Consider the following 72,089-nt stretch of genomic DNA (forward strand, 5'->3'; position numbering starts at 1 on the left):
AACATCCTCCAAGTCGGTTCATTTGCCCAGTTACTCCACTGTAGAAGAGTCTAAAGGGAGGTGCCGCATGTCTCCAACCATACACCCATACAACACTCGCCTCAAGGTTTATTTCAGTCCAGGACAAAGCCTGATCCAGACACCAGAAGAGAGGAGACCACCCCAAAGGACCACGTTGCAGCCATGTGGAAGGTTCAACTGCTAAATGGCATTACGCCTACACAGTTTAATGGGAATCCAGCAAACTTCCCTTTCTTTCAAGAGCAGACCCGCACTCATCTTGAGAGTGAACTTCTAACCGACGCGCAGCGAATCGAGTACCTGCCAAAGTTTCTGAAAGGTGAAGCTCTGGAAGTCATCGAACGAAACAGAGGCTGCTCCTACAAAGACCTCATAAAGACTCTAGAGGATCGTTTCGGTAAACCCATCCAAGTTTCACAAGCCTGCATTGACGGTTTGGTATCTGGTCCCAAGCTTGCCCCAGGGGACAATGTGAGTTTACTGAACTTTGCTGAGAAGCTGAATGCAGCGACAAAGATCCTGAAAGGTGATGTTGAGCATGAGGCTAGTGTGGCTACCAACCTGAGGAGAATTGTAAGCAGACTTCCAAACGACCTTATTGCAAAGTGGCAAACTAAAAATTATGAGATCGTAAATTGTGGCAGATCCGCTCGCTTACAGGATATCGCGAAATTTGTTATGAGACAAGCGTCGATAAGAAATGACCCAATCTTTGGGCCACAGAGGCAAAGGAGGGAGAATAGTGAAGACAAGGATACCCGGAATTCATCCAGGATTAAGAAACCACCACCTCCCAGGGACTCTACTATTTCATCAACTAAAATTGAAAGGCCACCAGAACCTCCCAGGGACTCCACAGTACCACCTGCTAAATCTGAAAGGCCCCCAGAGCCAGGAAATCACATCAAATGCTCAATCTGCAAATCCACACCCCATCGTCTGCAGGATTGCCCAATCATTAAGCAGTGCGATCGTGTAGCAGTAAGGCGACAGTATGCAGCCTCTTACGGGTTCTGCTTTAACTGTGGTTGTCACAATCCAACCCATAGTGGCACTACTTGTCCGGATCCCCCAGCCTGCTCCAAGTGTCCTGGGCATCATCTGACACTTTTACACAAGGAAAACAGCAATGGACGTCGTTTCCGGCCGAGAACCAATAATGGCGTAAGCAGTAATCACAACCAAGCAAATTCCCGTTCTGCTACGGTACCTCCACAGCAACAAAGCATGGGATCTGGTGCAGCACCACAAACCACCAACATCCATCAGGCCTCAGTGAGCACAACAGAGGTTTTTGCCCCGCAAGGTCGAGTCCTGTTAAATGTGGTTCCTGTGACTATCACGGCTGAGGATGGCAATTCCCTTTCCACGTACGGGTTTCTAGATAATGGCTGCACTGACACTCTTATTGATCGTCAGCTTGCGGATCAGCTTAAACTGGAAGGAACTTTGCAACGAATTGGCATCAAGACTATCAGGAGAAGTGAGGAATCAATAGAAAGTGAACGGGTGTCGTTCACCCTCGGTCCCGTGGATGGGTGCGGTAGAGATATTGAAGTCAATGGAGCCTACGTACTCCCAGATCTCAATCAGTCAGGGCAGATTTTACCGGATTCTGTTGACGTTTCGAAGTATCCACACCTGCAAGACCTGACATTCCCAGAAGTTGACATTAAGCAAGTATCCATAATCATAGGAAGCAATGTACCTGCTGCCCATTTGCAAGATGAAGTCAGGGTCCCACCAGACAACAACGGTCCTTTTGGTTACCGTTTTCTGCTTGGCTGGAGTATTGCAGGGCCTTTAACTTGCGGCGACAAAGGGAAAACATCAGTCAACTTCCTTTCGGTGGGCATGGAAGATCAGATGGAACGCTTCTGGAAAATTGAGGATTACGGAGCCTCAAAGTCAGATGATAAGCCACTGTCAATCAAGGACAAGCGAGCCTTAAAAATCCTTGAGGACACAACAAGAATCGTAGATGGCCATTATGAAGTCGGTCTCTTGTGGAAAGAAGATCAGCCGCAACTACCAAACAACCGTACTCTGGCTGAAAAACGAGTCGCACAGCTAAGGCGCCGGCTAACAAAACCAGGAAATGAGGAAATGGCTGCAAAGTACAGAGCAGTTATGACTGAGTACATATCAAAGGGATATGCCCGCAAGCTTACCCCTGAAGAAGCAGCTAAAGAGAGCTCACACACCTGTTATTTACCCCATCATCCAGTGATGAACCCGAACAAACCTGGGAAACTTCGCATAGTCTTTGATGCTGCAGCAGAGTATGAAGGCACATCACTTAACAAAAGTCTTCTCCAAGGCCGAGACGTGACCAATAGCCTCGTTGGAGTACTGCTACGCTTTCGCCAAGGGAAGGTTGGCCTAGCTGCCGATGTGGAGGCAATGTTCCATCAGGTGCGCGTCCGCAAGGAAGATCAAGATGCTCTGCGTTTCCTATGGTGGACTAACGACTACAGTCAGCGTCCAGACATTTATGTTATGGAGGTACACATCTTCGGGTCCACTTCATCCCCATGTGTTGCCAACTCTGTCCTGAGGAGAACTGCCACTGATAACTCAAAGAAATTCAGTCCAGAAGTTGCAGCAGTTGTTGAGAAGAACTTCTATGTCGACGACGCGCTACCCTCGTTTAGCAGCAACACCTTAGCAACCAGAACGGCAACAGACCTCGCCGAAATGTTAGATCATGGTGGCTTTCGCCTAACAAAGTTCATGTCCAACAGCAAAGAAGTTTTGTCCTCGATTCCTGTCCAAAGAAGAGCTACACCAAACCTGGACCTAAGGCTAGATGAATTGCCGGTGGAGAGGGCACTGGGTGTTCGTTGGTTTGTCGGGACTGATGAACTGGGGTTCGAGATCAAGAACCTGAACCGTCCTGAGACAAAGCGTGGAATCCTGTCTGCTGTCTGTTCATTGTACGACCCACTCGGATTTGCTGCGCCCATAGCACTCACAGCAAGAGCTCTTATACAGGACATATGGAAGGCAAAGCTAGACTGGGACAAGCCATTGGAAGAACACTTCTTAAAGAGATGGAGTTCTTGGACCACACAGCTGCCCTCCTTGTCCGAGCTCCGTATCCCACGCTACTACTTCCCTCCTGGAGTGGACCCGAAGAAATGCAGACTTCAGTTACATGTCTTCTCAGATTCCTCCGAAGTTGGATATGGCGCATCAGCATACCTGAGGATTGTAGATCCAGATGACTCCATCCATTGCTCGTTTGTCATGGGAAAGGCAAGAAATGCTCCCATCAAGTTCACTAGCATCCCAAGGCTTGAATTGCAAGCAGCTGTCCTTGCCACGCGCCTAAACAAGATGTTGAGAGAAGAGCTCGATCTGCCCATACAGCAAACTAAGTACTGGACAGATAGCGAAATAGTGCTTCACTACCTGAAGAATGAGAAGCGCCGATTCCAAACCTATGTCGCCAATCGTGTGGAAGAGATTAGAGAAAACTCACATCCTAATGACTGGAATCACGTACCAGGTGCCTTAAACCCAGCTGATGATGTCTCCCGTGGCTTGAACCCTTCAGATCTGAAATTTAACCAACGCTGGTTACGAGGACCAGAATTTCTCTGGCAGCCAGAATCCCTCTGGCCCACTGCAGACAGTAAGGAAGTCCCGGACGAAGCTTTAGAATTGAAGAAAGAAGCGCACGCCAATCATGTTGATGTAAGCATCCATTCTGTCGCTCAACAGACAGACTCCTCTGCATTGAGCCCGCTGAGCGGAACGGCCAAAGATGTCATGGATCGCATATTGAACAGTTGTTCTGATTGGAACCGGCTAAGACGTCGGGTTGCTTGGCTTATCCGCTTCGTCCATTTTCTTCGCAATCGAAAGACTACCCAGAGGGGCCACCTGACCCTTGAAGATTATGATGCAGCTACTATAGCCATCACGAGAATCATTCAACTTTCTGCCTATCCTCAAGAAATTAAAGACCTAAAGGCCAAAGGTGCAGTGAGGCCGTCCAGCAGTATAGTTGCCCTGGACCCAATGCTTGATGACCATGGCGTTCTGAGAGTTGAAGGCCGCATAGTAAATCCACCCGTCGCTGATGCTGCTAGGAACCAAGTAATTCTACCGAGAGACCATCCCATAACAGCAGTGATTGTTCGCCATGTTCATGAGTCAATTGGCCACTTGGGGCGCGAGCACCTCATATCAAGGGTGCGTGAGAGGCTGTGGATCCCTCAGATTAGAGTTCTTGTCCGTTCCATCCTTGGGCGATGCCTTCGTTGTAAAAGGTTGAATGCCAGACAAATAGTTCAGCAAATGGCACCCCTTCCAAGAAGCCGCATGATGGCTTACCAGGCTCCGTTCTCGTACTCGGGAATGGATCTGTTTGGTCCCCTCCAAGTGAAGCATGGCAGAGGTACAGCAAAGCGCTGGTGTTGTCTGTTCACATGTTTGAATACTCGTGCTGTTCACCTCGAATTAGTCCAGTCAGTGAACACAGATGACTTCATAATTTGCCTAAGGAGATTCATCAATCGCCGTGGAGAGGTTTCAGAATTAAGATGTGATAGAGGATCCAACTTTGTAGGAGCGGAACGAGAACTGAGAGAAGAGATCAAGCAGTGGGATCAGCAGAAAATTGACCGTGAGCTACTTCAGCGTGGATGCAAGTGGATTTTCCAGCCGCCAACTGCCTCTAGCATGTCAGGAATTTGGGAAAGTCTTGTGCGCAGTGCTAAGACTGTCCTGAGGGCAATCCTTGGAACCCAAATGGTCTCTGAGCCGGTCCTCCAAACCCTTCTGACGGAAGTTGAGCGAGTACTAAATGGTCGGGCTCTGACAGCTAATTCTGATGACCCGAATGACCTCCAGCCACTCACGCCTGCGCACTTCCTGATGCAAAGGAAAACAACCTGCCTTCCTCCAGGTGTGTTTCAACCGGCGGACCAGTACAGAAGGAAATGGAAGCAAGTTCAATTCCTTGCCGACCTGTTTTGGAAGAGGTGGTTGCGTGAGTATTTGTCGACAGTGCAAGTTCGAGGGAAATGGCACAGAGCCCTACCTAACCTGAAGCCAAACGCCTTGGTTTTGTTGATGGATGACAGTGCACCTAGAGGGTATTGGAGTCTGGGCCGAGTTCTGGAGGTCTACCCTGGCTCTGACGGGATGGTGAGGACGGTTAAGGTCAAGACTAAAGACTCTGTCTATATTCAGCCGATCCAGAAGCTGTGCCTTCTGGAAAATGACCTTGAATAGTGCTAAAGCTTTAACTGTGAACTAGAGACGTTGGGCGTCCTAAGTCGGATCGTTCCAAGGCGGGCGGAATGTTTAGTTTCAAAATGAACAAACTTGGACTTGACTTTGTTTACGTTTTATTTTTATTTCACATTTCGTGACCGTAACATAAAGTAGCGAGTATTTTGATCATGTGATCTTAGTGAGTTTTCAGCGAAGCACGTGCTTGAATGTGTGTTGAGAATCTTCGCAGTTTATAAGCAAGTCGTCGTTTAAATCCGCACAAAATGTAAGTTTCTTTGCACCTTTAGTTTGTCTTTCGCCTTTTCTTTAAGTTTATTTTGTATCGTCCTTTATTTTCTTTAGTTTTCACCGGTAGTGACAATGTTGTGAAATCGCTCGCCATGATGCTGTAAACAAGTAAATGCAGAGATACATAAGAATAGAGTGTTAACAACCCAACCGCGTCGAATTATTTCTGCAAACCCAACAGCGGGAAATACAGCCACAAAGAATCTCCATCATTTCAGGCCCAAATAAACAAGTAAGCTTCGAGTCTATAAATTCCAAATTTATTGTAAACTTTACATGTAATAATAATAATATAATAAGTTCATTTGTGTTTCTTTCCTCTTTGTTTGCTTTGGCAGTAAACTTCTGTACGAATTGTACAAATTAGCAAAACAAGATGCTGAAGAACTGGATCGAGAGGAAAATTTAGGCAAAAACAACTCCATTTTGAAGATTCTAATACAGAAAGTGGTACAGGAGTGCCGGGTCCCTAGTGTGATAATAAATCATAGACTGATGCAAGAATTCAAAACAAAGATATGGAGACTAAATCAAGCACTGGCCAACGCCAAAACTATGGGAGGCAATGGGGTGAGAAAACTCTATTCTCAGTGGACGAAGGGTAACCTTTCAACCTGAAGTTTTAAGATATATTATGATGAAATGGCCTGTGTGCGGCTTCAAAACGAAAACAATGATTTGAGGAATCGAGAAAGATGACTTTGGCAAGAAGGCCAAAATTGAACAGAAGTTGAAGGAATCTGTGGCTAGAAAACAAGGGAATTACTGGTAAATTTCAAGTCTTTTAAAAAGCTAGTTCAGAAATTAATGAAACTACAAAAAGATAAGAAATTAAGAGGCCCTGCCAAAAAGAAAACATTTCAAGACTATAGCAAAAGGCATCAAAGTAGAGTTCGAAGGCAAATGGTCACAGTCTGCGAAACATCATTGTCATTTCTTGGACTTAACAATTTTGTTGTCGCTAAAGTTGAAATATTCCATGAGAATACCCAAGAGTACGAGACCCTTACATTGGTTGACAAGGAAGACATTCAAACCTCATCTCGAACCGAGACACTCACTAATGAAGAGATTGATGAGATTAATTTACTGCTCTACACAAAGGAAAGGTTTAATATATCAAATGAAGCATATCATGAATTTGCTATGATATGCAAGGATCTACCTCGGTCATGGAAAGTCCAGGAGAGGATAAAGGCTTTAAATAGTAAATGTAATCTCTAAAGTACTCCTAATGATACATGTAGCATCCAGCAGAGCATCAAGGAATGACTAGAAATAAGGTTGCAGACTCTAATTAAAAACAGTCCTTCAAACTCTACTTTCATAAAAAAATCATAAAATTCTGGGGATGGTACCAATATTGGCAAAAGGCTACACGTCATCAATGTTACCTTCACTGTCCTTGATGAAGGAACATTGGCTCAGGCAGCTGACGTCAATCATTTGATATCTGTTATAAAGGAAACTGAAAACTATGAAAAACTTTCTAAAGCACTTACAGACATCCAAAAAAACGTGGACTACCTAAAACATTTGTCAGTGGGAACAGAGCAGTTTAAAATCGAGTGGTTGTTGGGAGGAGGTTGGAAATTCTTGGCATGTGCTTCCGGTCTTGGTGCTGCCCATGCTACCCACCCCTGTATTTGGTGTAAGTGTACCCTATATGCCAATTATGATGGAAGAAAGGAATGGTCCCTCTCTGATGTCTGAAAAGGAGCACGTTCAATTCAAGAGATTCAACAACAAGTGAATGCAAGGTCAAGAGCTGTGGAAAGGTACAATTGTAAAAAAGCTCCACTTTTTCCTTCAATTCCCCTTGATCATGTTGTCATAGATTCACTGCACCTTTTTCTTCGAATTTCTGACAACCTAATTAACCTCCTCATTCAAGAATTGCAACGTCAATATGCAATTGACAAAAAGAAAACAGTTAATGATGGTTTCGAGAGATCAAAATACAAGCACATGGCTGGCTGGGAAACATATCTTAATGATACCCTTAAATTCCATTCAACTGGTTTATCTCTAAGGATTCCAAGAAATTGAAATGGCGGGATCTAACAGGCCCAGAGAAACAGAAATTATTTAGGAACATTGATTTCACTCAGGTATTGCCCGGGCATCAGAAATCTGAACAAATTGCACTGTTGTGGAAACAGTTTCTAACAATTACAAACATGTTGAGTTCCACTAGTCCTCAACTGAGCAAAGAAGAAATTCAGGACGCATCAAAATCCTTTCTGGAACAGTTTTTGAAATTGTATCACACTAACCATGTTACTCCCTACATGCATGAACTTGTATGGCATGTGCCAGAATTTATACAAATGTATGGTAACATTACCCCCTTCACTCAGCGAGGTCTAGAAAAACTCAATGACAAAACAACAAAGGACTATTTCAGATCTACCAATCAACGAGGACTGGACTCTTTAAAACAAATTGTACAAAAAAGAAACCAAATGGAATATTTACAGGATCTTGGATGCCAAGAAAGGGAAAAGGAGCATCACTTGTGTTAACTGTAATTTAGAAGGCCATAATATTAAGACCTGTTTATCACATTGTAGCTCATGTACATTTAAGCCACGTTGTTCTCCATTACATGTGTTCAAATCAAATGGCAAATGGGTTAAGAAATGTCAACATGAGAATAACCACGTTTTACCCCAAACCATGTGATCAGGATTATTAAAATATGTATGTTACTTCCATGCATTGTCGTTGTATTCCGTTCTGACACCATCTCCTCGAACAAACGTAAATATGAGTTGCAGATCACTCTGCATATGACTTTCAAAAAGTGTATCCCCCATGTAGACAAATTCCTTAACTGGATTATTTACATGAAGCCAAAATTGCACTGTTCCAGCAACAACATAGCAGAAATCTCCATTGATGTTCAGTATTCTCTTGTGTCATTTGTTTCCCAAAATGTTACAAAGCTGGCGATTATTATTTAAATAATGGACATTTCTTCCTCTTGACTTCCTGACCACTCCAATATCCGACAGGTGTACCTGATAAATGTCCATATCGATACATGTCTCTATTCGCACTGCAGGAGATTCCCTTTTACTTGAAAACAAGGCAAATTTTATTTCCCTTGCAAGACAACAGAACATGGCTCCTGCCCTGTCCTCAAAAGATTGATCACTCGGAAAAAATCGTGGGACATAGCGGCCAACAGAAAGTTTTTCGGCGTTCGCTAGTTGGTCAGCATCTCTCCACTCATCATATTCAACAGAATATCTGATGAAGTGGATTTTTACTTTGTTGCTGCTTTTATCCCTTTTTAGACGTAGGTGTCGGAGGTGTCTTTCGTAGCTATAGCGTCGGAACGTAATTTACATCCAATTATTCTCTCACATCTATACCCTTTCTGGACGTCAGTGTGTCTCTCTATAACGGCACTATCACTACCGACCTTTACACTAAGCCTACTGACAAACATCACTACTTGTTACAATCTTCATGTCATCCTAAAAACACTAAGAGAGCCATTCCATTCAGCTTAGCTCTCAGACTTCGACGTATTTGTTCTTCTGACGAAACTTTTAAACTCCGAACAAACGAACTCAGAACCTATCTCAACAAACGGGGATACAATCTTTCATTCCTCAACCAAGAAATAGGACATGTTAACGGCATCCCACGTTCCGACGCTATAGCTACGAAAGACACCTCCGACACCAACCAGCCTATACAAGTACCCCTTGTCGTCACATACAATCCGGCCCTTCGTTCTGTATCATCCATTATTCACAAACACTTCAACATCCTATCTTCATCTCCCCGCTGCACTAACGTTTTCAAAGCCACACCTCTTGTTGCCTTCCGACGGACCAACAACCTGAGTGATTTACTAGTTAGCGCCAAACTACGTAATCCCACACAAAACAACCTACCCCACGGATCTTTTCGATGTGGAGACAACTGTTTAACTTGCAACTACATAACAGACGGACGTACCAGCTACACATTTCATTCTACCGGCGAAACTAGACATATTACTCATCATATAGACTGTAACTCTAAAAACGTTATTTACATGGTACACTGCAACCGCTGCCACAAACAATACATAGGAGAAACAAAACGACGACTTAAAGATCGTTTTAACGAACACCGCAGACCAGTTGACAAACAAGCAAACAGTTCCAAACCCACCACAGTTTCAGAACATTTTCTTTCTAACAACCATAACGCTTCTGACATGCTACTAATTCCTCTCGAACTCATCAAATCTAATCGTGACAGTGTACGCAAAGCTAGAGAGGCATACCTCATCGACAGAGGTCAAACTATTGAACCCTTAGGTCTTAATAGGAGAGATGAGACATGAACATTTTTCCCGTCTTTCATCGTCCTAAGTTATGTAATTAACTCATTGTTACGTATTTTGTTTTCGTCAACCACGTTGCAACGTTAGCTTATACCTATTTACCAGTTGCATTTTCAAATTTCAAATTGTAACGTTTTTGTTTATGTAACTTTAGCCTTTTTTCAGGTATCTATTGTAACTGTTTAAAATTGTAAGGTATCTTGCCACAGGGTCAGTCTCAAACATACCCTGAAGAAGAAAGGCCGTGCCTTTCGAAATATTGGAAAATATACTTCCCTGACCGTGAAATCAGCCTTGCTTTTTTGTTAGATTATTTGCTTTACAATTTTTTTGCTGATTAGATCTTCTTAGATCCTTCACTACAGGATCCGGTACTTTTATTTTGTCACGGTGGTCCTTGCAAACACAGTTTATCACTGGTTTTTACTGAACAGTCTTTTACGGCCACGATCCTCGTTATCTACTTCAACGAAGCGATCCAAAATAGAAGATGGGAATCGAATTATCATCCTGGAGACAACGCATTGGAGTTTTCGTGCGTTCTCCCAGACTGAGACCGACCCGGGCAAGACTTAACCTCAACACTAATAATTTCTTTGCACCACGCAGCCTTCACAAGTCCAGCTCAAGGAAATCTGAAATCCTGTTGTGCCTTGTTCTTCTTGGCTGTTTGTACGTTTCCATTACCCTTGTGCAACAAACTACAGTTAGTTTACCACAACCTGCAGAAAGTGACTCATTTAATCGACCACCAGGAACACAGAGATCATTTTCCTTTTACCGTCCACACTACCAGCTATCTACTTTACAAGACTTGCACACGCCTTCCCTGCTTCGGATTACCCTAAGTATGGATATCCATCCTAATCCTGGTCCTGCCTCAGCACATATTCTCAGAGACTTCACCAACCCTGAGCAGCGTGTACTCTTCAACAAAGCCAAACGCCTCCAACTTAAACTCACCCGATACGAACACCATCAATCTAATTACATCTATTACTACAATCACAAGATCAATCCCAAAGGCCTAATCATCAAATGTAGACCAACGTTTGAATCATCATCCTGTGAACAGTTACAGCGTCGATGGACAAAATTACTGACAAGAACATCTCGCAAAATGATTAAACTCCTTCAAATACAATGCAAGAAACACTTGACACTGCTAACTTCAGAATTTAATTCTATCCTGTATCAACTCAAATCTACGTGCTCTGATTCGACATTTGTTCACATTAAACACTTTCTTCAGACTTCGGCAGCCGAACTATCTCATGTACTCCTATCTAGAAAACGCAAGAAACAGTCCTCAACCGGTGAGTATGCCGCTCGCGCTTTTGCTCGTACACGTCATAATAACCGTCCTTACCGACCCGATAACCAAAATAACCGTCCTAACCGACCACAACCTACTGTCACCCATTCGCAGTCACCTATTGACGCATCCACTAATCACATTCAACCCATTAACGCCCCTATCATCACCACTGCTAATAGTTCCACACCCATATGCAATCCTAGACGTCGACGCAAACGGAAAACGACAACTAACAGATACTGGAGACGCGACAATCATAACATTCAACTAGACAGTAACGCAGTTATTAGCTTAAGCAATGTCACGACTCTAACTCAAGACGAGACTCAACTGCTTGCTAGGGGCCTTTCCTTTTGCCCTACTCCATGCCAAATTGACTGGACTGAAATCAGAGCTGATTTTTTTGAGTTTAGCCGACGTATGCGACTCCTTGAGTTTTTTCATGACTACCCTCCCCAGACCAATCCTAACCCATTTCGTCCCAAAGGTACATGGACCCCTCCCCCCCACAGGGACCCAGCACTCGACACTTTTTTAGATGCCGTGGAACATGACCTTTTCAATGTCACACCAGCCCCTGTACGTGACAATTTGACTACACGCGAACGCGATGCACTAAAACGTCGCCGCAGACGCACTGGCATTGTCATCAAGTCAGCAGACAAGGGCTCTGGTGTAGTTGTTATGGACCGTAACTGGTACTTTGACGAATGTTCACGACAATTAAACGACTCTAAATTCTACAAAACCTTAGACAACGATATCACCATTGACATTCAAAAACGCATACGAATTTACGTAGAACGCATGCACCGTGGCAAGATTATTGATGATCACACTAAACGTTTTTTAATACTGACTGATCCCAAACCTGGACGATTTTACATACTACCCAAAATACACAAACAAGGTAACCCCGGACGTCCCATTGTTTCCAGTAACTCTCACTCTACAGAACGCATCTCTCAGTTTGTAGACTATCACCTCAAACCTCTGGTACAGACTACACAATCCTTCATAAAAGACACTACACACTTCCTTAACAAACTCCAGCAACTCGGACAATTACCCAATAACGCCATTCTTGTCACTCTGGACGTTTCTTCTCTCTACACCAACATACCTCACAACGAAGGCATCAACCTGTGTTGACAGTTCCTCGAAACACGTAACCGCACCCCTTCTACCATAAGTTCCGAAACTTTATGTGACCTCATACGCATGATCCTTACCATGAACAATTTTACGTTCAACGACAAACACTATCTACAGACTCACCGAACTGCTATGGGAAACCATAATGGCTCCTTCTTACGCCAATTTCTTTCTCGCCAAATTCGAGACAGACGCATTACTACATGCTCCATTTCAACCATACATATGGTGGCGCTTCATAGACGACATCTTCATGATATGGACACACTCTCTCGACGACCTCCAAACCTTCACTACTTATCTCAATAACATTCACCCCACTATTAAATTTACATCCAATTATTCTCTCACATCTATACCCTTTCTGGACGTCAGTGTGTCTCTCTATAACGGCACTATCACTACCGACCTTTACACTAAGCCTACTGACAAACATTAATACTTGTTACAATCTTCATGTCATCCTAGACACACTAAGAGAGCCATTCCATTCAGCTTAACTCTCAGACTTCGACGTATTTGTTCTTCTGACGAAACTTTTAAACTCCGAACAAACGAACTCAGAACCTATCTCAACAAACGGGGATACAATCTTTCATTCCTCAACCAAGAAATAGGACGTATTAACGGCATCCCACGTTCCGACGCTATAGCTACGAAAGACACCTCCGACACCAACCAGCCTATACAAGTACCCCTTGTCGTCACATACAATCCGGCCCTTCGTTCTGTATCATCCATTATTCACAAACACTTCAACATCCTATCTTCATCCCCCCGCTGCACTAACGTTTTCAAAGCCACACCTCTTGTTGCCTTCCGACGGACCAACAACCTGAGTGATTTACTAGTTAGCGCCAAACTACGTAATCCCACACAAAACAACCTACCCCACGGATCTTTTCGATGTGGAGACAACTGTTTAACTTGCAACTACATAACAGACGGACGTACCAGCTACACATTTCATTCTACCGGCGAAACTAGACATATTACTCATCATATAGACTGTAACTCTAAAAACATTATTTACATGGTGCACTGCAACCGCTGCCACAAACAATACATAGGAGAAACAAAACGACGACTTAAAGACCGTTTTAACGAACACCGTAGACCAGTCGACAAACAAACAAACAGTTCCAAACCCACCACAGTTTCAGAACATTTTCTTTCTAACAACCATAACGCTTCTGACATGCTACTAATTCCTCTCGAACTCATCAAATCTAATCGTGACAGTGTACGCAAAGCTAGAGAGGCATACCTCATCGACAGAGGTCAAACTATTGAACCCTTAGGTCTTAATAGGAGAGATGAGACATGAACATTTTTCCCATCTTTCATCGTCCTAAGTTATGTAATTAACTCATTGTTACGTTTTTTTTTTTTCGTCTACCACGTTGTAACGTTAGCTTATACCTATTTACCAGTTGTATTTTCAAATTTCAAATTGTAACGTTTTTGTTTATGTAACTTTAGCCTTTTTTCAGGTATCTATTGTAACTGTTTAAAATTGTAACGTATCTTGCCACAGGGTCAGTCTCAAACATACCCTGAAGAAGAAAGGCCGTGCCTTTCGAAATATTGGAAAATATACTTCCCTGATCGTGAAATCAGCCTTGCTCTTTTTTTAGATTAATGGCAATGTTGATTATTGTGGACAGTCAGGGTACACTGATTTTTATTGACTCTCATGTGTATAGTTCAAAAGCAGCAGTGATTGCTCGCTTTATCCTTGATAGGCACTCCCAGGCTAGGAATTTTTCAGTGTGACTCAATGGAATGTTGATCCAGTCGAGAGGGTTGGGCCTATCACAGTGCTATGCGCCTAACCGTTGCCACCTAGGAAAGTTTTTGATTAGTTTTTGACACTTTTTTGACATCTTTTTGACAACTTCTGATGGCCTCTGTTTCAATTGTCCAATAAAATTGCGAGAACTTAACGCCGGTAACAAAAAGCGCGGGAATTTGCCGATTCACTTTGCTCAGTATAATCTATCGTCGGACTAATCGTGAATGAAGATAAAAATGCTTGTAAGTTTTCTTTCTAATTTTCTAGTTCTTCAGAGCTTGTGTTTACAACCGGCATGTCCGTTGCAATTTTTTTTTCTGCAACTGATATCCAGTTACGACAAAACAGCAGCGGTGGAATATATGACAATGGTCGCTCTTTGCCGACAATGTTTAGGGATAGAATTTTAGACCTGCATCACGACGGGCACAGTGAACGTCACATTACACGGGAAGTTCATGTGAGTCATACTTACGTCGGGAAAGTCATCAAACGTTACGACAAGTCGAATACAGCTCATAGAGCCCAAAGGAAAACTTTTGTGAAGCCCAAAATAGATCAGACTGTTTCGTAATACATTGAATGTAGCAGACTCATGAGCCCAAGCATCTCACAAATAAACAGAGTTTCACAAAAGCAACATGCCATGACAAGGAAGAGAATAACTGTCGTTCCACGCGAATCTAATTCGCTTGGCGCAACAGAAGCTGTGGATGCTTTTCTTACCGAAATTTCGAACCTTAGGGCAGCAAACTTACACTTTTTCGACGAATCTAGTGTAATCAAAACAACAGGGAATAAAAAGTATGGCAGCGCTGTTCTCGGCGAACCTGCCTTTGAAGTTCAATGCTACGCATCCAATTCGAACTACACAATTAATTTATTACACTCTATAAATGGGGTTGATTTTTATAACATTTTAGATGGCCCTTCCAACGGTATGGAATTATTAACTTTTTTCCACACGGCCCTACAGCTAGAACGACAGGATAGGAGTGCAACTCTTGAACGTGGAGACTGTGTTGTAATGGACAATTGTGGATTCCATCATCCACGGTTCTTGGAACCTATTTTGAGGAACATGCTAGCTGACTGTGGGATAAGGTTATTATTTCAGCCACCATATCATCCTGATATCAATTCTTGTGAATTTTGTTTCCGTACAACTTAAAAATAAAAATAAATAAGAACATGGCTATTGAGTCCGCCTTCGCCTTTGTGTTCCCTTTTGTTTACTTTATAATAATATCTATCTATCTCTTGATCACTTGTAGTGTTTCAACCCCAAAATATATAAACTGTGATCCCGATAACACAATGTAAAAGAAAACCGTACATCATATAGAAATAAACATGTCAAAGTCACAAGAATTTTGGCATCATTGCTTGCAACTGAGAATTCTGAAATTGGTCAATGATAAGTGGAAGTTTCCAATCCTCGCTCTCACCCCAGTCTGGAACTTTATTATTCAACGCTCTCTGCAAAATTAGAAGATCACGGTCTAGGTGAATTCGTTTTCCACTACCATATTTGAGTAAATTTTGCGCCTTCAATCTCGGTCGCATCAGACCAAAGAATGATGTTTTCGCGCGCTCATGTGCACTTGCTAAACTTTTGATGTTTGCCTCTTCTTCAGCGGCTTGATTTTCAAGTGATTTGATCTCGCGTTGAAGCTCGTTGACCTTCATTTTGTGCTCAGGATGTTTATCTTTTATTTTACATGAATCAATATTTGAACAAGGGGGATTGCGGCATGTTGTTTTTGTATGGCCAGTTGCATGGCAATTGTTACACACGCAACCTCGTAGACTCGCAAGTGTCATGTACTCTTTCCCTTGTTGATTAAGTTTCCCCAGTTCTTCCTTTGCAGTAGCTACCTGGACTCGCAAAACTGTAAGATTTTCTGTCATCTCCTGTTGTTTTGAATCCAAAGGGCTAAGTCCTTTCTGGTCATTTAGTGTTGAGGTACGGGTAGAACTCGCTTGCACATCTTGTGTGAAACTTGTTGACGACAACGTTGTTAAATTGAACGACAGCTGTTTTGGTTCTAAACAACTAAGTTGGTCGCTGGTACTTGGATTTCTGGGTTCAAAGTCTAGCCGTCTCATCTTATGCGGGCATGGAGAGTCAATTTCGGTGGCTTGAAAGAATATTTTCTTGTAGTCGCAGTCTTTCACATCTTTGGCAGTACGAAGCATTTCCGAGAACGCAAAAACATCCGCTTGACAAACATTCACCATATCGCCATCCTCGTCACGGTAACGAAGTCTGATTTTATCTTCAGCTAGGTGAGCCAAGGAAGAACAATATTTCTTAATGCTACACAAAAGACCTCCATACGATACATTTTCCAGGAGGAAAGTAGCAAATCGGTTCCCTCCATATTCCACTTTTACCTGAAATGCCATGTTCGTTTTGCCGTTGAGAATTGTGAATCCCTCGAGAGTGGATGCTGAAATGAAATTGACGATTTGACATCTCCGCCCTTGACAGTTCCCATGTTTTGATTGGCCGGTTCAAATAGAAGCCGGCAAAAAGTTGTCAAAAAGATGCCAAAATTTAATCAAAAACTTTCTCAAGTGGCAACGGTAGTGCGCGTAGCACTGTAATCTGTTCCATTTCTTCAATTTTATATTCATGAAAGTTCTAGTATGACAAAAAGAACATTTCTCTATTTCTTGAGATTTTTCAGTCTACATGCATGAAAATAACTTAGTTTCAACAGCCACCTTGATATAATCCAAACAGTAATCTTTTGCTTATTTTTCCTTCTTTTTCTATCATAGTAGCACTGTTTAAAAAAGGCCTAAAGGGTAGAGATTGGTTAATGCAAACAAGGCCTGTAAGTGTGTTTGCATTGGAAATAGTATTCAATGAATGTGGTGGAAGTGATCATATTTTCTAGGTTATTTTTTTGCTTCGCTTTGGATACTTAGGTGAGAAAAGAAATAGAAACAAGTGATTTTCAAAGATAAACAATCTCATTTATTGTGTAAATACACATGGCTTACCTGTACATGTAATTATAAATTTATCTTTCAATATTCCAAAAAAGTGTCTCATTTGTTGACCTTTCTTTTTCTTGAAAACATCATGTTGCTATGATTGCGAAGTATATGTAGGAAAGTTGTTTTCCTTTTTTTGGCAATAAAAAAAAGTAACAATGTGGATTTTTCATGGAGTGATTGGCATTAGGTTGTTTCGCTAGACAGTTGGGTATGAAAATGTGATTACTTCTCGTTCTTAAAGTGAGTTTGGGTGAAAAACTATCTTAGCTGTTTTTGCACTTTGCAGTGTTTGCATGGGGAGTAAATTGATTTAACTAATTGAGTTAATTGTTTTATGACATGAGCTTCGTCTATTGCAATTGCGCAACCCTTTTGCTGATACAAATCCGAGGATAACAGTCTTTGCCATCGTTCATTCTTTAACAACACCTCTGGCGTCGCGTAAACAATCAAATAAAATCCTCCTTCAATGAGATCTATTTCTCCCTGCCTAATTGCGTTGCTCAGACTTACGCAGAATATTCCTACCTGTCTTAAGCGTTCGGTTTGATCCTTAAAGGGACAGTGTCACAGATCTCGGACATGTGCAGAAGTGTCATATCAACTTGAAAAAGCTGGCAGGTTTTTTCAAGTTTCGCGGCTGTTGGAATCTCCATTATATATCAAAGTCATCCGCGCTCAGTTCTGTCTAAAAAAGTATTATTTAGCTAAGGCGGGATTTAAAGTATAGTTTAGTTTGCTTTTTTACAATATTCGTGTTGGAGTTGGACTCATTTGTTTTGGTTTGCAAAGTCACCATGTCTGGCCGTGGCGGCCATCATCCCGGGAGCGGGCAAATGCGGATTCATGCCTCAAAAAAGCAGCCGAACATCGTTTGGCAAAGAGGTCATCTGAGAATATCCATAGACTGCATTTTTTATTCCTCTTGGGTCGCCGTGAGGATAAAGTTTGACTACAAAACTGACTCTGATTTTGCAAGCCATCTTCTTTCACTCGAAAGGCAAGGCAGATTAGTAAGGACCACTATTGAGCTGTTGTTTTGACACCCTTTTTAGGTTTTTGGTTTGCTTAACTTACTCTAGAACAAATGTTTTCAATAGGGAGAATGATCCTGTCATTTCATATGCGAAGAGGAAGGGGAGAACTGAAGAGGAAACTGCTGTTCCTTCGAAAAGACGATGCCATCTCTCAGGTGAGAAATGATTTGCAATTTTTCTTTAAATGAGTTTGTTCTGGTATAAGTAATTTCGATGTTACGTATATTTATGTGTAAGCCAGTTTTCAAGTAAAGGTGTTGAAAAATTGGAATAAAGTGATACATTTGTGCATCAGTTTTTTTTGGCACACAGGACATGCACTGTCAACCTCGACCCTTGTGAAACCAGTTATGATTACTGTGCAGTCCTCTTACCTTGTCATTAGATGCCACTAGGTATGTATAATTTTAAATTTATAGCAGAAAACTGTACTTTTATGAACTGGCTTTACCTCAATAATCTTATCCTGTCAGCGCTGATATTATGAGTAAAATTTCTTGGCAATTTTCTTTTCTGCCATTGTGTTACCTGATGAAGGCATAGTGCTCATGTAATATATTATTTTTTCTTTTTATCAGTGATTTGGATGTAACTGGGATTTCAGAGTTCTCGGTGAATAACAGCACTTATCAGGTTGCCGATGATTCCGTTATTTTACAAAATGACTCAGGGAAATATCAAGATTCTGATAACCCATTGTCAGACAGTGACTCAGATGGTGAAGGTGATTCAGATGATTATAAAGAGAAAACAGAAAGGTGTGTGTTGTAGAGATGATTGACTGTAGCAAAGGTTCCATTTCAACAATGCATACACCATACACATGAATACAAATACTTACTATAATGTGTAATACACATATTTTTATTTATAGTTGTACTTTACTTTTGCACCAAATGTCCCACTTTACAAACTGGGTAAAAAAATATCATGACCGTGTACATAAAAATGTGGCCATCAAATAATAAAAGAGGAGTGGATCCAATCTGAAGGCTGGCAGTCATCAAAGGAAAATCATTGTCATGCACCTGTATTTACATGTAACGGGAATATTTAATTTTCATCCCTCATCATAGGGCAATTGCAGATGTCCTGACAGATGCTTTACATGAACTTGATGAAGATTATTGTGAGGAGGAGAGCTACAATTCATGTCAAGGCACAGATATGGATGATTGGGAGTAAGTGCCTTGCATTATTTGTTCAAAATAGGTTATTATAGTTTTCTGATGTACATGTAAGTACGATTCAGTGTGGTTTGTGCAGTTTCATTGTTTTTGGCATCATAACTATTCTGACAAGATCATTTGCCTCATAGATGCATGCATTTCCTATTATAACAGCAAACCTGGAAACCAGAAACCAGAATATTACAAATTATTTTTGAAATGTTCATTGCTCTGCAACCAATCAGATGCGACATCAAACCATAATAAAAAAAAACACAAACCAGAAAATTAATTTCTGTTGCAGTTAATGGTTTATAATTCTCGTATCTGATTAGTTCTTTTCTCTAACACAATAAAAATCCCAGAAATAATTTTTAGTGTTCATAGTCTTATCGACTTTTGTTATTAAATTCAGCAGAAAAACTAACGCGGAGAGATCTCAACGTTTCGATGACATCCTGTTATCATTATCAAGAAAATGAAGAAAATTTACATAAGTAAGTAGACAAAACTAAACTGAAAACAATAGTCTATTGTTCTAAGCCAGTGAATCATCAAGTGACCTCACACAAAGGAAAACCAAACTCAAGTGAATAATTTAACATCCAATCAGACTCAATACGTGCTAAATTATTCACTTGACTTTGGTTTTCCTTTGTGTGAGGTCACTTGATGATTCACTGGCTTAGAACAATAGACTATTGTTTTCAGTTTAGTTTTGTCTACTTACTTATGTAAATTTTCTTCATTTTCTTGATAATGATGACAGGATGTCATCGAAACGTCGAAATCTCTCCGCATTAGTTTTTCTGCTTAACATAGTCTTATCACCTTGCTAAAAATGTTAAGTTATTGATAGCTTTGTCAAAAGTACACCTTAGGACACCCGTATCTCGGGTTCTAAATCGGTTAAACCCTACTCTTCCAGGGTTTGAGCCAGGCCGTGCCATTGCGCCAATCCCGCACTGCAATTGAAATTGTCCCTTAAAAAAACAGCCTAAGGAACAATTTGTCCCCTTCAAAATTTAGGGAAAAAACTCGAAAGGAAGCAAACATGAAGGGATCCCAGAAATTGCAAGCCAAACAGAACGTGGAAACTATATTTTACTGCACGTTGTTCGTTCAAAGTTCATTCTCAAGTTACGTTTCACAACAGAAAGCTTTTTCGCTCCAAATTGAAGCCAGACTGAATCAGAGAAAAATGATACAGAAGAAGAACAGTGTATTAATCCGGATGAAACGGATGAGGTTCAAAGAAAACCGAAAAAAACTTGGTTGCGAGATCACACATGGTTGCCCTACGAAAAGGAGGCGTTCTGCTATTTTTGTCCGAAATCTAAGAAGACAACCCCTTTGTATCGGCAGAAGGGTGTACAAATTTTAGAACCTCAACTCTGCAAAGACATAAAGACTGTTAAGAACATGAGGATGCTGTTAATGAAGAAGCTATGAAGGATACATTCAGCAGCACACAGCGCCGTGTTCTTAGAGAACAATCGCAAGCCATCCTCACAGCAATGAGAGCCCTCTACTGGCTGGCCAAGGAGGACATAGCCACACTCAAGTATGACTTACTATTCAATTTTCTGGATGAAGTTGGCCTCGAAAGTGTTAAGAATCTTCGAGTGGGAGGAAATGCTACCTATCATTCTCATCAAAGTGCGGAAAGTATGCGAGATGCTATTGTTACTGTTCCAAAGGCTAACATTGACAAACTAAGGTTAGGGACTTTGACTTTTCAACAGCCCTTGATGTTTGGGCTAGAACCAACAGAAGAATTAGTACATGTACATCTACCAGTATTAAGAAAGGAATTGAAGTTTACAAGGGGATGCCGAGATGAGATTCTGCCGTGAAATATTTGAAGTATAAAGTATAGCCATTGATCCTCTGTTTAAATATGACGAGAAAAAAAGTCTTGACACCAATAACTTAACTTTTCTGGTTATGTATTGATCACTGTTCTTGTATTACAAGGATCAGCTAAAAAAATGTTTCTGTTGGCTTGCCTGTATCAATGTAAAAAAAAGTTGAATAAAAATTATTTTGTCTGTTCCCGTAAAAATAAAAATGTCCCCCAAAATTTTAGCCAAGGGGACAAATTGTCCCCCAGTGATCAAATCCTAGCTCAAACATTGCTCTTCTAAATTTAGAACAACGGGTACCGTCCACACTAAATTATCTTTTGTGCCAGCTTACATGACAAGGAATCCAATTATCGGGATGAAATTCAAAATGGCGGACCTGGTTTATAAAAGCCAAAAATATCGATTTATCATTAAGCACTTCAAGCCCGTTTCATTTAAGGCAAAGTTCGTTTACCGCAGTGGTTTAAGGAGGCAAGACATTTCTTTGTCGCTAGAAAGCCGTACGATTGGAAACAGTTCGACAGCATTGCCTGTGCCTGCAGTCGATCGCGAGATCAAGCACTGCACCAATGCATACCTGGCTGAAGATACAGATCATGCATCTGGCGATTTCCGGCATTCTGTAAGCGCCCACCAGAATCGCCGAATACAGGAAGAAATTAAGTGGAGTGAATTGAGGGAACGTCTTGTGAATACAGAGATCGAGAACTCATTTCTTCCTAATACTGCATGTGTTTGGTGCCACAAAACTGCGGCCGTGGCAAGGTGCACTTACTGCGGGCCTCAAATCTACTTGTGCCTCAACTGTTCTCAAAGGCTCCACGGAAGTATTAACACTTATCATGTGTTGGAACTATGGAAAGTAAGTTCCATTACAAAATTTTTATTAGCTTTTTTATATATACAATGCATGATTGTGATATAATCGTATAATCTCATTCAATTAATTAAAATACATAGATAAATAAATAAATGATTGTAATGACGGTCTTCTGTGCTGGAAACTGAATTATATCTTCCTCCTTATTGGTACTTGTGAAGAAGTACATTGTAAATGCCATGGAAAAGGAGAAAAATACAAAGTGATCGACAGCTAACCCACTGTCTTTTTCATTACAGGATGGAACGTTAGTTCCACTTTTTCCCAACCACGATGTTTTGGCCCGAGGTGACCACGAGTGCTCCTCAGGGGAAATTCGGATTGTACAGTGTATAGATAAACATGTTGAGCACAAATGTATTTATGCTTATTTGTTTATTTTACATGTTTTATGTTTGTGCAATGCCCTTATTATGATTATCCATGGTGTGCCAAAAATGTTGATAATTTTGTTTCACTGTACTTGATTGTAAATGTAGTATCATTAATAATAGCTAGTGTATCAAACTGCTGCTTATATTGGCCCTGGACTTTATATATCTTCATAAGTGATTTTCATTCGTCTACATATACTTAGTGGGCTGGAAGAGCTAATACAGGATGGTTTTATAAGAGGCATGAAAAAGGTTACCGGTAAACAGTAAGTATTGACAAACAAGTTTAAATAATATTATTTATAAGGACATTTTTTTAAACCTAGGAAACCATCATTCAAAGAAGATCCGTTTCTGCCAGTGCGAGCATCCAGCTGTCACCTTGGTATGACTACATCTGTGGCCTGGTTCACCGGACAGACCTACCACTGCCTTTCAGTTTAGGCTTATGGACCAGGTCACAGATACGTTTATAAGCTGTAAAGTGTCTCTGATAGAGTTCACTGCTTTGCTTGAATTGAAAAGGCCACTTTTACAGCCATAGATTGTAAGTTCTTCACATGTAAATTACTCTTTGTTTAAAAATAAAGCCCGGATACAAAGTTTCAAATAAAGTGCAATTTTGTATAGGTAATTATTATATAATTATTATAGGCAAGGTACACCCTGTAATTTTTTTTGATGAATTCCAGGGACAGAGCGATAGAACACCGACTTCAGGTGCAAGATTTCTTATATTCTACCTAGAAAGACGCAGTTCTATACGGACTGTAAGAAGGTTTCTTACGCGACTCTGCAGCATGTGAGTTCAAATTCGAGCATGACACACACGAGGATATTGTACAATCGTACTTACAACAAAGGAAACTTTGTACTTTATCGATGCCAAAATACCAAATTTAAAAGAAAAGCTCTATAGCTTTCATTTATAATGTACAAATTACACTTTAACCGATACTTATGGTTATTTCTGTCGCAAAATTTCATTCCAAAGAGGTATGTACCCGGTATTCTCATTAGGTCTTCTAAATACAGTACAGAAATAACTTACTTCTTGCCCTAGTGGTAATTAAGAAGGAAGATTTGAACTGATTACCCTGTTTAAATAGGGGAACAAGACCAATGACTTGTAAGCTTACCTCAACCTTATTCCTTGGAAGACGAGTTTCTTCAGCTGCATGGGTAATCATTTCATCATACTGGCGGCCAGTACCAATCATTCCACCATCATAATGTTGTTTAAGAATATTCTTTTGAATGTCGGTCAACATATTGTAGGTTTGAGCGCACGGCTTACTCTTTTGACTTGCCATGTTTAAATGAGAATCACCGAAACAAAAAGGCAGATGATATTTCAATTCAGGTCAGATTATGTTTGAACTGTTTCAACTTGATCGCGAGTTTGAAGTGAAGCTATTTCAAAATTTCAGGAGTGACGATGTCTCATTTCTGATTACGTAAAACTGATAAAAGAATTAAAGATTAAAATTACAACAACTGAGGACAAGAGTTTGTTTTTCTCTGATAAATCTCGCAAAAGCAAAATACAGTGATTCCATACTTTAATTGGTGGCTTTGCAAGTGTTGAGTTCGGGTTTACATCTTACTTTACATGAATCATGTGTAATTATTTGACTGGCATGACAATTTTAATAGCGGGACCTTTTCGCATCTAGTTTTAGTCTAGAATAGGCTCACAAAATTTAGCTGAATATGGTCTGGTATAGGGTGAAGTATCAGAGTCCCAGCTGCACACCCTTACCCAATAATACCACCCCCCACCCATCCCCACCCTTCTGGATTTAATGCAACGTTTGCATCTTCAAGCATTCTTTATACATTTCAGCTACTAGTAAAGTAACTAGAATCTTGGGGATCTTACCGTATTTAGCGTAGGCTCGATAACTCGGAAAATGAGAAAGGTGGACTAGAGACGAGAGAGAGAGACGTAAATCGAACCTATATTTGGCTATGCTGTTTTCATATTTATAAATGGCTCCCATTTTATTCTGGTGTTTTAGAAAGGTCTTGCCCAAAAGTAACTAACATGGGGTGTATAATGGGCCAGAAAATAGACAATGGGGTAAGGAGTATGAGAGGTTAGCGGCATATACCCAGAAAAAAATCACCCAATTACCTCCGCTCTCCCCCCCCCCCCCTACCCAAACATTCACCATGGATACATAACCTCCGACGCGGCACACACACAGACATTGATATTGATTTTAAAGGCTATTCTAATGACTATTTTCCTGTAGTTATAAACATATAAAGACTAGGAACCACTGCGAAAGCCCTCAAAATGTTAAGCTTGTGATATTGAGGTGATCAAGATTCAATTAGTGCACAAACATATCGTAGTTTAGTACGCTTCATTAGACCGTACCCAACTAGCCACTAAAGTAATTTAGGCAAAAGGCCAAAACGCTCGTCTTGGGCTTCTCTGCTGTAAGCGCTGAATAGATTCTCAGCATTAGGTGCTGCAAAGGAGAGCAAAGAGTTGAATTCAAACACCAAACATGATTACAAATATTTTTTTCTGTCCGCCATTTTGGATTTCTTTTTCACATTTTTATATCTAAATGCTGATTGGTCAGCTTCCTCACAATGGTAGCAATTGTCATGTAAGCTGGCACAAAAGATAATTTAGTACGGACGGTACCCGTTGTTCTAAACTTAGAAGAGTAGGGTTTAACCCATTTAGAACCCGAGATACGGGGGCTGAGGAAGCTCCCAGGACCTCTAACTCTAGGCTTCCCATCACGGTTTTTTGTTAGATGTATTTTCTTCTCACAAAAATGTTACTCTGTGTTTGAACTGTCTTCAGCTGCAATGAGAAGTGCACCCAAGTATTGAGCAGCTTTTAGTGTGTTAGAATTACTTTAGTAATATTGTTTTGGTGGGTTGGCCAACAAATGGTTTTAATTTAGGTTAGTCATTCCACAAAATACCCGAAATTATATTGTCGAGACAACATTCTCACACTTTCCAGTGACTCAATATGGATATTTTAATTAGAAAGCAAGGATAATACTCATATTTGGTAATGCAAGACACCTTCTAGCTATAATTTAATTTGTTTATAGGCAGACCATGTCTTTGGAAGAGAATGAAAGTGGAAGTGAGTCATGTACAGAGCAGATGTTCAGTGACCTTGAAACAGACAATGAGTGGATAGACCTGAGTCCATCGTTACCATTGAACACGCCCCAGGTTTCTGCAAGTTCAAGCATTTCTGTATTACCTACTTCATCTTCATATGTTCCACTTCCAGTTAGGACTATGCCATCTGTCTCGTTTACAGCTTCCTCTACAACAACCTCTCCAGGACACACTTATGCTTGTACATTATCTGTACCCCTTTCTAGTGGTGCTTCAACTTCTTCTGCACTTCCTGTTTCGTCAGCAGCATCCAGCTGTGTCAACTAGTGCTGTATCATCGCTCCCACAGCCAGCTTGTGCCCCATTGTCTGCGCAAGGTTTTGGTGTGTCTTCAGATCCACAGTCAGTTCCTGTCACATCTGCTCAGCCAGTAACTTCAGCAACTGCTCCAACTCAAACATACCCAAAGTCGAGCAGATATGAGGACAAAAATATGTTGAAAGAGGAACTATCCCTTGTAGGGCAGACTAAAGTAATCTGCTCCTTAGATCTTCTTCTTGATCTGTTCAAGAAATGCCAGCATCCTGGTTTCACAAAGGAGGCATTCATCAAAAAGAAGTATCTGAATGGCCCTACAGTGGTATTAAGTGGAGTTGTTGCATGGGTCACAAAGGAACATTTTCGTCATCTACAGACTTAAATGACTTTTACAGTAACAACCCCAAGTGGCTGCAAGCATTATGGTGTCAGGGAACAATTTTGCGAAAGTGGAGAAAATGGCAAATTTTCTTGGCTTTCCATTTATTTTCGGTTCCACTTTTTATAGGATGCAGAGGCTGCATTTTATTCCAGCAATTGACGAGTGGTGGAGTTAGCAAAGAGAGCAGCTTGTGTAGGAATTTTTGGATAAGCCAGTTATCGTTTGTGGTGATGGGCAGTGTGACTCCTCAGGACACACTGCCAAGAATCTTTGCTATTTTTTAATGGAGTGGCTATATCTTAGAGGCTGAGGTCAGGGAAAAACGGCATGTTGGTTTGACCTCAGTAAACATGGAAAAGCAAGCCCTACAAATGCCCTTCAGAGATTGCAGGCATCATTAAATGTTGTCGAGGTGGTGACTGATGCCTCTACTTCAATCAAGAAGTTGCTTGGTAAGAATTCTAATATCACAGTGTTATGTATTGTATGTAATAGCACAATAAACACTGACACTTTCGACTAGATTGATTTTTTGAGGTTCTTGGTGTATCAGATTACAATTCAAGGGCCTGGTGGAAGGGGATGAACATGATGATGCCACCTTCAAAAAGCAAAGTGAAGTTTATTTTATCCTTCTGCCCCCTTGTCCTAAATTATTAACTTTTTAATCAATGACCAAATCACGGGGGGGACCTTCTTGTAACAGCCTTTGGCTTTCTGAGGTCTCCTCACCACTCACTGTTTTTTCGGAACATTCTATATTATTTATTTTATTTATTTTATGAAACTGTTCTTGTTCTGTTCTTGTTCAACTAACATTGTAACTACTATAATCTTACGTATGAGGTGGTGGTGTGAATAAATAAATAAATAAATAAATAAAATGAGAACCGATGTTATCAGTGCAAGGCAGCGCAAATAATAGTTAAAGGTTGGTTTGATGAAACTTTGTTTGTGACCACACATTTCTTCATTGTTTATGTCTTGCAGCTGACATTTTGCTTCAGTTTTTCACAGCTTGGATGTGTGGCACAAGTCAAAAAGCATAAGGAAGTGTTTGGCAAAGGTGATGTTTACAACACTCATCTGACACTTCTGGGTCCAGTTGTTCAAATCCCGATTAAGCTAATCCTGGGTTAACGTGAACTTCGATTAGAGTATATTTACTAATCCATAAGGATTCTTCCAAAAGATTTTGTCTTTAAGTTTTGCCTTTGACTTTTGTTTACCATTAGCTTAAGATGAGCCTTTAAAGCCATTTTTAATGGCCGAGATGAAAACTTCAGTTAACTTTTAATCGTGGATTAGCATTAATCGGCTTTCAAACAACCTGACCCTGTTTTGTATAACTGATCTTTAGGCTAAAAGATAATTTTTATGTGCAATCATTCTTGCTACAATAGAGTAAGTGGACTAGTTTACCCAACCATGTATGTGATGAACATGATTGGTCTGGAGGCAAGTGTGACCATGGGCAACTGGAAGGGCATGACCTTCCATGGTTTGACCGAAGGGATAAAGATTTTGAAGCCCTACAGAAAATCGTCCTTGACCCACAGCTTCCTGCAAGTTTTAAGTATTATGTCCGTTTCAGGTAAATAAATTTTCTCTACTACTTTTGATAATTTTCTGTGGACATCAACTGCAAGGCTTTCTCCCAGGGGCCACCTTGCTTATAATCTTATGTAGTTGTAAACAAAAGAGGGCTTCAGTTATGAGCCCGACCCCCGTCTCCACCCCAATTACAGGTACTGATTTATTTCATTGCAGCAAGGTCAGAATCTGTTTTGTATGGTGGAACAGGTACATTATGATCTATCTACATCTGACTGTGTTTAACACATTTCACTTTCTTCCTTCAGGCACACTGGAAGTATTGAATGTGCAAATAACCATACATAGGCATACACCCCTAAGAGATGTTCTTACAGGTTTGTGACTACACTTGTCCTTTTTGTTTCCTTTTATAAACATTTGTATTTGTAATGAACTTCTTTTGTACACTGGTAGGGCTTTTAGCTTTTCTCCATAACAGAGAAACTTCATACCGAAATAATGAATTATGATTGTCAGGTAGTAGACTCCAATGAAATTGCAGAAGGAAGGAAAGACCTATTGTTAATCCCTGTTGGCCTCGCCTTTTATTTGAAAGCACACTATGGATATATTTAGAGTGACAATGTTATTATGCTTTTTATTTTCTTTGTAGTTACAGAAGTTACAAAGCCAGGAAGCAATTAGCTGCCATCGATTGAAATTACCATGTGAACAATGCAGCTGCAACCACTAAAGCAGGGGATGTTGTGGTATCCAGAAAGTACAACCAAAGGACCAAGGAATGGAACTCCAAGGTGGTAAAAGTGAAAAAGTGGTACGACTACATCCCTGTACTTACGGCCAAGGTCGTACAGTTGTGGAAAGAAGATGCCAATAAAGTCACCCGTAATGTCCCTTTGAATGACAGCGACCCAGCTTTATTGGCACCGACAATTGCAGACAAGCCACCATCGCCATCCAGAAACTTTTTCTTAAGTAGATTTGAAAACCATACCAATTAAAACTAAGGAAATTATCCCACGTTTTTTACATATTCATATATCCTTTTCGTGCCTCGTGGCACATAGGGCCTTCACAGAGCTTCTCCACTCCTCTCTATTGGTTGCTGCGGTCCGCACCTCCTCCCACGATCTCCAACCTGCTTCTTGCCTTTCTTTCTCCACTGTCCGTCTCCAGGTGGTTTTTGGTCTTCCCCTTCTCCTTTTACCTTCTGGTGCCCAGCTCATGGCAACATTGCAATCATCATTGCGATCTTTCCTAAGAATATGGCCAATCATTTTCCATCTTCGAGACATCACTTCCACACTCAGTGGCTTCATGCTTGCTCTTTCCAGTAGCTCTTTGGTACTGACATGGTCTTGCCATCGGATTCGGAAGATCTTACGTAGGCATCTATTATGGAACACATTCACTGCTTTATCATCTCCTTTGTTCATCTTCCATGTCTCAGATCCATAGAGTAACACTGGCACTACTAGTGTTTTATACAGCCTCAGTTTTGTTTTCCTCGAGATGTTATTAGAGATCCAGATCTTCTTTAGTTTGTTAAAGGCACCTCTGGCTTTCGATAACCTGTTCTTCAAGTCCTTCATACCACCTCCCTCTTTACAAACTTTCGCCCCCAAGTACACAAACTCTTCGACATCTTCAATATCCTGCCCATTTATTATGATGTTTTCTTGGTTCCTTGCATTGATCCTCACCGTTTTTGTCTTTTCTCCGTTGATTTTGAGTCCCACTCGTCTGGCCTCTTCGTCCAGCCTTGTCGTTTTATCCTGAATCTGCTGCTTGGTAGATGAAAGCAGAGCTATATCGTCTGCAAAGTCCAAGTCGTCCAGTTTTGAAGTAAACTTCCACCTAATACCGTTTTCACCACTGCCAACCGCTCTTCGCATTACCCAATCCATAACAATCAAGAACAAGAATCCCGACATATTGCATCCTTGTTTTACCCCAGTTTTTATGTCAAACCACTCACATGTTTCCCCCTGATCTTATACAGCACACTTGAAGTCGTCATAAAATACTCTTACCATTTTCACGATCTTCTCCGGGATTCCATACTTAGCCATTATTACCCACAGGCTTTCTCGGTGGATAGAATCAAAAGCCTTCTCAAAGTCTACGAAGTTCAGGTACAGGGTTGCCTGCCATTCGCTGACCTGCTCAATAATGTTCCGCAGGATGAAGATCTGGTCTGTTGTACCCCTCCCCTTTCTATAACCTGCCTGTTCCTTCCTCAGCCTTCTATCCACTCCATTTCTCACTCGCTCTATGATGATTCTACCGAGTACCTTCCCCACAACGGACAGTAAGGTTATTCCTCTCGAATTTTTGCATTCTTTGAGATTCCCTTTCTTCGGCAACTTGATATTACCCTTTTATAAGTTTTGAGACATCTGAATAAGAAATGTGACCGAAATTTACATAAAGCATAACTGTTGTATATAGAGCACTGTGGTATGCTGCACTGGTTACAATGTTTGGTGGTTGCTTTATTGCCAAGGTTCCCATGTTTAATATTTTAGTGATGTTAGTCATTGCTTTTCTGAATAGGTCAAATTATGTAGCATTGAAAATAGTAGATCTGTTTTTGCAGGCCTTTTTTAGTAATGGTTTAGACTTTCTTGGGAGTTTGCTTATAAAGGAAATCACGGATAGCTCGACTGATCTCTATGAAAATAATTATACTGTAAACCTAAAGAAAGACAACAACTCAATGGCTTTGAAGGGTCTTGTAGTTAGATTTTTTTTGTCAGCGCAAAAAGAGAGTCAGGTTTCCACTTATAAAATAAATATATATTGTCATAATTTTTGTTTTAATATGAAAATGCACAGTCAATAAATGTAATAAATGAACTGACATATGTGGTAAAATAATGCATTAGGTTTTTTTAACTGTACACATGAATATTAGCAGCAATGGACTTTATAATATTGATATTTCCACAGTTTGACAAGAACACGCTTGCAATAGTCTTTACTGAATGCAAGTTACTGCCTAAATTGGGAACATAAGTATGCTGTGTTGCATACCATTATCTGTCCACGCATGCAGTTATTTATCCTAACGTCAAAGAGATTTTTGTCGAAACCAAAGGTCACTGAATTGCAAAATGAGACTATGTACACTGCTAATCATAAATAGAAGTGTTCCCACAGTTATTTATGATAGAGGTCAACTTCAAGGTTAATCATTCGCATACCCAGAGTCCTCAGGCTCTTTGGCCAGCAGTTTGTCACCAGGGGAGACTCTCGGGTACTGGAATTTTCTTACCGCAGGATTTCTGCAGTAAAACAATGCAAACTGTTAAGGGGCAGCCAGTCAAAAAATTTAATTTTTTTCGAATTCTCCAGAGTCTCTCCTGGCGCCCAGTCGCAGACCAAAAAGCCTGAGGACTCTGGGTATGAGATTGGAGGTCAACGGGCTGGTCCATTATGTCTTTGTACAGAGAATAAAACAAAAATGTGTCCATTGATAAAAATTTGGGAAAACTCAACATGAACAGTAGGGTTTTTAAAGATTGAACCATCCTCAGCGTTTTTATTTGAGCTTTAGGCATGAAAGAGGTACACATGTAGCAGGTTTTATTTGTGTTGAACGGTAACTTGAAACTTCGCCAGGGGCACATGCTCTTCTAGACAGTGTTGCAGGCTAAATCTATTTCAAATTGACTACTTTAGGTCATTCATGCCTAAATCCCATATACACGCCAGTTTGAGAAGGGTGATGATGCCGAACAGTTTTGACAACGCATGCCAGACATACTTTTCTGTTGCCCTTCCCTAGATATCCATAAGATCAAGCACTGTAACTGGCTTTCTGGAATGATTGTGTACTATTGTCTTCTCTGTCATTCCTGATGTCTCCCCTGTCCCTTATGGCCAGCTGGAGAACATCAGGATCAAGACACAATTTATGGAACCTAGTGTGTGTAGTCACACATTTCCGCTGCCCACAGCATTTGTTCTCTATTTCTTGCAACATTCTTTGACAGACCCCACACTTGCACAAAGGTATTGAGTCAGAGGGTCCAGCAGATTGGCCTGCTTCATGGCTTGCTGCACTTATTGGAGTCTGAGTCATAACAGCTGCAGTGGCTTTTTCTTCTTCATCATCCTCCATATCATTTAGATCATCTTCTGCAATGAGAAGACCATGGATAGAGTCCATGCTTCCGACTCCCCGTTGCAAGCTTTGGATGCACAGCTTTCTTACCATGGGCTCATCCAGCCTTGATATACACTCCTGAAATGAAATGTCATTCCAGAAATCAAAATGGGAGAAAAAATGAACTGGATCACATACTGTGTATTGTATTTTTTCTAGACAAGGTCCCTTTATCTGTTCACAAAAAGTTCAGCATGGATGGCATAAAAATCCCTGAAAATGTGATATATTTCCTACCAGTGAGACAATATTAGAAAGAAAGGTTTATTTTGCAAGGTTAAATTCTTGTAATCATTCACCCAAGTAAAAAAACAGCCATAAACATCACAGGGAACAAGATGGTATGTGTTGTCCAGGGATAAACTTATCTGAGCCTTTCAGCATATGTAAACACACACTTCCTACCTTCACATCATTGTTTTCTTTCACCCTCTCTTCCTTTTCACTAGGCCTATTTAAAGCAACATTTTATGGCTGATTTTCTCTCTGAATAGGGCGGGCAGCTTGAGCGGATTTACTTGTACCAGGACAAGACACTTTCAATAATATTGTTTATCAAAGAAATATTATTCCCCATGAGAGCTTACACTTATTTTGAAACTGGGTGTCTCCCGAAAAATTCCCAAAAGAAACAATATATTATTTTTTTCCCTTTGATCCCCATTTAGCTGTCAAATGTAAATGAAGGGCTGGGAGCATAACCGACTGATGTCGAATTTCAGCCCGTTTTTCGATGTAGCTCGGATTTGTCCAAACTTTTGCATGTGAACTGCAATTCTATTAAAAACCATTGTCCAGTATTTTTTCACGCCGCTTTGATATCGGTAACATTATAGACACTGGATGACCAAAAGGACAATGCACTGAGGATTAAATACTTGTATTTAATTTACACTCGTTGTCTTTGAAACACGGCACACGAAAGCGGTGTTTTTCGCGGGAGCAACGAAAAGAATGCTGTCACGCTTTTATTTGATTCTGTTACAAACTACTACGTATGTGACAGGAATGTCCACAACGTAAACAGTTACATTCTCCAAGAGAAAATGTGTCCGTTTCCTGGCGTAAAATCCAGCTTTGTCCTGTTTGTCGACATATCACTCTTGATAACGCAAAATACTAGCATTATACACGATTAACAGGAAGACATGTAGCCATTTCAACGATTTACAACGATTAACGGCAGTTCTATTAAAAGGTAAAGACTATCTATTCTTTTCATGAGCAGTCGGTGTTAACCGTTGAAAATCTATGTTAATCGTACTTTTATTGAATCATTGCCTTGAAATTGTCAAGTTAATCGTTACATACCGAATTTCAAGCCTGGCAAACCACAACTAAGGCTTGCAAAACACCTTGCACATGGCGGGATTTGTCTCTGATGCTCCCGCGGGATTTGATAATCGAATTGAAAAATTCGCCACGGCACAGTCATCACTACCAAGGAGGGATTCTTTGGACAACATTTCCACCAGTTCCTGTGAACTGCATTCGTCAATTTCATAACTTTCCAAAAGATCCATAGATGTCGTGCGTTTACAAACTTCACCAAACAAAAGAGAAACCAACTAGCCAGTATGATACACAAGTTGTTTATCCCGACTGCCTTGATCTATTTTGGGCTTGTAACAACCCGCAAAAGCAAACCATGATATCATCTCAAACGTTACTTATAGAAACAACAACTGGTGCGACTAAACACGGCTCGTGGACAGTGGAAACTTTTAGCCTACCGATAATTTGGAAAACGAGTCTGACATGGACAAAACCTATAACAAAATTTGCCTTCCAAGCGCGTTCACTTGTAGACAAGCAAACCACCAAATCCCCCTCCCCCTCCCCCTGACTCAATGTTGTCTTTTGGGTCACGAACAGTTTCCTGGCAAGCATCACTTCCCACATCAACATTGCATAAGGGGGAGGGGGGGAGGGAGAAGAAACTGTGGTAGAATTATGAAGGGAGAAACAGTAAGTAAGGTGGTTTTTTGGCTGTCTGTGTTCGGTTGTCATTGCATAGGGGGAGGGGGTGGGAGGGAGAAGTAAGCAAGTGGTTTTTGTTTTGTTCGTGTTTGGTTTTGTCAAGGAGTTTTGACCACGATTGTAAATCCGCGAAATGTTTTCCAAACCAGGGAGAGCCAAAATTCGGACAAATCCGTGCGAAATCAAAAGCCGCGCTCAAATTCGACATAAGTCGGTTATGCTCCCAGGCCTTGAAATAGAATACAGAGCTGTCACAAATAATTTGCATAATAATCAAGTATCAGGTCAACAAGTAGCGCCAATTGCGATCGAAACTCAATAATTTATTGGTATGAAGTAACAAATAAATAGTGTCTAGCCATCCAGAAAAGAAAAGCATTATACACTAATAACGCAGCAAACATACCTCATCTCTGCAACGTTTTGCTGTCGAACCACACGTGCATCTGGAGCCACATTGAAGACCTTCGCCCTTGCAAGGGCAATCCACTCGTCCTTTTCGTGGAACATGTACTCTTACATGAGCACGAAATTCTACTTTCCTATAAATTGAAGATGTTGTTGATTTTAATTTATCCACAATAACGAAAACAAATTCCCCACCTTCAACCATCGCAAATAAACTTACCACATGTACAGTCTCCGTTGAAGACTCTCTTTGACTTCAGTGTCCATTACAAGGAATACCATGCAAACACAGAGGTTTATGGCACAGAAAAACAATACCAACTCCAAAAGTGCAAAATAGCTACGGCTTCAACGTGTATTATAAGGAATATTAGCCGAGAACGAATCAACGAACCAAATTCAAGATGGCGGACCGATGAAAACTTTGGGACTAAATCGTGTGTGTCATCGGGCAAGCTCGGCTGTGACACTGTTCCTTCAATGACGGCAAGCAAAGCCGAAACAACGATCACAATGTGGCCAGACTCGCTACCATAGGTAGAGCTTGAAAAATGAAATTTTCAAAAGCAAGTTAGTAAACTAACAAATACGTCCTTTTTCTTCAGCACTGCAGATATAATCGCTTCTTTTTGATGCTTGTTTAACTCACTAAACTTGAATTGTTCACCCACTTTTGAAAAAGAAGATAGATCCGCCATGTTTGCTGTCAACCAGGTTTCCAGAATATGGAAGCCTGTTTTTTATTTGTCAATTTTAGGGCAAGGAATGTGTGTCTCTCTCGTGAGCAGCCGTTAGTGGTGAGGAGCGGAGACTACAAAGTCATGCATGTTTACTAACAAGGTGCAGAAACTCAAAGATCTGGCACACAGTTGTCACTCGCAATCTTCGCCGAGTGATAAAACCTTATTTTAAATATCAAAAGTCCACTGAGAAAGCTATGGCCAATGCAAACTGACATTCCTTCAACAACATTCATTTTGTCAACAAAGTTTAAGTTGTTGCAATATCTGCTTTTTTATGCATGCAATGGAAATCGTTGAGAAATTTTACGGAAAAAAAATTAATGTATAATAATTTTAATTGTAATCCACTACATCTGGAAGCTTCATGGTATATTGGGCGCTTTCCATTCGACCAAAAATTCCGGAAATTCCGGGTTTGGGAGCCAATGGATCAGACATTTTCCGGAATTTCATTCCGAAATTTTGGGTGTACCTCGCGAGGTTGGCCTAAAATTCCGGAAAATCGGAACAACCGGAAAATTCCGTTCCATTTGACCATTCCTGCTCGCGCCAAGTTTCTCAGAGCAAATCGAACTCAACATGGCTTCCAATTCTTCTGCTCAATATCAGAGTTCCGCTTGGCAGCTCGCCCAGATCCATTCCTAAGTGGTATCCTTCCTGTGGGCATGACGGCGCGAGTGAACAGCTCGCAAGTTTCTCTTGTCATTCTGAAGTGACCCTTACGTGTAAACTCGTCAGGAAAATAGAGAGGTATCGTGCCCTCAAAGTAGTCGCGGACTCGGTTTAAATTCCTACGCATGTAGGAGCTACCCACACTGAACAGCGTTTAATATGTCGTCGTCCTCGTCCAATACTTCGCTTATTTCAACTTCATAGTCGTCGAGCAACTCTAAAGCAAGTAAAATAGACAAAGAGTCCGCCATTTTTTAATTCCCTGTTTATTTGGTATTTTCCGCGAAAATTGGTACGTGATGGACTGGGACGCCTTGGTTCAAACCAACCGGAAAATACTGTTCCATTCGTCACATGGAATACTCGAAATTTCATTCCGGAATTTTTGGTCGAATGGAAAGCGCCCATTGTGAATTCAAATCTCCCCTTCCCTGTTGTAATGATAGAAATGTACCATGAACATCAGAACGGTCAATAGTCACAATGAATATCTATTACTAGGAGAGGAGGTAGATAATAATTTGTTGGAGTTCGAAATGTCTAAAACACTGTATTTGGGAAACAACGGCTCCTAAAAAAAGTTACGTTTTTGTTATTTCTTTTTTGTGCCTATGTTTGCTGATTTGTGGAACAATAAATGGTATAAACATTGACACAAAACATAGCCAATATTCCTGAAACCTTTTTTCCTTTAACATTAGTCTTCAATCAGATCTTACCTTAATTTATTTCAAGTGGGTTTCTCAGTAGCTTTAAGAGCTTCCTCTTATTTCTTTGATACATTAGAAAGGACACATATAGTGGATCCTCACTTGGTTTGGGCTGTTCAAAGAGGTTGTATGACCTTGGGATCATTTAGATCATAATAATTTCCTTCAATGTCCTCATCAGTGATAAAGTCATGTTGAACAGGTGTCAAGCCATCATATGTTTGCTCCTCACAGTCATCTGAAGTGTCGATATTGCTTTGAGAACCAGCGCCAGTCTGATCCTTGTTCTTATTGACTGCATGGTTGACGTCACTCTCCAAGCCACTATGATTTTGTTCCTCTTAGTCATACACTGCTGAGCACTCAACTTCATTCCCCTTCCCACCAAATCTCCTTTTTCATCTTCTCCAATACTTTTTACAGTTGACTTTGGGTAACTACTTGGTGTAGGCACTCATATAGTCATATATGGTCCTGGCCATTATGATTCTACAGATCACGTGTGGTCTGTTGCTGGTACGTTTCTAAAGGAAACCCAATAGCACCGATCGGATTTTCCTCATTCAGGGTTTCATGGCGGGATGTAACTAGCTTATGATCGCTTGTTATTCAAATGTACTACTATGATAGTTATTTTATTTTAGGAGGGGAGAATTTTATTAAGGAAAGTTGATTTCCAACTTATTCACATACCTATTCATATTCACTTTTTTTTGTTTTGTTTTCAAGGTGAAACAATGGCAGACGATGTAGAAGAGTCCACAGCAGCAATCTGTTCAGCCTGTGCTTGTGGCAAAAAGTCTAATGGGAAGAAGGCAAACTGCATTAAAGGTGAAGGAAAGTCAAGGTGCTCTTGTGTGATTAGAGGGGCCTCGTGTACACGGAAATGCAGATGCAGAACGTGCCAAAACAAGAACACGAGCAAAGACCAAAAAGAAACACAAAAGTCAACAGGGTGTCGCTGCGGTTTGAATAAAAAGGGAAACTTTTCAATCCTGTGCAGATATTGACGGGCAGAGAAAAACAAAGTGTCCGTTTTTACGCGTTTTTACCTAAGAATGTCTAAGTACATCTAAGGATGTTTAAGTACAGCTAAGGATGTCTAAGTACATCTAAGGGGGTCTGAGTACAGGGATGTGTAAGGATAATTGAGATCTATTGTAAGAGTTATTCTTATCCTTATATACAAGTCTAAGTGCCCGTTCGTTTACCCTCTCCAATTTCTTGGTGTTCCTGGCTCCACAATGGTGCCATATCTGGCTACAATAATCGAAATGTGGTAAAATAAAGGCACGATACAGTGCTTCCTTGGTTTTGCAAGGTAGAACATTCTTAAGCCTATTTAAGGCATTAACTTATCCTCCAACCTTTTGGCAGATAAATGCGACATGAGAATCGAATTTCAGCTTATTATCTAATGTTATGCCTAGTAGCTGTATCTCACTGGAAAAAGGTATGGGCTTTTCTTCGCATTTTATATCGAAATCATAAGCCGTGTTTCCCTGCACCAGAGCGTGATATTTATCCGGATTTGCTATCATGCCATTTTGTTGAAACCACTGTGTAGTGTTAATCAGATGTTTCACCTACCTGTGTCAGTGGTAGAGACGTCATCACAAAGTATCCCAAAATTCCTCGGCAAGCATATAAAGAAGCTGAACAAACAAGGCAGCAGAAAATGAGAGCTAAGGCCATCGATAACCTTTCTGCTCTGGCAAATCAGTTTGTTAACTTTATTCCCAGTGATGTGCCTTCATTTATGTGTGATTTGGTACAGTCTGGAAAGTGGCAGTCCACTTTTGGAAGTGTTTTTAACAATTGACAACTTTTTACAAAAGAAAGCATGCTGTCTGGTATTTGACTGCCTTAATGGAACTGTATGCTCTCCTTTAAAGAATTATTTTCAACGAGTGAATCATAACGCTTTAAATACTAGAAACAATGGGAAAGCAGCAAAACTGCCCAGAATCAAACTGGATTTTCCACGCCGTAGTTTTTATTTTTCAGGTGCCTCAACATTAAATTCTTTACCTTTAAGTCTGAGAAGCATTAATTCTAGATTTTTATTCAGGAAAGCCTTGGACGATTATTATCCGTAAATTTTTACTGTAGTTCTAAATTAGTGCATGTTTTGCTTTTACATATCAGTTCTTAATTATTCTTATTTGTAAGTTTTTAATTCTTAGTCAACAGGACCCCGTTGATAACAGTATTCTATACTGAAGGGTTATCCTGGATAAATATTCGATTATTATTATTATTATTATTATTATTATTATTATTATTATTCCTGGTTGCAATTCTCCTGACAATGAAAACTCGTTTCTTTCAATGCTAGCAGCAGAGTACCAGGCCTGCCAGGTTAAAGAGCTAAACAAGGCCATCAGAAAGAATGCTGCAAGTGGGACCCAGAGGATACCAATCGGAGACACGCTCAAGAAAAGCAAAATTTCATTTCAAAGTGGCAACACACCAGAAATCTTCAACTTTCGTGTAGATGCAGCAAAACAGCTCAGCCGATTGAGAACGTATTCTGAGAAAAAGCAAAGGCTTTTGTTTATTGTTGGAATGGACTATCCATACTCCATTCATCAAAGTTATTTTCTTTGCTCGTCTAAAACTGTAACTGCGGCAAGGGTTTACTGCATACTATTTGGACGTGGAGGTGTGCCTGTGAGTTTCCAAATGGAGTCAAAAGGACTTACATTTACACATACTTGCCTACTAATTTCCGAATGAACACCATGCTTGCAGGTTTATGTAACATCTGCGATGACTTTGGGAACATGTTGTTGAGTTGTGCTTATTTACTGAAGAGGTCTGCTCCCATTGCCCTGTACTTAATGGATCGACCCTCATTAGGATGGGAGAAACTACCGGACATTTGTGAAAACAAAGTTTTCCAAACTTGCCCAGAGGCATTCTTCATGTCTGGAGTTGTGTCAGACACATACATTTGCATCTTGTTCGGAGGAACATCAAGCAGTGTGTACTGACATTACCCCAATTTACAATGTGCACAGGTCTCTCTTGCAGTCAGTGGAATCTTTGTCTGATGAATCTGCCAAATCTGACCTGAAGGCGCGATTACAAGAAATGTTCAAAGTTCGTTATGACTACCTTGCATATTTATTACGCACAAAGCACCAAGGTGACTACAATAAGTATGTAATGAAGAACTGTTCTGAAGCCAGGGGAGTGTGTGATGATCATTGACTAAAAGATGAAACTGGAACTTGTAAAGCGAGTGAGGGAGACCCAGAGAGACTGGTATGGAAAGCGGGGACTCTCATTGCATGGGCACTATGTTGTTGTACAGAAAGCTGAAAAGGAGAGGAGCAGTGAAGAACTTGATTTGTGGTCCGAAGACACAAAGCAGGATGCATTTTTTACCCAGAGTGCATTAGATGTCTGCTTCTCCTGGCTGGAGAGGGTATTTCCCGGATACTCTGTGTATCTCTTTTCTGGTATGTGCATATATGTCAATAATTATATAACATCGGTGCCATTAGTTGAGCTTGATAACTATCTGACAAAAATAATATAAAACGTATAAGGGGACTCTCTAAGAGTATGTATATCATATCTTCCTGACTTTTATAACTCTGGGTCACAAATGCTGGATCTACCATGTCTATTATACAAATAAAGGAATTCAGTATTCAATCAATAAAATAATGTCAGGCCACAATGGTAGTCCCATTATAAAAACCAGTCCCAAAGTTAAAGCAAATATTCTTGAGGGACTCATTTCGAACTCTTAATTTCCCAAAATAATTTAGAGGACATTTTGGAACCACATGGAAATATGATCAATTGAGGTGTAAAAACGTGACGGTCCTGATCTTAAAACAAGTTCCCACTGAGTACAGGGTAACCACTTTGAATACAGGTTTGACTGTAAAATGGACAGTAAGCAAATACATTCGTTTGTAAAATTGTTGGTCATATTCTATTTATACTGAACACATTTTCACATATTTATTGTGTGAATTGGAATATGATGGCAGTTCTTCTGTAGAATCACAGTTTTTGTTTGTGATGCCACATTACACGTAATGTCACGTACACCACACACACTGAAAACAAACTATCTACATTTTCACAACATTCAATGGCTAACATGTAGAAGTGGCAGTAATCCCATACAAAGAAAGAAATGTAATTCTGGATGCCTTTTCTATTCACAGACAATGGTCTCCATTACCATTATACCGCAGTGCTGGCGTACCTAAGTGAGGTGAATGATGTTTTCAACCTAAAGTTGCAGCAGTACAACAACTTTGATTCAGGTGAAGGCAAAACAGCCCGTAATACCCACTTCGCCCACATCAGCCACAAAATTGTGCGCTATGTTCACCTTGGAAACGACCTGGAGAGAGGAGAAGAACTTGGAGACCTTGTTCAGGTAAATTGTTCTTGATTGTTTGTTTATTGTTTGCAGTACTACTAGACTTATCCACTGTAATCATGTCATAACAATTCCCCCATGTGATCCTCGCAAAAGTGTGCATGGACAGTAGATTAAGCCCTGCTCTCTGCATTCATTGGATGTTTGCCTTGCTCCACATTGACATTGTCTCACTGAATTGGCCTACTTGTAGCATCTCATCCAGGGGTAGTGCTTTACATTACACAATCTGGAGATAAGTTCAATTAAGTTAGTAGCACTGGTAATTTTGCGAATTTTGGGAAGCCGTTTAGAATGAAATAGTTCGACAGGAAAAACAGTGATCACTATCAAACTTTTTCAGTAGCTGTAAGAACTATTCAGATCTCATATTCTGATAGAACTGTAACACTGATACCTTTAATTATGTAGATGGGGGGTGCCCCCTGCTATACGTAAACTCCAAAAATTGTGATTTTTTACAAAATGTAATAAAGTTGCCACAAATTGATCAAAAGCTACATAGCAAGAACAACAAGGGGCATAATTGCTAGCTTGCAAAACATTAAAGGAGTAATAATAAAGGTTTTAGCACTAAATCTGTCTTTGAGATGATGGATGTCAAGGATTTCATGAATATTTGGTGTAGCTCAGTTTGCAAGCAAGCGTTTGTTCATTACCTTGAGACGAAGGAATTTGCCAAATTTCACTGCTATATCTATCGTAGTTTTGAATAAAAACGCAATTGAACAAATTGGAAACCACTATGTAATGAGATTCTCGTAGAAAACTGCGCAATTTTGCTTTAAGCAGTAGCATTTTGGTCAGCCGATTGAATGGTCGTATCTCTCTGCCATTTTGAACAAAGTTTTACCCTCCCTAAGGGCTACAGTTGTTAAAAGGACCTTTGTTTTGATCCCCACGCTACCACAGCGTCATTTTGTTGTTTGGTTGCTAGGCATGCGGTTATTGTGTGAGGGCGTGAATAATTTGCTATTCCAACTGCACATACTCCATTTGATGACTGGAATATGGCGCCCAAACCTGACAAGAAAAAGCTTCGCAAAAAGGAAAGAAAAGGACTCCAACAAGAGTGAGGTAGACAAGGAGTGCATGCAAGAGGAGTTGGAGTCGGATCCCCCAGTGATGTCACAGTTCCAATGAACTGGGAAGTAGAGACGCACTCATACGACCATCATGATGCTTTGAAGTTCATTTCACCGGGCAAGACGCTATACCACAGCACAGCTAAAGTAAAAGAAATGCTGGTGAAACGGAAAATGAACTTTTGTTTAAATGATTCATCTGAGTCTCACAAGATGGATGCAAGAAATCCTGAGTTTGAGCCACATCCAGGTCCATCTTGCAAAATTGCTAAGCGCGACGCTTCAGCGGTCAAAGTGGAACAGCAATTCACCTTTTTGGTGCTAGATTTCACGTGTAGTGTCACATGACTTCTGATGTAAACAAACCGTGAAAGTTCGGACATTTGAACACATGCGTATCACACATTTCGGTGTACAAACATCATGGTCATGACTAAAAGATGTGCTTATGGTACTTGTAAAAATGATTCCCGATATCCTAAATCCTGGGAAAGGAACCCAAATGGTAATCCGGTAAAGTTTTTCTATTTTCCTGGCGCAGTTCGACAAATCGAGAGAAGGAAAAAGTGGATAAATGCATGCCATCGTGGTGACTCGTTCGTGTGTACAAAGGATAGTTATATTTGTAGCCTACACTTTGTTGGTGGAAATGGTCCAACGCTGGAGGATCCTGACCCAATATCTGCTGTTGCTAGTAAGGAAATGGCAAGTTAATCTACTTATAATTTTATGGGACGATTTGTCGTTTAAAATTATTACTCTATACTGTGCGTAGGTGAATGATGATCACGTACATCCGTAAAATTTTTGGCCACACAAGCTAGGCGGTTCAAGTTCCGGTTAAGAAATATTTGTTCCATTTCTTTATTTAAGACTTTGAAACTCGAACACTTCCAGATTTACAATGTCAAAGCAGACGAATATGAACAACTTTAAGGCCATGAATGTTGCGGAACTTAAAAAGTATTTGCAGGAACGCGGAGTTTCAGTGAGCGGGTATTTAAAATCTTCGCTGGTGGAAATTGCCTTTGCACTTGAAAAAATGGTTTTGCCAGTGGATCCCAACTTCGAAAAAGATCAAACAAATGATGCAGATAATTTAATAATTCATGATATGCAAATTCCCAATCCACGTTTCCTGAAGACCGTGAACAACTTCAACTCGTCGCCGCCCTTTGGGTTGTACGATGTTTTTAACCACTTGGTTTACTACTCCACTGCCTACGACAAGCAAGGACTAGCCGCTTACAAGTCATTTGACGATTATCGCTTATTCAATGATGGTTATGTGGAATCCTTCCTTACTGCTCAGTTAAATCAAGAGGGTGTTCATGTATATGTAGCCAAAGTGTGACCATTCATGAAAATCAAAACATGAAGGAAAGGAGTATTACGATCTCTGGTTCATTCTTGGGGGTAAAGGTGCAAACCGAGGCAGTGTACTCCAGGCAAAATGCAAGTGTAAAGGCGGTCGGGATGGGGGATGTAAGCACATTGCGGCTGCCATGTACGCCTTAGAAGATTTATCAAATACTCCTGGCAGCAGCAGTGTAACTAGTGGTGCATGCATCTGGACCAAGAGACAAAGAGCAAACACTCAAGCCTGCAAAGTGAAGGATTTGGTAATCGAGAAAGGCAAACAACCATCTTACAAAAAAGAAAACGTAAGCACACGTACGTTCAAAATATTGATGTGGATGTCCGTGCTCCTGAAGACACAAATCCACCAGATGAAAAGTACCTTAGAACATTTACCAAAAAGATGTGCCAACTAAATACTTATAAACCTGTTATCTTGCCCTTATTCAAAAAACTTTATTTCGCTCCAGAAGTAGATACAGATTTCAATGACGAACCTGCTGATTCATCTGGCAATAAGCCTGAGACTGGGATTATGAATACTAAATTGCAAGAGATTTTAAATAAATGATCCCAGTATTTCAACTGAAGAACTATTGAGGTCGTTATCATTCAGTGATACAGAAAGGGAGTATGTTGAGAGTACCACCTCAAAGCCGTGGCAATGTGAGGAATGGTATCTACAGAAGGCAGGCTTCATAACAGCTTTAAAGTGCAAAAGAGTCTTCACCCGCCAGGAGGCACTCGAGAAAAATAACGCTGAAAATGCCACAAAGTTGGTAGAAGCTATTGGCCAAGACACCTCACAAACATTCAAAAAAGCAACATGAAATGGAACCACAAAATGCCAGGGAGTGGGGCTTATTTCATGAAGAAAGTGCTCGCAAGGCATATCAGCATGTTACCAGCCATACCCACTACAAGCTGGAACTACTCTCGAAAGGTTTTCTAATTTCAAAGTCAAAGCCTTTCCTTGGGGCAAGTCTCGATAATATTCAGAAATGCCAGTGTTCCAATGATTGCCCAGACAGAGTTATAGAATACAAATGCCCCTGGAAACACAGAGATCTTGACCCGAAACAAGCTTTCCTAACCCCAGAAATTGGTGGCATTAAAAATGGAAATTCATTTGCATTGAAGTCTACTTCACAGTACTACTTCCAAGTTCAGCTTCAAATGTTTGTCAGTGAGCTGACCTTGTGTAACTTTTGTTTTGTGGACCAAGAAAGGAATCTAACTGTTGAGGTGCCCTACAACCCAAGCTTCATGTCCAATGTATGTGTACAATTGGAGAAGTTTTGGACAAGTCAGGTTCTCCCTTTCAAGATGACTGAAGTTTCCGGGACAGTATTGCCGGGTACAGAGGTCTACTGTACATACATATATATATGTATAGCCTTGTATCTAATGATACATAGGAACTAACTATACAAACAGACAGAAGAAGATTACACATGAGCTACACGCGTACAGGCCTAGTTAGGCTTAGGTTTCCAAATTATATGTGAAGTTTTGGTTTACTTGATATTTTGAAATTGATAATATCCCGTTAGAAAAATACTGGTTTACATATATGTTGGGGGTTCTTGTAGAATCATCACATGCTGTGCAAGAGGAATGCTCTTCTCAGCACACCATCTCACAACAGACCATCAGCTCTCCACAACAGCCTAGTTGTTATTCAGAAGTTTTGAGTACTTCACAAGGGACCAGCCCTAAAGCAGATGCCAGCACTTCACTAGACACCAGCTGTCCTAGGGAATCAGATTTTTGTGAAGTTATAGATTTGTCAAGCTCACAGTACAGTACCCCTACTACACCTTCAGACAGTGTGACACTTTCTAGGTTTCAAATCTACAAGGCGGATGTGCAAACTGTTCAACCAAAGGCCATGATCACTGACACAATAGTTTTGTTTTTGATCAATTAAGTAATGGTTCATACTGCACGTATGTCTGGTTGCTTGCAGTTTAGATAGTTGCGCCTATTTGTTACACAATGGCATGGCCATATCATTGCATAAAGTAATGTATATGTTCTTTTTGTGGTTTCAGGCAACTACCTCAGTGTATATATCCCATTGTCAGTACCTATTTCTATACCACTTTATGTGGGGAACAAGATGTTGGTCAAGTAACCTCAAGGTAGACAGATTTAAAATATACTTAAAGTTTAAACAGCACATATTTCAATAAAAAGTATGCATACATATAAAATTATTATGCCATGATGTGACAATTAATATATGCATACAAATGTTATTTATAAAGTAACAATAATATTCTCTATTATGAGTTTCCATAACAGTCTATGAATTAGCCATCTAATTTTTTTATTTTTTTATTTTTAGAATGGTTCGGTTAACAGCAGCAGAGAAGTTTTTTAAGACGAACCTACTGGACAGTGAATATGTGTTCATTCCGATCAATAGAAGGTCAGAAATAATGGTTACAGTGTTATTCCAAATGTAATGCAAAATAAAATATGTTCTTATACTGTACCTTCAACTGTCATTTTGAAACTGAAATAATTTTCAACATTTTTTTTCCAGTTTTCACTGGCTCTTGGCTATCTTAACCCCATGGTAAGCATTCGAAGAATACAATAATTATTATTGCAAAGGAAGAAGCGTTTGATTTGTTTATTTAAACGATGGCTGGTTCTTAAGTCTATACCTAAAGTGTTTCGTGTATATACTGGAATTTACACTGTAAATGCGTGCGTTGCATGCCAAGAATGCAGAATCAGTAATTCACCGGAACTGGGATGGGGACAGTCCAACTTGTGCAAGGCACAGTTTTCTTTTCTACCCCTCTTCAGAGCAAAGGACCAGACTTTGTGCAGGTAATATACATACTATTCCTACTTCTGACTGAAGAATCATTTTTTTACACCACATTATCTTTGAGTTGCATAATCATGGAAAAAATGCTGGTTTCCATGAGTACAAAAGAATCATGAAACTTGCTCTGGCCACTTCAAAATCAGTCTTGTGATTAAATGAACTTTACAAGACCTTTGCCCTCTGTCTCATAAGACCTGCTTATTATAGGATGGCTGCAATTACACTGAGCATTTTGAAAAGCATGTAAATCAGAATAGATGTGTATGTTTCCCTTTGCAATTGTGGACTTATAGGCGTATATAATGACCACAAACCAGTGAAAAGTGGTGAAACAGGAAACACCAGTAAGCAATTGGACACTTTTTTGAAGTTGTCGACAGTTGAGCATCATGGTAGGTTTACAGAAATTTGAAACCTGAATCAGTGATTTTGGCTATGGAACATTCAGCAGAGAAAAAATAATACAGTCGACTCCCGATAACTCGAACCCTCCCTAACTCGAACCTCGCGCTAAATCGAACCAATTTTCCTTTCCTTTCAGGTCATTTTTTATATAATTTTACCCTCGATAACTCGAACCTTTTTCCATTTACCTTGAAGGTTCGAGTTATCAGGAGTCGACTGTATGTGTTGTGTGTTTTAAATTGTAATGGTCAACAGAGCTCTTGAAAGTGGGCTTAGGACTAATAAAAACGTTTTTTTCCTCAGCTAAAATTGGAGATGACCACAAACAAGTGGACGTCAGCAAGCAGCTTAAAACTGTGTTGACGTCAGCTGAGCATCATGGTGAGTATACAGAAATGTGAAACCTGAATCAATGATTCTGTTCATGAAACAATCAGCAGAGATTGTACTTGGAGAAAAATAGGATGTATTTTCAATCTCAATGGCCAATGGAGCTCTTGAAAGTCGTCTTAGAAGTAATGAAATTTTTATTTGCCCTAGCTGAAACTAGAGATGACCACAAACAAGTGATAAGTGGTGAAACAGGAAACACCAGTGAGCAATGGGACACTTTTTTGAAGGTGGCGACAGTTGAGCATCATGGTAGGTTTACAGAAATTTGAAACCTGAATCAGTGATTTTGGCTATGGAACATTCAGCAGAGAAAAAATAATACAGTCGACTCCCGATAACTCGAACCCTCCCTAACTCGAACCTTGCGCTAAATCGAACTAATTTTCCTTTCCTTTTAAGTGATTTTTTATATAATTTTACCCTCGATAACTCGAACCTTTTTCCATTTACCTTGAAGGTTCGAGTTATCAGGAGTCGACTGTATGTGTTGTGTGTTTTAAATTGTGATGGTCAACAGAGCTCTTGAAAGTGGGCTTAGGACTAATGACAACGTTTTTTTCCGGAGCTAAAATTGGAGATGACCACAAACAAGTGGACGTCAGCAAGCAGCTTAAAACTGTGTTGACGTCAGCTGAGCATCATGGTGAGTTTACAGAAATGTGAAACCTGAATCAATGATTCTGTTCATGAAACAATCAGCAGAGATTGTACTTGGAGAAAAATAGGATGTATTTTCAATCTCAATGGCCAATGGAGCTCTTGAAAGTCGTCTTAGAAGTAATGAAATTTTTATTTGCCCTAGCTGAAACTAGAGATGACCACAAACAAGTGAAAAGTGCTGAAACAGGAAACACCAGTGAGCAATGGGACACTTTTTTGAAGGTGTCGACATTTGAGCATCATGGTAGGTTTACAGAAATTTGAAACCTGAATCAGTGATTTTGGAAATGGAACATTCAGCAGAGAAAAAAAGTTTTGTGTGTTTTAAATTGTGATGGTCAACAGAGCTCTTGAAAGTGGGCTTAGGACTAATGAAAATTTTTTTTTCCGCAGCTAAAATTGGAGATGACCACAAACAAGTGGACGTCAGCAAGCAGCTTGAAACTGTGTTGACATCAGCTGAGCATTATGGTGAGTTTACAGAAATATGAAACCTGAATCAATGATTCTGTTCATGAAACATACAGCAGAGATTGTGCTTAGAGCAAAATAGGATGTATTTTCAATCTCAGTGGCCAATGGAGCTCTTGAAAGTCATCTTAGAAGTAATGAAATTTTTATTTGCCCTAGCTGAAACTAGAGATGACCACAAACAAGTGGAAAGTGGCAAATGTTCGATTTTTGGTCCCAGTTCAGTATAGTAATCAAATTATCCCCAGTTTGCCAGAAACCACTTGCAATGCAAACGATAATTCGCTAAGAAAGAAGCATGCCATGTCAAGTTTTTGTTCGAATAGTTCAATCAATTGTTCCATTAGTGCGGCCGGTATTGAGTAACATGCAATTTGTGATGCTGTTTCAAAAAGCCAGAGAAAACATGTCACTTCCATTGAGCGCACAAGGATTACAACACCGAGGCAAACTTGGTGATATATATAAAAACATATCCACATCCTAAGAATCTCAAATCATATTGCCCTCAGGAACAAGACACCCAACCTCGCCACAAACACAGCCTGAATTAGTTTGCTGCTCGCCTGGTGGCTCGCAGCAAAATTGTAGGGACTGCAGCCGAGTGCTTGGTTTCAGTTGAGGTTGGAAGTAATTCGCAATTCTGATGCATTGCTACGCTCAGTGTGGTCGGTTCACAATCTCCGGTCAATTTCTCAAACAATTATAATTGTCATGCGACACTTAATGAACAAAAAATCTACATGCTTTTATTCAGAGAATCTTTCACTATTTACTAATGATTACTATTGTTATTCAATTCTGCCAGGTTGCATTACATAACCTCCACAAACTGCGGTCTTTGTCAAGGAAACATGACATAGTGTTTTGAAAACCGAGGACAAAAGTACCATTAGGTTGTTGACCTATATGACCGTTTGAAGCTGCCTGTACTCCCAAAGGTTGTCAGGGCTTTAAGGAAGGCCACGAAAGAGAGAGTGACATTGGTGGCCAACAGGAAAACAGATGAGGCAAAACGAAAGCGGATATCTCACAAAGTTGCCCGTGCTGAGGACCAGGAGGAGCGTAAGAAACGGGTTAAACGGTAGGTGGTAATTCACACCTATGGTGTAGAGGATGCAGGACGAAATGTAAGGGAGATGCAGAAGATGACCCCGGTTTGGTTCGAGATGCAGAAAATTTGCTCAGACATGATGGAAATGTCGCTGTGGCTCTAAAAGTCATCAACACATATCCAGTCGCTCCTGCCCACAAAACAAAAACAGTGCGAAGTGACAGTTTTTTCAGTGTACTGATTTTTTCTAGGTGAAATGGAATGCGATCAATGTGAAATCAGATGGAACGTGTTGAAGCCATTAGCTCTCTCAAAATGTGTGGGTAGCTAGTTCTAGAACAAGGTGCACGCCATTAGTTGATGCTTACTACCGGTTATCAGAGTGGAATCTAACTGGTCATTCGGTGTTATCATTGCAGCTTTCTACTCTTCTTATCTACTAATATTTTGAGAGAGCTGAGTGCAAAAAAAGACAACTTTATTGTACATAGCAAATTTATTTCGTTATACTCTACAGCCAGCTTGTTATGATACGCTATGGAAATATTACTGTACCATCCATTTTCTTTTTTATCGGGTGAATTTCAAAATCAAGATGTAAATAATGTTTTCAACAAAGAAAGCCCTTCTGAAAATGAATATTTCACTTGACATCATACAGAGGCCAAGTTTCAAATGACAAGAAAAAAAAACTGTTCCAAACAAACTTATAACCATCGTTGTGTTGTTCCAGGAAATGAATATGTCATCTACAGATAGTCACTGAAAATTCTTGAGGGGGTTGGGTATGTTTTAAAAAGAAAGTATCAAGTTGAACCGAATATAAGGGAGTGTTTATATGCTGCTGGTATGACTTTTATACCAGCACGATACTGGTAGGATTTCTCCCAGTTCCCCTCATACTAATGCAAGTTCATCCCAGTTGCTGTGCTGGGTCAGTAGGACTGTACAAGAATGAAAGTCTTCACCCTATCAGTGGGATAAATAACAAAAACCTTCTGGAAGGGCATTTTACAGTTTCATGGAACAGCACACTGTATTTGTTCTTCACGTTGTGGAATGTTGGTTTATCTTCTAATTTTCTCTTTCATGCAAATCATTTTAGTAAATTCAAGAGACTGAAAATGTATACATTTTAAAGCAATTTGATTAGTGTGGTTATAAAGTAAATAAACTATTTTTGTGATTTTGACTTGGCTGCCTTCTTCGTTGTCTTGGGTGCTGCCTTTGTTGTCTTGGCTTCAGGCCACCTTGTGTTGGTTAGATCATGAAGTGTTACATGGTACACCTATGAAAAATGTTTTTTTCTTGTTGCCTTTTTTGGCTGTTTCTTAGCAAATTTTGTTTTCTCTATCCTACGTTGAACACTGCCCTTACAGATTCAGCTTTTGGACAGTTTGGTTTGGATAGCAGCGAAATAGTTTTGAGAAAGTGAAGTTAGTTTTCTGAGTGACATTTTGTTGGTGTTGCCTTTGTACATGTAGATCTATGCTCAAGTCCCTTATTATTATCAGAATATGGTACTTCTCACTGACTTCATTACGTCAAATTTTGCATCCCTTATTGTCTGACAAGTCATCAGAAGCCTTCTTAATGGCGTTTCGTCGATTCGTGTGTCTGCACGGCCATCCAAACGTCTGCTGGTCTAACTGTGGCTCCAACTTCATAAAAGAACAGGAATACCTGAAAGAAGTGATGCAAAACTGGAACATTCCCAAGATACAAAGCACCCTTTCAGAGGAATTTGCCTGTAATTTCGAGTGGCAGTGGAACACCCCACATGCAAGCCACTAGAACGGGGTTGTCGAGTCGCTTATCAAGTCTGTCAGACAAGCCCTCAACAGCGTGTGCCAGAACCAGGCGTTCACTGAAGAGCAGTGGAGGACATTCCTAGCTGAGACTGCCTACATGGTTAACAGCCGACCCCTCTACCCAAGCTCTGATGACGTCTGAGAAGAACCACCCATTACATCGAACAACATCCTGATCGGACAACACAACCCTCCTCCCCAGCCAGAGCAAGAATCCAGAGTTAATTCAAGACATTTACTGAGGAGTGTCCAAAAGAAAGCTGGCGAATTTTGGGCTTGCTGGATGAAGTACTTTGCGCCAACGCTGCTGCCGCGGAACAAGTGGTTTAAAATGAGAGAGAACGTCGACATCATCGATTTAGTCCTCGAGCTTAATCCAAACCATAAGAGGTCTCAGTGGGAGATGGCGCTGATCGTCGACACCTACCCTGGCAAGGATGGATTGGTCAGGAAGGCGCGCATTAGGACCCAGAATGGCGTATATGACCGCCCTATCCACAGATTATGCGTTATTGCGATGAAGCAAGAACTTAGTGGAAATGAATAATATAAAAACTATATTACTCAAGAACGCTGAACTTTTTATAAGATATAGTTGAGTTTAACTTCGTGCTAATTTGATCACTGCTCAATTAGGGCCCTAATTTCCACACTGGGGCCGAGTGATCTGCACTTCGTTGAAAGCTGTTTTTAATTTTAGTCTTTTTATTACATTGTTTTTCCTTAGCGTGCAATAAGACCTGTCACATGAGATTCCCGCCATTTTTATCATATTTAGCCAATCATATTATAGCTCGCTTGTGGACTAGCCTGATCAAAATGATTGAACGAACAGGGAGAGAAAGAATCCTGTTATTGAAAACAGCATGTTCGTGACTTTTACAAAGGAAAAATAACCTGCCTTAAGCGGGATTACGCCTTACAGAATTGTAAGTATATCAACATTATAGAGAAACTTTGCTGTTGAAGTTTAGTTTTCAAGTGGAACTAATTTTTGAAGAATCATAGTTGGTCAGCTGACATGTATCATTTACTTTCAGTTGACTAGGTAGCTTGTGCAAAGTGGAAATTGCGCGTTAAACTAGTTCAAAACAACTGGTAGATCCTGTGGACATTATTTTCCTGGTGTCTTCAAACCGAGTAGCACGCTAACCCGCGGTGCGAAACAATTTTTCCTTCCTTTGGTGAGGAATCTGTGTCGCCATTGGATTCTCTTGAATCAGCATACGAGATTTGCTTGATGAAGGCGAATTACTTGCAGTGGATTCGCTGCATGACTGAAGCACCCCTGGCATCTTGAGCTGAAAACCTCTTCAAACACATCAAAGAAGGGACTGGTTGGTCTTTGCATCTTTGTAAGCCTGCTTCAAGTTTGGTAGTTTGTCTTTACATTACTTCATTGTTTGAAAAGAGCGTGCCTTGTTGACCACTTGAACAATCTTCTGCCAGGCCTCCAAACGTCTACTAATTTCCACTTCTTCCACCCTTTCCTTCCACTCCTCAACAAGCACCGAAGCCTGAGTATCGGACCACTTGGTTTGGCTTGCTTTCACATCATTTTCTTTGCTTTGGCTGAGCAGTACACACTGCTCTTGAGCTGAGCTGCGGATCCTTTGTACTTTTATTTACTCTGGGGTTAGATTTCAGGCAAGCACGTGGTTACACACTTGATTGGTCACACCAAATATCGTGCTTGAAAAATGACATGTCAAGCAACATTCTAACAGGAATCTGACCGCACTGCCTTCAAGGAAGCCTGCTAAAGGTTTGGTCAGTCCTTTCTTCTGAGGAACCTGGAAGATATTCTCCATGGAAATATATCCCTCTTTTGGCACCCTCGAAATTACCATTCATGAGTTCCAAAGGTCGATGACAAATTCTACAATACTGGGACACTCGTTCGCTTTTTCGCTTCCTTCCTTGCTTATTTTGAGCCACCTTCTTTTCGGTGTTTCCAGACTCACAAGGAAACCATCGTTCTCATACCAGCGATTACAATAACAAAACTTGAAATCCTCACCAAACAAAACAGTAGCGGATGAACAGACATGTTTGTTTACAGAAATAGACACGAGAAATTGCCGTGAAATGGTATCACTTGTCAAAGTGGGAGGGGCTGTCAATTAAAAAGGCATCAAAAGCGGCAAATCGCCAGATCAAAGATCCCATCAGTCTCTTATTTTTTCTTTGCTTGGGCTTCGCCCTCGTTCCTCACAGCTTTGCCGCTCGGTTCTCATGCGTTACTGCATTTTACCGTGACGCAAAAGAAAAATAAGAGACTGCCTGCAGTCTAATTTTTTTAGGGTTGATGCGAACAGTCCAGACTACATATACAACCACCCCAAATTTATTGTATTTTCCTGTAATTTTGTTTTAACTGCAAAGCGGAAAACCCAGAAGTGTCCATGGGAAAAAATGGCACCATGGTGACAGTAAAGCAATAGTGTGCCAAATGTATCAAAGGATGTATTTGGAGTTCCCAAACTTACATGCCAAATGGTAAATACCCTACTGGCAATATGTTGCTGAGTTTGGCTGGTGCCTCCATCAGTAAGATCTTGCTAGTGTTTTTTCACCTAGGGCTGGCCTGCTACTTGTCACATACCTTCTTTGCACATCACTGGTCATTTCTTTTCCCGACTGTGATCCACCACTGGGAGTCATACAGAACTGGCTTCACCACTAAGTTGAAGACCATGAATAATGCTGTGTGGTCTGGAGATGGACAGTTTGACTCATTGGGGCATGCAGCGAGGTACAGATTCTACACAATGCTTTGTACAGCCATAATGAAAGTTGTACATTTTGAGGTAGTTCAGGTATGAAAACAACATCTACATTGTGACTAGGTGTATATGTATGTTTCTTCCAACTCTTTTTCCAGGCAAAGGCATGATTTTATTATACTGAAAAATTGCTCCGCCAGCATGATTTGGGGTGCCATCTACGTGTTAGATTTGCAGGGGCGAGTAAGAAGGTACATAGATAGTACATGTTCTTCAACAACTCTAGTTCAGTGCCAGTATTCTGCAAGTGTGATGTCCACTGTAAAAATGAAATAGGAAAAGACTTAAAAATAATAAAAAGTGACGTAAAACTGGATATAAGAACTGAAAGGTTGCTTCATTTCAACATTCAAAGCGATATTCATGTACAATCTTTGTTCCTAAAAATATTTCTAATCGAAACCATCCTTCACAATGAATCTCTATATCTATTTTAAATAGGCAAAGGAGGCTGGGGGTAGTCAACGGAGAGAACTGGAAGGAGCAAACCGGTGTTTTGACTTTCTGGAGCGGTTCTGTTTGACCATCAGCATCTTTAACTCTGACCACCATAGAGGGATTGCTAAGTGGATATTACGACATTTGGCATGTGGCGAGGTCCATCAGAAAGAAGATGCACAGAAGGGGGTCCAAATGATAGGGTAGAGTAAAATAATCTCCATTTAGCAACTCAGGAACTTATTTTTGTTGGTTTCAATGCACTAGCCAGTTAAGAAATTGCACCATGGTAGACCACATGCACCATTCGTACCAGTCCTATGCATTGTGGCAACAATAGAAGTGCAGCTACTGCTGCTGAAGGAAAAACTGAAAAATGTGCTCACAAGCAAATTGCTGTTGAGGGATATTGAAAACCTCTCCCCAGATGCTAAGACAAGTTGTTTGGAGGGATTTCTCGCCACCCTCAACAACTGGCATCCGAAAATGATTGGTTTCTCTTGGATGGGAACTGTTTGCAGGTATGTGAGAATTGTATGGGGCATGACATACATACACGTACTAACATAAATTTCAGATGTGTGATGATCTTCCAAAACCTTCTTCTTTCTTGGTATAATTAATCCTTTTGCTCAACATTCTATCTTTCAAGGAACATCCTTGCAAGCCTCCATTTCAATGAGAATATCCACAGAGACACTCAGTTGTCCAAGGATGGAGAGAAGTTCTTCAGAATAACATACCCCAAATTTAAACTTGGCGAGGAGGTTGTTAGAGAAGTGCCTTCACCACCTACATATGGTTAGTAAGATTTCCAATGTGCAATGATTTTGAGTTTATTAGTAGAGTACGCTAGTCAACGGTTTCAGTCTTTTCTTTTCTTCAAATGAAGTTGTCACCACCACCATCTTTGATCTCTTTCAGTCTTATGCTACAATGAAGAAATTTCAACTAAATTTTCATCAAGGAAGTGTTATGCAAAACTTACTATAAAGCCACAAATGAGCACCCTACCTTGAATAAGCGCAAACTGAAATAAGGGCCCCCATGCCCTTGAGTATAAGCACTCTCTCCTCTTAATTTTTTTTTAATACTGTTGCTAATTGCTTATTAAAAATGTTATTTGAAATAAGCCATGACAATTATTGGAGGATCTACAGTAGTGATAAAAGCCCTGCCTTTAATAAGCTGTTTTATTAATCACATACTCCAACGTTCTTATAATACATGTAATGCTATAATTGAATGTACAAAAAACCTATTGGAATTTCTTCATTACTTTTACATCATTTTGGCTATGTTGAAGATCTCAAAAAGCTGCTGTTTCCTTAAACCAAACCTAAGATGACAGAAGTATTTAAAAGATATTCAGCTACGGTACCATAGCCTATCAGCGCACAATTTCTTGACGGCATGGATAAACAGTTAGCTGTAAAGGGATATTAAGAGAAATGTGAAAAGGAAGCAGTGCTCCACTTTTCCCAACAGGTATGTTCTTTGTTTTGTTTGGATTGTTGCATGGTATTCACTTATTACAAAATATGAACTTGTTAACACCTACACTATAATTATTATGCTACAGCCAGAACGCCCATCTCATCTGTTTGTTGTCAAGAAAGTAATCCAAAACAGCCAACTATTTAATTTATACTCTTATGTTGAGAAGTAAAACAACTTTATCATGTCACATGTTCATGATCACACCAACCAAATCTCTGTAGTTTAAAACAATGTTCTTTATGTGGCTTGAAATTACATCTATTAAGAAGTTTTCAAACCATATAAAAAAACACATTTGACATCGGCTTTGTGGCTTGAATATTTTGGATTTTTTTACTAGCTGATGGTGTGCCCTGGGGAGGTTCTCCGGATTTCAAGTGGGGGGTTCCAGTTTTCGATTCCGGGATTTTTTTTGTGTAGGAAAATCTGGCAAGTATTTTTTGTGGCTTGACTTTACTAGGGATTTCTTGGGGTATTAAAAACAATCTTAAGAATCATGGTAGTGCCCTCGTATCCGGGTCTTGTAGTTGTGCGTGTTATATCAACATTTTCAGGGGGTTAATTTTTGGTCTAGGGATATTTTGGGGTTTTGATGGAAGCCGTACAGATGTTTTTGGTTGAAATCTTATTGGAGAAAATTGCCACCACTGTGGGGCACTTTTGTTGCCAAATTGTGAAAAAAGAATCTATGAAAAAAATTGTGTTGGATGGAAATGAGGTGATAGAGTGCTACGGGTTGTCTCCTGGATGAATTACATGGTTTGTCAACAAGTTAGTTTCCGAATTGAGATGTAACACAAACAGAAACGTTCCACTGAGTGCTGAGACACAGGTTAGTGAGTTTCTGTTTATTTACTTGTACTGGTTATTATAACGTGAGGAGTTAAATTACCTTACATTGAAAAAGCCATGTCACAGTGGTATTTACACCTGTTGTCAAGTCTTTCAGCCTTGTCTCATTATGCAACTGGAAGTTTTCTCAAAGTTATCGGAGACATCGGATGTCTAGTTAATTAACCCTTTTTTCTCAAAACTAGTAATAAATTAATATGTATTTACATTTAACTCTCCTGGTGTAGTGGGAAAGTCTATCCATTCGCTGGTGAAGGTACACAAACAATTAGAAATTGTGTGTTTAGCAACTTGCGCTGGCCTTGCAGACACCCATGGTGACTCCACATTGATAAGAAATTTAACATTAAATGTTCCATGCACAAAGTCTAAGTAATTTTCACCAGATCGATGTTCTACATAATATGTGCATAGTGGACAACACTCAGCTACCAGCTGGCCTAGTGGTTATTGAAGTTGATGGCAGGGATGAGGATACCAATCCAACTGCATGAATTGAATCTGGCACCGGAAAATGGCAAAAATTACTTCAAGATGTATTCTCATAATGCATTTATCATAAGGAAAGAACATTTCAAAAATGGAGAAAGGATCTATAGGTTTCCTTGGGGAGATAATACCCAAAGTCCATCACCATTTTTTAATAACAAAGCAGTTAACTAGACGTTGCTTCAAATGCCATAAAATCCCAATTATAAGCCCCCCTCCCCATAGTAGTCACTTTAAGCTGTAATTCACGTTTCAACTGCTTACTGCTAGTGCTTATCAGGCGATAAAGTCGACTGGTTGCACAGCACTTTTTATATCATGATGGTTGGCTGTGATTGGTGCATTTGGATCCTCATTGTTCCTTTGGCGGTCCAATGTTGTAACATTCTCCTGTTGTGTTTCTTGACCATAGGAGTCCATGCTTCGGGAATTTCTATTCCACCATCCCTGTTGATGTTATTAGGGTAAAGTGTAGTATATGGATATCAACAGGGATGGTGGAATTGATAAACTTTTCTTCCTGGAGGAGAATGGGCCTGTAGCAGGCACTTGTCAAAAATAATTTTTCTTCCTGACCCCACAGATGGACATTTTGTCATCAACGTAAAGCACAAATATCACTATCAAGTTCAACAACAAATGTTTGTTGTAGGGAAACAGTTGTTAGAGTTGGTGGCCAAGAATTGCCAGAGAGATCAATTGTAGAAACTGGTGTTTTCATTTCATTGGTTAAATTTCATCCTCAATTCTGGAGCTTCGTACTACCCAAACAGGAAGCATTTTACAACGAACACATTCTAGTAGAACTTGCTTATCCACTAGCTAAATATGGCCTTTCAAGATTAAGCATGGGAAGTCTTTGAAACCGTGTAATTAATATATCTTGTAATTCAATTTTATTCTTGGTTCAAATTTTTATTTCCTTTACTTCAAAGTCGTTTTTATATACTACCATACCCCAAAACAAAGGAAAATAAAATTTAAACCACGACATATATATTTCAAACTTTGTAACGCAAAACTTTTGTTGAAAACATAGTCATTAAATTCTCATGGAGATATAATATTAAACGACTACAGTATAACATTCCCCTTTTCATTCAATGTCCTTTGTTTACACACAAATGTGGCAATACATTCTTTATAATTTACTTAAGTTGAATATTCCAGTATTTTCCTAAAGAGAGTTTTGCAACAAAAATTGTAAAACGTAGTTAATGTACTTTAAACTTGGTACTTTATTGTACTTTAAACTCGGTTCTTGGTACTGTAATGTACCATTGTATTCTTTCTCTAGGCATTTATCTATAGTTCTATCTTAGTATGTTGCAATTCTGTCTGGATACTAGTTATTTTGTCCTTTCTAAATGGTTAAATCTTCTAAATACCCCATTCATGTCTCTTTTATTATGATGTAAGGTCTAGCATGTACATAGTACAAGCCTGCCGATTGGCTCAGACATTGAACACTGTCTAGGTGTAAAACACTGCGTAAGGGGTTTTAACTCACATTTCTTATACAATTGTTTGCTCGCTGTTTAAAGCTGTGCGTTCCGTTACCATCAACCGCTGTCCAGCGAGGTGCTTTGCTTGCGTCTCCAAGCACTTAATCTGTCCATTCATGGTTCTCGCCAACAGTTGATAACTTGCCTAAAATCGGCTCTCAAAAGCCAACCCAATCGTGCTGGCTGTGCCATGCCCGTTTGTCCTGGGAGATCTACTTGTCGCAAGGAACACATCAATGCTGCTTCTGTAAACAGCCTAGCCTACATATCTAAACAGCGAGCATGACAGCAATTTAAATGGCAATTCTTCGTTGTTGGAAGATGGTTCCCCTTCCTTGGATGACCTCTTAAGCCTCCAGGATCGCTCAGCTCTTCCCCTGGCAGTTGGTTCAGTGCCATCTCCAGCTGATACGCCCTTTAGTGATGGCCAGTTACGCATTTTACAACAAACAGTGCCAGCAGCTGTGCAGAACCCTTGCATCCAGCACGAAAACGCCAACCAGCCTCAATATTCCTTGCCTTCGGTTCGCAACACAGGCATGGCTTCGCCTCTCTGTCTTCAAAGGCCTTTGGACCGCTCTTTGAAGGAGAAAATCCTACCTGGTGAGTACATTGATTTTGTATTGCTTTTACCAGACTTGTAACTCAGGTCCAGGCCCCAAGCCTTTAGTTTGGCTTAGAGGATTTGTCCCCAGGCTACACAGGCACCCCTATTACCATGGTCCGTAAAAGAAGCCTGTGATTGACTCTTTCCACAAGCGGGTTGATGCCTTCACTACCTTTATGTTGGCCGTGGTCAATGCTTACCCTAGGAGAGCTGCTGAACTGATAAGTCGGAAGACAATTCATGGCTCAGGCATTGGGCTGCACTTAATTTTATTGAATGCTGGTTTTTAATGTGAATTACGGCCGGTTGTGGAAAGCAATTCCTCCCCGTTTCCAGTTGACGGCAAAGCACCTTTGTTGGGTTTGATCGTCGCACAAACAAAAAGTTTACACTTCTCGGTAACTACTGGGCCCTTCCAATCTGTTTATCCAGACAGTGAGTGGCTGTTAGACAGCCCGATCTGTGAACACCAAACACTTGCTAAGGGAAGATTGAGCTTCCCTGTTGAATCCACTGAACTTGAGAACATTGCATGGAAATGGCTTCGCGAAAACCATGGCCTTTGCCCTGGATTAGTAGTGCTTGTTGGCCTTGATTTACAAAAGGAACTTGGCTATAATCCAAAAACGTCAAGGTCATGAATGGAAATTGATATTCAAAGGACTGTAAAACATAGCTTGGCAATAACAGCAACCACTACCTAACAGCAGATTCTGTAAAGCAAAACATGTGTGGGAATTGTCTTGTGTGCAAATGATACACTAAAACTGCACTTGAAAATCGAAAGTCTCTGGATACTGCAAAACAGGAGGAGTGGCGGAAACCAGACAGCAATTACCTGATTCAGTATTTCTCACCCCTAAGTCTCTTCTTCTTGGTAATACACAAGTTCAATCACAAATGGCGAAAAAAGTGAAAAAATTGTACAGGCAAACGCGAATGGAACTTCCACAAGAGCAACAGCGTACTTCTCACGTGTCCAAAAAAACCTTTGCTTAACGTTTCGCCCTGCGGGCTTCTTCAGTACAAGGCTACACAATATTAAAAATACTTGGAATAAAAAAAATATTTACCATCTAGGTCTTACATAAGAAAAATTTACAAAGACAATTTTACAAACAAAAGAATAAACAATGGAATAAAAAGGAAGGTAAAAATTTGAATAAGTGCTAATCAAAAGGCATCTGGCCCTAGAGTGTTACGTAACAAAATGTAGCAATGCAAATAAACAAAAGATATCAAAGGCAGGGCCCTTGAACAAGGCGTTTTCTAGTGCACAAAAGACAAGGTAACCAAGGTAACAAAATCCAAAAATAGGACCTTTGAAGTTGTAAATGCAGGACATTAACTTCTAATCTTCAGTTAAAAATCTCTGTCACTTGTTTACTTGCAGGTACCATGAAAAAGTTTTACACTCTTGCTGGCTTTCCAAAGGTAATTGGAGCAATTGATGGCTCCCTAATTCCAATTAGAGCAGCATCAAAAGAAGACGTTTGTATGTGTGCCATAAAGAATATCACACCATAATCATCATGGCAGTCTACAATGCTGGCATGAGGTTTACAAACCTTGTGGCCAATTGGCATGGGTCAACACATGATTCAGCGGTGTTCAATACAAATGCACTGCAACAGCACATGGAGACTAGAAAGAAAGGAGGATGGTTGCTAGGGGAAAGCGGGTATGTCCTCCGGTTGTACCTCATGACCCATCTGAATGCGGACAAAGTGAAGACCCTGGGTAAGGAAAAGTACCAGCGAAGACACACAAAAACACAAAATGTTATAGAGAGATCCTTTGGATTGTTAAAACAAAGGTTTCTTTGTTTAGTTTTTTTCTGGGGTGGGGGAGGGGGTATGCGATGTTCACCAGATCGCTGTTCTCCCGAATATGTGCATAGTGGACAACAATTAACTACCAGCTGGCCTGGCGGTAATTGAAGTTGATCGCAGGGATGAGGATGCTTATTCAATTACATCAAATGAGTCTGGCCTCACAAAACGGCAAAAATTAATTCAAGATGGATTCTCATAATGCATTTATCATTAGTAAATAACGTTTGAAAAATGGAGAAAGTATCTATAGGTTTCCTTGAGGAGATAATACACAAAGTCTATCACCATTTTTTAATAAAAACATTTTATTGTGGTTATATCCCCCCTCCCCCTGCAAGTTATAAGCACCCCCTTCCGCTTATAGACCCATCTTTATGTAAACACACCCTCCCTTAAAAGTATGGTATTCGTTTACAAGTATCCCTGCTCATAAGCCCCCACCCTTAGTTTGACTTTTTGCCTCAATAAAATTAAATTAACAAAACAGACAGAACAAGTAAAGTAGGGAACAATGACATTTTACTATTTCATCAAACGCCATTAAAGAAATGTCTCAATGTTTGACCATAGTTTTCAGTGTTAAGCAGTTTAATAACATGGAATGATTGACGTTAGATAATTGTTCAGACAGAACCAATAAAACTCTGATTACTGATCACTTTCGTGGCTGTCCTTATCTTAGAACAACATGAGCTAAGTACTTGTCATTTACATTGTTATTAACTTAAACCTAAATAGCTGAAAATAGACTTGGAACAATAGCAACTAAATACACAATTCCAAGACAATAAAGGCCCCCCTTTACTCAAAGTCCTTGTTGATTTTCGGAAATCCTGAGATTTTTAATTATTAAGTAGTAAATGTCTCTGGGTTAGTCTTGATGAAATGTGTTATCACGACGTTGCGCCCCTTTTTCCTCGTATCATTTTGTAAGGACACCTGCCTGGGGGAGTATGGGAACCAGCCACAATAGTAAAACAACATCCGACAACCCCAAATTTGTACGTGTTGGAGATGCCAGATACAAACATAGCGAGTCTGAACCAAGTGATGATGCTGAAACAACCTCGCCTCTAGACACCAAACCACCTGCCATGCCTTTGATGAAACAAGAATCAACCAGTCATGACCAACTCAGTGTTACTTGATACGGGCTCATCATTAAACCAAATCCACAATACATGGACTGACTAATGGATTCATTGACTTGACTGATTTTCATTTTCTTAGAAAAAGGGAGATGTAACATACCTATCATGATCCTGACATTTCATATCAACAATCATCCCTGTCAATCAACTTCACTGGCTATGATGTCACTAGACATGCTTTATTAAGTTGTGTTGTAGCTAATCAATAAAACACTTTATACACTCAACCCTGTTTGTGTAGTCTTGAGATAATTACATCCATATTGAAAAAATCTACGTCTTTTGAGAGTAAAGCAAATTCATTTTTGCAGGGGAGAGAAAACAGCCGGTGATAGTCTGCGTTCTCTTGCTAAAATAATTGTCATGCAACCATTTCCAGAATTTGTAACGTAACGCCATTGACTTTGTAAACATCCTGTTTCCGAACACTGCGACCCTTTGGAGTAAGTGATGCTTTCCCCACCATGTATCTTTGGGACTAAAAGGCACAATTTATTGTGACGAAAATTTCCATGATGTGCCGATTATTTCTCACTTCGTTGAGTGCAAGCAATTTTTTTAAGAAAACAAAGAAACAGGTGCCATTTTGTCCACTGTGTTGACTCGCACTAAATATCTCGGATTCCATTTTGCGTTTGAACTTACTGGTAAGTGAAATTATAATAATATGTAGTTCGCTCTCTAGGCATCAGCCTCAGGGTTTACAAAACCAATGACAAGTGGGAATGGACATCCTTGTTGGGGGGAGAGAAGAAGATACTTTAACAAAAGCTGCCAGACCACTTTGAGAAGATTTTGGCAGCAGACAAGGTTGACAAGGCGAGGAAACTATGGATTGTAAGTAGTGCTAATTTGTTCAAAGAAAGTGTGAGTTCTTTTTGGATGGCAAAAAATTAATAAGTAGCACATTGCCAATCAAGGAGCTGTGAAATTACTAAAAATGTTATGACATAATACCTTTCTTCTTCCCTCTATTCTCCAAAGGACTTAAAAGAGCTGTTGGAGATATTGAACAGGGAAACCATTACCGATGATGAAATAAAATCATTTTGAAGCCATGGTTGATTTATATCTATTTTTGCAACCAAAAGAAAAACAGAGAAACGTGGTGCTCTTTAAAATTGATTAATTCAAGTCTTTTCTAAACTTACAATAATATTTTGGTGTTGCAGGCCTTAAGTTGGGGGAACAGCATGGTGAGAATGTCTGGAAGTGGCCCTGGATACATGCAAAGAATAGTCATTACACCGTACATGCACAGCATGATTTTTCATGTTCCTGTGAGGATGAAGAAGCATGGTACTTTGAGACAATTTAGTGGCCAAGTTACAACATGTCAGACAACTGTATTTCTATTGCTTAACTACATAACTTCCAGGTTCCTACTTTTAAAAACAATCTGTCTCTTTTACTTCAGTGGGTTTAAACATATTTCCTTTGTTTCAAAACAGGAATACATCATGTATTGTCACACATTAAAATCTTGCAAACCTGTATCCAAAACATATACACACACCTTTTACAGTCAAAAATGGAAATAACTTTTAAAATGTGCAATCAAAATGAAATGCATGTGAGCACTGAGAGCACATTATCGTCAAAAGTATTACCTGTACATTATATTAATAATAATCATTAATTACTTTTAAATTAAAGGAGTGGAGAAGAAGAATGACGATTTAAGGCAATACTTCCACCGAAAGATAAATCGCTGGGATGCTGCCACAAACCGGCGGGTGGAGAAGCGGCAAGAGGTACTGAGGGGATATGAGAGGGAAAAGCGTGGTTACACGAAAAGGAAGACATCCTTTTTGGAGAAGGGAGGAAAACAAGAGGCCGCCAAGAAGGTTGTAGCCATGTGGCACGTTGATAACAAGGTGGATAGGTAAGCGTGCGCACATAATCCTTGCTGAAAGCCGCTGATGAAAATGGCTGTGTTTAGGCCCAGTGTTAATGTGTGCATGCTAACTTCCGGTGAACTTGAATTACCTTTCACATTTTTCTCACCTTCCAGGTATACTGGGTGCATGGTAGCTTTTGAAAATGGCTGAGGGAAGAGTGGTTCAGAACTTCTTGATACGAAATCGCCCAGTAAGATCTGACAGCTGATTCATATTTCGAACGACATTTCCTTTCTCCAGTCCGGTTGTTTTGGTACTAAACTGATTCCCCTCGATTCTCTGACACCTTTTGATCAGCAACGGCCAGGTTTTTGATTTTTAAGAAGAGTTGGCCAGCTATTTGGAGGGCAAGCTCAGACAATTTGATGTCGTAAGTTACTGTTGTCTTTTTCTCTTAAGGCTGAGTTAGACCGTACAACTTTTCCTTACAACTGTTGCATGCGATTTCTAGAGCGTGCGCTGCTCGGGTCATGCAACTCTCGTCACGCAACATTGCCTATACCTGCTATTGTTGTAGAGTTTTAAAACATGTTTTAATATCCTATGACATTTTCTGTAACATACATTACAGTTGTAAGCGAAATGGAGCTTTGATTTACACAAAACAATTCCGGTTGTAGGCCTGTCGTAAGCTGGTCGCATGCGACAAAGTCGTACTGTGTAAATCGCCCTTCATACAATCTTTTGACATCTGTCTGCTTGCTTTTCAGATTTTAGTAGGAATAAGGCACGTACAATGTATCATGACTTCTGTTGTTTTGTGTTTCAACTGATTCCGACAGTTTCTTTATTTTGCCTTTAGCAAAGACCAGACAGTCATTACCTAGTGCGATGGTAAGATTTGATCTTGCTTAACTCAGTACGTTGTTACTGATGTCTTTTTCTTTCTAGGGACTTCATGGTTGTGAATGCAGCCGAATTCTTGAGGGATCAGGCTGTGTTTAGGCAATTGAGGGTGAGACAAGTGTAAAGAGTAGGTATTTCTAATTCAATTGTGTAACAAAAAAGTGCACACGAATTTCTTGCACTGTTGCATCCAAAAATCATTTTTACTTTCTCAAAACCTCATTTTACTGAGATGGACAATACATTTCGCTTATTTTAGATGCGAGTTTCTTATACATACTTGTTTGTTCTCTTTCAGGTTTATGCCGCGTTGAATCTGCCGATCAACAGATATCAATAGTTGTGAAAATTTGTAAATTCTAATAAAAAGTTATTGCACATGTTCCAAGTTTCTCAGTATTTCACTTCCGTTTCGTGTCACTAAAACTTTTCCTCCCTAATCAAAATAGAATTTTCCCCTCATATTTTCCACTTGGAAATCCAAAATCCCTTTACAAGACGGCTGCTTGCTATTATGAACACATTATTGTCAGTCATGAGCTTTTACTGTGTTTGGTGGCTGGTATAGAAGCCTTTTTTTTTTTTTGTGGCAGCTTTCAGTTCAATGAAAATTTCCGGGGAAATAACTCTTTGTGAAATTTCCTTAAGGTTTCTCCACTGGACAGGAAGCGGTCTTGCGGCCTTGTTCATCAAGGAAAGCGGGAGACTTGGCAAGAAACAACTTCAAATGGACTGAAAAGCCGATGCGGCAACCACAGCCTGTTACAGTCAAACATTTCTTCAGCTAAGACCCAAGCCCTGCTGTCACCAGCTCCTCCCCACTGGCGAGGTATGGAGTCCCACGAATGTCAGAAGGCATATCCAGAAAGATGGCTCGCAGTACATCGTGCCACATAATGATCGTTTTGTTGCAGGCCAGGGGAGCTTTTAACCCCTTCTCGAAGAGAAGGGTGAGCCTCTCTCTGCACTCATCGGTGCAAACTGGCTCAACAGACCTGTTCTCCAAAGCAGCAATGAGATCTTCAGGTAAATGTTCTGCTGGTTCCCAAACCTTTTCAGTCGTAGAGTAGTTCTTCCACTGGATAAAGAACTCCGCTTTGCCTCCTTAAACGTTTCGCTCAACTTCGTAAACACCAATAGCTTATAGAGCTGACTATCAAACCATATCAATTTTTCACAACCTCCAATTGCGAGCATCCGAATCACCTTTTCAAAGCTACAAGTCAAAGTGAATTTTGTTTTTTGTTAATTTAATTTGCTCCTCAGTTTCCGCAACCGAAGCGCTAAAAAAACCTGTCTGCGTTTTGCCATATTTAATCGCAGTGAAAAGTTATAGAGCATTTTCGAAATAGGATGAAAAATATGTGGAGTAATCGCACAAAAATCGCTCTCTGAAAAAATATTTCGAAAGAAAATATTCACAGACATGTTTTTGTTGTTTATATGTTAAACTAGCTACTGTCCAAATTTGAAGGCAAACGAACAAATTCCTTTTGAGTTTTAGCTCAAAAGTGGCTCCTCCAAGTGAAAAAAATTTATTTGGGATAACAGCGCTAAAAATTCGGCAATTCATTCTATTTCAAAATTCTTCGTTTAGTTGGATAGCCAGTTCTATAAGCTTTAATTTGATATAGGGTTCAGGTATCTACAGTTTAAACCGGATGCGCTACATCGCTTGGACGCGAAACACCCCTGAAGACACCTCTGAAGGTACAGGGTAACCTTTATAGAAACCTCAAACAACTGATTCCCACATCGCGTTAGCTATGAACCTAAAATCAGGTCAATTTTTTTGCTTTAATTCTCTCAACGAGAATGCGCAAAAATCAATAAAAACTGAGACGAAAAACAACGCGGAAAATTTCCTCTGATCGCAGGTCGATTTATTAAAGCGCCACTTGTAAAACAACCCGATCTAATGGTTTTAGAAGTGAGATGTTTTGACCATCAGATTCCATCGAGTTACATAAAAATTTTGCTGCACGCAAACTTACGAGTGCGGCAAGTCTTTAATTAGAGCACTATTGTTAACTTCATCCCATCTTGGGATTTACTTAGCGCATCCGACCGTTTGATTGGCAGCAGCTGAAATGTGCAAAGAGACTTAAGTATTCCCAAAACTAGACCCCTTGACCAATTACAGCCGAGTAGTTCAACATACGCAAATTATTATGCCGCCTGTTGATAAACTGGGCACTGCAAGTACATGACGCCAAAGACAATAGCATTCTGGGCGATGCTGGTCCATGGAGGAAATGCTGACCATAACCACGTTGAGGAAAGGACATCGTGTGAGGGAGTGTAAATCGTTTGAGTTGTGTAATAATTGTGGCCGAAATCACCACACTTCCTGTATGTGACAACCCATCTAGGCCAGTAACTAATGCATTCGTTGCGAAGTTGCGCCAATAGCAAATCCAATTAACACTAATCATAGAAGCTTGCATGTGGGTATGGGTGGGCGTGTAGCCTTACAAACAGCATGCACTGCTTTTAGCAGGGAAGGGAGAATCGCGGAAGGTTAGGGTTTTGTTTGATGCAGGTAGTCATCGCTCCTTTGTGACCGCCAGAGTGGCTAAGCACACCCATGCATGCACAGGATAAGTACGTTTGGACAAACCTCCCGAGATATGCAGCTTAGTCATGTCGCACACATGAAGGTAAGTGCACTAGGGGGTCAGAAATTCTATCTAATGACCGGAGGCATGGAGATCCCATGAGATAGCACAGCGCATGCGTCAAGTCATTGCACACGTGTGTCACACCAAGCAAGTCAATTTCTAAAGAAGATAAAGAAAAAATCTGAAAAAAGGTAGAATCTAATGTAGTTAAATCACTTGAACCTTTAAGAACCAACGTAGTTGGTCTTACATCACAAATACGCAGCTCTTACGTGGTTAGAACTCGAAAAATTACAGCACTGCAAGGAGCATCTCACGACGTCCCCAACAAGTCCGGCGAGACGCCAACCATGAACGCTTCTGCCAGCATGGTCCAGTCAGTAGTCCAAGAAATGAAAGCAATGAACCGACGAATGGATGAGCTGAGTGAGCCCGCTAACCTCGAGGACGAGGACCTCAACTACGAAGAGGGCGAACTGGAGCATGGAGATGCTGACAGAGAATAAATTGTTTCTCTCGATACAACAGTCAACAAATTGACCAAAGCCCGCGAGGCGGGAAACAACAAATCAAAGAGCACTAGTGCTCTTCATGACATAGCTCAGCATCTTGATCTGAGTGAGAAAGCTGGGAGCACTGTGGATGAGGAACTGGCTAACATTGTGAATAGTCTCCTCAAAGACAAAATTCCAGACAACAAGACCCAAGCAAAGGTCGATCAATATCCTAAGCCTGCGAACATCCAGGGCCTTAGAACGCCACAAGTAACCCCACTCATTTGGAGCCAGCTTCCAGCACAAGTCCGCACACTGGACTCGAAATATCAAAAGTCACAAAATTCACTTGTGGCAGCCGTTGTCGCTATTACCAAAGCGACCGATATTGTTCTGAAAACAAAACCAATCAGAAAACAAAGAAATCTTGACCACTCTCACCGATGGCATTGCTTTGGCAATGAATTGCCTGCATGATATGAATAGCACTAGACGCCAGTCGATGAAGAAAGCTATGCCGTTTTATGCAATGCCACAACAGTCCCATCATCGTCTGAATTCTTATTTGGCGATATGTCTAAGCTGACAAAAGATATCTCGGACGCCAATAAGTTAACGAAGAAAGTAAGACCGGCATCACACAGTAGCTCAGGTGGCCGGAAGTCTACATTAACAAACCATTCCTCAGCAAACGGAAGCTGGTGCTTTGCTCCCTACGCTCACTCAAGAGCTCGCTACAACAATAATAATAATTTTTATCGAGAAGCCGCTCTCCGCCGATGAAAGGGAAAAAGGAGGGCACAACCAAGTAACCAATGAACCACAAAATAACAAGCCATTGAATCAGGTAAGCCTAAGGGATTGTGGATCGGGTAATTTTGCTTATGATGTGGTCATGCGACTAATTGAAAACCAAACTGTCTTTAGGGCAGGACAACTTACATCAGCTGTGCACAGCTGGTGCGAAATCACAAATGACCCTTCGATCATTCAATTTGTGAAAGGTGTATTTCTCGAATTTACACACAATTGTGAGCCTACACAAATTTCTGTAAGACCGAGTATATTTAACTCGAAAGAACAACTAATTGTGCATGAAGAAATAAATAAACTTCTCCAAAAACGAGTCATGAAAGAGTCGCAAAATGAACATGGGGACCGGATGGCTCATATAGAACCATATTGAATCTGAAAACCTTCAATGAGTTTGTAGAATACCACCATTTCAAAATGGACACATTAGAATCTGCAATAAGAATTATTAAGCCTGACTGCTACATGGCTTCAATTGATCTTAAGGATGCTTACTATACTGTAGCCATAGCAGAGGAACATCAAAAATACCTTAAGTTTTTGTTTGCTACAAACACATGCTTCAAACAAAGGGTGGGGGGCAGTGTATGGTGACAAACAAATAGGTGGCAGGTGGAATACCAATGAGGCCATGGATCACATAAACATCTTAGAGCTTGTGGGAGTGGTGTATCCATCGGAATATCTGGGTGTCTGCAGTACACATTGCAGGGAAGGTGAATGTCAAGGCAGATTTTAAGTCCCGCTCTTTTTCAGACAAGCACGAGTGGATGTTGAACAGGAATGTGTTCACAGAAATTTTAACAGAGTTCCCAGAGCTTAACACGGGTTTATTTGCATCCAGACTAACCACACAACTTACACAATACTGCTCCTAGCAACCAGATCCAGGCAGTGCCTTTGTGGATGCGTTTTTGTAGGTCTTGAGTGACAAGTCCGGCTCAAACGCAGGCTAGCATAATCATCGACTGGTAAAGTTGTTGGGCACTAAAAGTATTAATGTTAGAATGGATGCGCCGTGAAAGGTTCACTCTTCCTGCTGCCTTCTTGTAAATTTTGTGAAAATGTGTTTCAAAATTAAGTGTCGGGTCCAGATGCACGCTAAGGTACTTATGGCATGTAGTGGTGTTGATGGGAGAACCACTGATCGAGAGGTTGACTTGACGGCCATGAAACAGACTCAACCGTTTACTGGTAACAAACAGCATCACCTCAGCTTTTCCCTTCTTCATGCCCTGCAATCTATCAATCGTCTATGATCGCGAAAATTCGTAGAAAATTTGCGTTACATCTGGTTGATGCCATATTTGGCAAATATGAAGTCTATAAAATTATCTAATCGCTGGCCGAGTTTCATTGTGATTGGTTGAATAAATTTTGCATACCAAATTTTTATTGGCATAATTAACCGTAAGCGTGATGGCGTCGTCTTCAAAGACGGCACGTGTTGAGGAAATTAGCCCAGAAGACGACACAGATTTTGACTGCGAAGGAGATAGCGGTCCAGAAGGCATGTCAAGTGGTGAGGAAAGTGAACTAGATCGCCTTCTCACCAATGAAGGCGAAAATGAGAGGTAATCAAGCACGAAACTTTTACTACATACGACGCCACGCAGTTCACACGCAACGGAACGCATGTTCTTGAATTGCGGGAAAATATGATTTTTAGCCACTCATTACACTTGAATTCCTGCTTTCTTCATCACAAGATCACAGTTTTACACTGAGTTAGAATTGGGAGTAAATAGCTCCATAATTTTGGTTAGAATTTTTGTTTTTGGGTGTCAGGGTAACAGGATACAATGTAGCATGTGTGTGACGCAGAAGTCTGAAAATGCATTCCGTTCCAATGGAAATGTAGCAGTTTGCATGTTTTTCCATTTGTCATTGTTGTGTGTCATTTTTTGTCACGATTTCGCTCTATCTTTGTATTTTATGTCTAGAAAGACAACCAAACAATCTTTTGAAATACACTTGTGTCTTCTTTTTTAGTGATGGAGAATTTAGACTGGTTCTTGATGAATAGAGCGAGGGAGATTCCGTGGCTTCAGATGTTGATGCTGGGGCGGCTGGTCCTCCAGGTCAGTTTACTGTGATTATACATTTATGTAAATATTCAAATGTCAAATTATAACAATTGTTGTTGTTTTTGTTCTGTACAGTTCCCCCTCCTGCTGCAGTTCCTGTTCCTGGCCCCCGTCAAGATGTTCCCGCTGCTGCTCAACGTGAGTATAATTTTACTTTCCATGTTTGGAGGAGATTTTCTTTCGTCGTTGCATTTTTACATTCTATGACATTGTGCGTGATTCAAATTTCAAATATTCTTTTATCGTTATAATAATAATCATCATCACATCATTATCATCATATTGTATTGAAATGTTATATTTGTATTATATAGGTCCTATTCGCACTGCAGCATTTTATGTTGATGCTGCAGCTAGACGACGTCCTCGTGTCCGGCCAGGTTAGTATCATTTTATGTTTCATCTGAGACTTGTTTTGTTTCTGTATGTTGATACATGCATTGGGTTTGCCATACAAATATCAAAACCTAATTGACAAATTTTTTTTTAGGTTCCCATGCCCCTGCTGTTGCTTGACATGGTCGTGGGAGAGGTTGAACAAGAGGAGGCAGAAGAGCTGGAAGGGCACCTGGACGTCGCAGACGTAGAGTTGCAGCGCCGGTTGATGACTTCCTGTCCTATGATGATCAGGATCAAGGGAATTAGCTGCCGCCGTTCACCCCAAGACGTCCCCCTGGTGTGCACTTTGGTTGAGCCTTGCTGAGGAACACCATGCACCATGACCAGGGCTGTTGAGTTTTTTCATTTATTTTTTACGTTTGAAATGATTAGACAAAGAGTTGATCATACTAATAGTTATGCCGATGTGCATATGAAGGGTCCCACCAGTCCTATGCCCAGAGAGATGGGAGCTGGAAAGAGGTTAGCCCTGACGAGATCAAAAGGTTGATTGCCCTGCTGATCTATTTTGCTCTTGTCAGAGTTGGTGCCAGCATAGACAGATACAACAGTATCAAGTCGCTTTACCACGGTTTGTAGGCTAGGGCCGTTATGGGAAGAAATAGATATAGAGCCCTTATGGCTGTTACATGTGTTAGACCCTATAACGGAAACCCCCGGGGATAAATTACGTAAGATCAGTTCTTTCATAGAATATTTCAAAGGTAAATGCCTGAGTT

At 40.3% G+C, this 72,089-nt stretch overlaps 2 protein-coding genes, 1 long non-coding RNA gene and 6 pseudogenes across 8 annotated transcripts in view; 7 read left to right on the top strand and 2 right to left on the bottom strand.

Annotated features, from left to right (window-relative positions):
- LOC146450975 (uncharacterized) overlaps positions 1–5,265 on the top strand; it is a 5,876-nt gene extending 611 nt beyond the window's left edge. Inside the window, exon 2 of the mRNA XM_085099851.1 lies at positions 107–5,265. Within this exon, the coding sequence (XP_084955977.1) occupies positions 107–5,265 (5,159 nt within the window). The remainder of the gene's footprint in view (positions 1–106) is intronic.
- Positions 5,266–8,090: 2,825 nt separating this feature from the next.
- Positions 8,091–9,318, bottom strand: LOC146450976 (uncharacterized; annotated as a pseudogene).
- An 8,529-nt stretch (positions 9,319–17,847) lies between these two features.
- On the top strand, positions 17,848–27,312 carry LOC146450977 (uncharacterized; annotated as a pseudogene). The gene is made up of 6 exons (XR_014860181.1): positions 17,848–18,194; positions 18,286–18,373; positions 18,531–18,613; positions 18,797–18,976; positions 19,295–19,399; positions 25,596–27,312. The product of XR_014860181.1 is annotated as an uncharacterized LOC146450977 (transcript).
- LOC146450978 (uncharacterized) lies at positions 26,900–28,869 on the top strand (annotated as a pseudogene). The gene is made up of 4 exons (XR_014860196.1): positions 26,900–26,926; positions 27,715–27,905; positions 28,174–28,242; positions 28,521–28,869. The product of XR_014860196.1 is annotated as an uncharacterized LOC146450978 (transcript).
- Positions 28,870–30,674: 1,805 nt separating this feature from the next.
- Positions 30,675–37,545, bottom strand: LOC146450979 (uncharacterized). The gene is made up of 2 exons (XM_085099802.1): positions 34,426–37,545; positions 30,675–32,117 (listed from the first exon to the last, which is right to left on the bottom strand). Exons 1-2 carry the CDS (start codon positions 34,630–34,632, stop codon positions 31,671–31,673), a joined length of 654 nt encoding a protein of 217 aa, XP_084955928.1. The 5' UTR covers positions 34,633–37,545; the 3' UTR covers positions 30,675–31,670.
- Positions 37,546–38,683: 1,138 nt separating this feature from the next.
- On the top strand, positions 38,684–41,317 carry LOC146450980 (uncharacterized; annotated as a pseudogene). Its single transcript, XR_014860173.1, has 2 exons — positions 38,684–40,019; positions 40,743–41,317. The product of XR_014860173.1 is annotated as an uncharacterized LOC146450980 (transcript).
- Positions 41,318–42,729: 1,412 nt separating this feature from the next.
- LOC146450981 (uncharacterized) lies at positions 42,730–45,995 on the top strand (annotated as a pseudogene). Its single transcript, XR_014860180.1, has 6 exons — positions 42,730–44,764; positions 45,000–45,158; positions 45,192–45,328; positions 45,457–45,551; positions 45,758–45,841; positions 45,959–45,995. The product of XR_014860180.1 is annotated as an uncharacterized LOC146450981 (transcript).
- A 21,167-nt stretch (positions 45,996–67,162) lies between these two features.
- LOC146450982 (uncharacterized) lies at positions 67,163–69,159 on the top strand (annotated as a pseudogene).
- A 695-nt stretch (positions 69,160–69,854) lies between these two features.
- Positions 69,855–71,790, top strand: LOC146450983 (uncharacterized). Of its 2 annotated transcripts, XR_014860165.1 has the most exons (3): positions 69,855–70,458; positions 70,877–70,965; positions 71,047–71,790. It is a non-coding gene; the product is annotated as an uncharacterized LOC146450983 (long non-coding RNA). The 2 variants fall into 2 exon arrangements; XR_014860166.1 differs by lacking the exon at positions 71,047–71,790 and having other exon boundaries at positions 70,877–70,991.
- Positions 71,791–72,089: the final 299 nt, after the last annotated feature.

Source organism: Pavona decussata, unplaced genomic scaffold (genome assembly GCF_977016875.1).
Source record: "Pavona decussata unplaced genomic scaffold, jaPavDecu1.1 SCAFFOLD_416, whole genome shotgun sequence".
Taxonomy (NCBI): domain Eukaryota; kingdom Metazoa; phylum Cnidaria; class Anthozoa; order Scleractinia; family Agariciidae; genus Pavona; species Pavona decussata.

Bases quoted from the DNA above. Each gene is read 5' to 3' on its own strand.
- LOC146450979 (XM_085099802.1), bottom strand. From the start codon at position 34,632: ATGGTTGAAGGTGGGGAATTTGTTTTCGTTATTGTGGATAAATTAAAA. The intron at 32,118-34,425 runs GTATGTTTGCTG...ATTTCATTTCAG, and splicing joins CAAAACGTTGCAGAGATGAG to GAGTGTATATCAAGGCTGGA.